At 35.7% G+C, this 54869-nt stretch overlaps 1 protein-coding gene across 1 annotated transcript; it reads left to right on the forward strand.

Annotated features, from left to right (window-relative positions):
* Nucleotides 1-1891: 1891 nt before the first annotated feature.
* On the forward strand, nucleotides 1892-45683 carry CDK17 (cyclin dependent kinase 17; the record flags this gene model as incomplete). Its single annotated transcript, XM_080705627.1, has 16 exons — nucleotides 1892-2009; nucleotides 5735-5899; nucleotides 11603-11736; nucleotides 14347-14472; nucleotides 26954-27010; nucleotides 28155-28269; nucleotides 29428-29522; nucleotides 29764-29826; nucleotides 32135-32258; nucleotides 37068-37188; nucleotides 39562-39659; nucleotides 40351-40456; nucleotides 42171-42213; nucleotides 43210-43300; nucleotides 45042-45119; nucleotides 45646-45683. 16 exons carry the CDS (start codon nucleotides 1892-1894, stop codon nucleotides 45681-45683), a joined length of 1572 nt encoding a protein of 523 aa, XP_080561753.1.
* Nucleotides 45684-54869: the final 9186 nt, after the last annotated feature.

The following is a 54869-nucleotide window of genomic DNA, read 5'->3' on the forward strand; positions in this document are numbered from 1 at the left end:
TTGAAATAGGGTCTCACTAGGTTGATGAGAGTCTTACTATTTGATGTGGCTGTACTTGAACTTGTGATCCTCCTGACTCAACCTTCCAGATTACTGGTATATAAGTGTGTGCCACCAAGCCTGGCTAGAAAGAGGCTTTAAAACATGACAATCACTCATGAAAATAGATTCTGAGGTTGGGAACTGAAATCTATAGAAAAGAATGGCAATTCTGCAGTTGAAAAATATAGTAACTCATTTAAGAGCACATAGATTTTATTGCAAGTTAGACACAGCTGAAAGGAGGAATAGTAAACTGAAGATAAATTTAATAGAAAACATTTTAACAGCATAGATTTTTCTTTTGTTATAAACAGAGCACATTAAAACCTAGAAGCCTGTCAATATCTAACAAAGTACATCTCTTATTTCAGAGGTTAGGAGTGAAAAGAGTTTATATTATAGTTGCAACTCTTGCTATTTTAATGTGTGTAGTTTTATATTTTTTTATTGTCTTTTATATTTAAAATATAGTATGTTTGAAGATAGTAAAATGCACAATTATATATTATCACTTATAAACTTGTACTTGATAACCCTCTCCTTAGCCTGTGAACAAACAAAATTATAACTACTATCTTATGTAGAAGTGTTACCTGTTCTGTAAATCCAGCTACTTAGAATAGAACCTTTAAATGAGAAAATAAGCAGAACACAGATGGAAAGTACATAAATCGAGGTTGGTGATAAAACTCGGGTATTTTAGCATACAGAGTTCTATGGCCTTTAACTCTAATTTGGGATAATGTTTATAGTTTGATGGTGATCTGGTAAATTTGCTCATCACAGGTCAGAAGTAGCAACTTAAGAAGTTATAGGTAAATTGTTAAAGAATTGGTTTTGGCAGCAAGTACCTTGTTTTATCATTTCTAAGACACCACGGTGAACTGTACATTTACTTATGTATCTCTGTAAAAGAAAAAATAATATCAATTACATTTTGACATCTATTAACTATAAAATACACCCAATTTCAGAGATGTCATAAAGGAAAAAGTAAATGGTTGCCTTATTTTTTAAGTCTTTGTTCTTTTATTTATTATTTGTTTGATTTAGACCTGGGAACACCTTTACATTTTCCCTAATAAATGAAAGCAGGATAGTAAAATGTCAAACATAATTCTTTATCTTCTCCTCTTTACTGCTCCTACTCCCTGGTTATGTCTTACAATGACACTGACTGTTTTCTATATGAAGGTTCAGATGGAACCTAAGTATCAAATAGTTTTGACATTGTTATTGTTGCTATTTATGCATGTATGTAAGTATGTATGTATCTATGTGTTTTTGTGGTACTAGAGATTGAATCCAGGGACATTTTATTCCTGAACTACATTCCCAGCCTTATTTTATTTTATTTATTTTTTTATTTTGAAACAGTGTCTCATTAATTTGCTAAGCACCTCACTAAGTTCCTGAGGCTGGCCTCACATCTGTAATCCTCCTGCCTTGCCCTCCCAAGTATGGGGATTACAGATGTGTACCACCATGCCCAGCTCTCAGTTGGTTTTTTGAAAGCACATTTAAGAAAATTTCCAGTCCTCAACTTATTATGCTTAAAAGTCACACTCTTTACTTATGTAAAATTTTTACTCCTCTGTTGATGCCAAACAAAGTATTAATCAGAACAGATGCATCTTTTTTTTTAACAAAGCATTGGATTTTGTGATGTTTAGCAGAAGTGAGAATTTCTTATTACATTTCTGTTTTGAAGATTCCGTGTGTGTGTGTGTGTGTGTGTGTGTGTGTGTGTGTGTGTGTGTGCACGCGCGTGCAATAAAATACTTATAGCTTTATTTTACATGGATTTTTTTACTTTCAGGATTTATTCAAGCCACATCCAACTGATAGGATGAAAAAGTTTAAGAGAAGGCTCTCCCTCACGCTTCGAGGAAGCCAAACTATTGATGAATCATTATCTGAACTGGCTGAACAAATGACTATTGAAGAAAACAGCAGCAAAGATAATGGTAAATATTTGGAATGGGGGAAGATACATCCTTCATTAGATTACTTTCTAAATCGAATGTAAATTTACTGACTTTATAAGTTTGTAATAGTGTTTTTGTTTCTTATTTCCTTGTCTGTCTGTCTGCCCCCTCCCTCCCTCCCTTCCCCCCTCCCTATCTCTCTCTCTCTCTCTCTATCTCTCTCTCTCTCTATCTCTCTCTCTCTCTATCTCTATCTCTCTCGTTGTGATATTGGGGGTGGAACCCAGGGGCTTTTCTACCTCTAGTCTATACTCCCAGACCTATTTTTTTAAGCGGGGGGTGGTACTGGGGTTCCCTGGAAACCCTTCTGTCTCTGGGCTATTTTATATTTTTTTTTGGAAACAGGGTCTCTTAAGCCAGCAAGGCTGGCTTTGAACCAGCGCGATCCTCCTGTCTCCGCCTCCCAAACGGGTGGATTACAAGCATGCGCCACCACACCCAGCCTCCTTACTTACTGGACCTTTCCCCTTCACTCAATAGTGTTTCTATGCCTGGTCTCAAACATTGATGAATTATTTTGTTTCTCATATCTTTCTGTTTTTAATAAGAATATGTTGTATAAAATTTAACTTTTTAAGTTAACATTGAAGTATTTTTGTTAGTCTTAAAACAAGTTAGTAAAGCTCCATAGGAAGTTTGTGAAATTCCTCATGGCCTCACCATAGTTTTATTACATTCTATAAGCATATTGACTATCCACATAGATTAAGGATCATGACACGAGTGAATTTTATTACCTTTTTATGTTCACCAGAGTCTATTCATAGTATTGAACACTTGTGGCAGGTAGGTACATAATGTTGCATGGATTTGACAGTTTTTTTTTTATAATTCATAGTAATAGTACACAAATATTAATATAAATGTTAGTAAGTTGAATTAGCTAAATACAAACTGGGCAAAAAATTTTAGAACAAGGCTTCATATTCAAAACCAAAATTACCCTTGGGAATGTTGTTGTTACCGGGAAGGAGCTGACATGAATGACCACCAGGTGTCACGGTAGGCAGAGCACCTGGAGACTTCCTTGCCTGAGTCTGACCTCTGCAGCTAGAGATTTGTGATAGTGGATAAAAACACGAACACCACAACCCTCCCATTGCTTGTACATGCCTGTGTTGTGAGGGAGGGAAAGACATGGAAAGAGCTCGATACTTTTAAGTTACAAGGCCTGGGCTGGGATTTGGATACCTTAATACATTGAAACCCTTGGTTGGGTATCTCTGAGTAAGTCATTTATCCCACCAAGGCTTCAGATACCATATTTCCTTTCCTTAGGGGGGTAATTATTTTCTCAGTGTCCTCTCTTATTGTTGGCAGAACCAGTACTTTACAATTTAGGTATCTTGGCTTGAACCATCTATAATATTACATCTTTTCTTTTAAACCCTCTTTTTTTTTTTTTTTTTTTTTTTTTGGTACTGGGGTTCCTGGAAACCCTTCTACCTCCGGGCTACACTCCCAGACCCATTTTATACTTTTTATTTGGAAACAAGGTGTCTTAAGCCAGCACAGCTGGCTTCGAACCTGCGTGATCCTCCTGTCTCTGCCTCCCAAGTGTGGGGATTACAAGTGTGCGCCACCACGCCTGGCAGACCCTCATTTTTTTAACATAAAGGGAGAAGAGATGAGAGCTGATAGGACATTTAAAATAAAAATTTAGAGTCAGGTGTGGTGGTGCACGCTTGTAATCTCAGCATTTGGGAGGCTGAGACCAGAGGATCACGGTTCGTGGACAGCCTCAGCTACTTAGTGAGGCCCCCCACAACTTAGTGAGACCCTGTTTCAAAATAAAGAATAAAAAATAGGGCTAGGGGTATAGGTCGGAGGTAGAATGCCCCTGAGTTCCATCCCCAGTTTAAAAAAAAATCTAGCTAAGGGAGTAGGAGGAAATAATTTATAGTTTTCCTTAGTAAATTGCCTTTGGACCAGTCTTTGATCTATCTCCTGTTGAGGCTCATGCATGATCACATCCTGCTAGTCTTCCATTATATGTAGGCTTGTGGTGCTCATGAATCCTCTAGATCAAATTGAATGGGAAATTACATACTTACAGGGATAATACTATAAATAGCTTGGAAACATTATAATGCTATACATGCACACACACATTCTTGTGCATGCTTATTCTTCCTTCTAAATGGAATTTGAGATATTATGTCATTTTGATTCCCAAGTCATACTATGAAGGTTTAAACTCAGTTATAAATATGTTAATATAATCCACATTACTGTGTGTATTTATATAACTAGGATGTTTGCGCATTGACAGGTGGGTCGAATCCAGGAAAACAAAATCCTAAATTTGTAGTCAGTATGTTAAAAATAAGCCGAAAGTTTGTAAACTTGGTTGACTTAACCATACTAGTCTTAATTTAATATAACTTTACTTAAATATAACTAAAAATCTTTGCACAAAAATTTATAAATTGAAATGTAGTTTTTTTCTGAAGCACCTGCAACAAGAAATAATTCTGAATATATCAGATTTCTTTTTATTGAGAAGCTATTACATTGTTTTCCTCTTAAAAAAAAAACTATCAAAATAATTCATTTCATTTCTTCAAAAGCTTAAGCAGAATTAATTACCATGGGACCAAATAGTTCTGTTCCTAGGGATATACTTTAAAAGAATTGAAATCGATTTTCAACCAAAATTTTGTTTAGATTCTTTCCCACTTTAAGTAACTTTTTTTTTTTTGGCACTGGGGATGGAATCCAGGGACATTCTACCTCCAAGCTACACCCCCAGCCCTGTTTTATATTCTTTATTTTGAAACAGGGTCTCACTGAGTTGCAGACGACCTTGCTAAGTAGTAGCTGAGGCTGTCTGTGAATCGAGATCCTCCTGTCTCAGCCTCCCAAATGCTGGTATTACAAGATTAAATAACTTTTAAGTAGTATATTTTAAAATGTTTCTGCTTAGTAATGGGTCTATAATTGTTTAAATTTTCTTTTAATTAAAAATCCTGAATGGAGCTGGGCATGGTGGCACAAGATTGTAATCCCCACGCTTGGGAGGCAGAGACAGGAGGATTGCGTAGGTTCGAAGCCAGAGACCCTGTTTCCAAATAAAAAAGTATAAAAATAGGTCTGGGAGTGTAGCCTGGAGGTAGAAGGGTTTCCAGGAACCCCCAGTACCACAAAAAAAAAAAAAAAATCTGAATGGTTTCATGATTGTTTAAAGTTTCTTTTAATTAAAAGTCCTGAATTTGGGGAAATAATTTCAGAGTCCTTATATTGATATATACTTACATACTCCTATTTTATTCACTAATTTACATTTACATACTTTTTTAAAGGGTTAGCAATAATGATATGTTTCTTTAGGTCAGAAGAATTATATCTTATATATATATTTTAGATGGAGAAGTAGAATAAAAACAATTATGAGATATAAAACCAACATGGATTTAAAAAACTGATGGGTTATATTAATGTGTGACTATTAAATAATTTTGATTGTATTAAGAAATAGACAAGTTATTAGTCCTTCAGATACTAAAGTATTTTCTATAAATACTTTTTCATAGAAATTATTTCTCTCTAGTGTTTTGATAGATAGCCAGAAAACTGAGGCTAAACGAAATGATCTCTTATTACAATGTGTTGTTTTGTTTTCTGTTTTGCTTTCTCAATCCTCCTCATGTGATCCTGAATCTCGGGCTGATGATGGAATGATTTTTGGACACTGTGAACCACAGAGCCTATTGTGAAGAATGGCAGGCCTCCCACATCTCACAGTATGCATTCCTTCCTCCATCAGTACACAGGGTCTTTCAAGAAGCCTCCATTGCGGAGACCCCACAGCGTTATTGGAGGAAGCCTTGGCTCCTTCATGGCAATGCCCAGAAATGGAAGCAGACTAGGTAACTTGGTTATTTATCTATTACATTTAACTTTCTGACTGTATGATATGCAAATAGTTAGGTTTTAGGCATATAGAACCAGTCAGCTTTGTTACCTGATATCTCTTTGTCAGATCAAAACCAAGCTAAGAGTAGGAAGGCTAACAGAAGGATGGAAGGTTCTAGAGAAGTAATATTACTGATTTTACACAGAAGTAATATTTGAACACCTGCCCATTAGGAAGGAAATAAACCCTGTATGAAGTGGATGCAAGATTTCAAAATGAATGACATCTTAGGTAATGCTTAATTTAGGGTCATACCTCAGTAAGTCTTGAAATTATGATCACTCTGAGGTAGTCCAGTAAAATAATTATGTTATAATCCCTATTGCTATTCTTTTATTATTAAGTTCTTTAAATATTCTGGGAAAAATATATATCTGAAAGTTCCTACTTATTTTATGTTTATTTTTCTGATATTTTTGATGATATCTTTTTACCGCATTTTAATTTTTTAAATCATTTTAACATAACTCTTGTTTCATTTACTCTACTGCTTGCTTTATTTCTTGCCATAGTAGGTTGTTTCCTGATGTGTTACATTAGTTTTGAGAATGTGAGCTTCTCTGCAGGCTTTATCTGTGGGTAATGTGTGTAGCCTTTACCTCCGTAGGTGCAGCCCTACAGAATCATGTGCTGGAGTCAGCTCACACTGGTTCTTGAGAATTGATTCTTAAATTTTCTGGAATATTATAATCTGACTGTTAAACATGACTATAAATAAGCTCACAGTTAAGCAAGCTAAATTAAAAACAAAGACTAGGAATACTCAAAAAATGGTTATTTCCTAGTTGTTTTACCTTTTACTATTAGCTATATATTGAGAGTTATTTCTGTCAAAATACTAGATAAGCCAGGCATGATGGTGCACATCTGTAATTCTGTAATTCCAGTACTAGAGAGGCTAAGACAATGACGGGTCCAGCCGGTCAGTGGTGGGGCTCAGCAGGAAGGAGAGTGCCGACGGCCCGAATAGAACCACATGAGCCGGGAGACGTGTCAAGCAGGATCTCGTTTATTTCTCTCAGGCAACCCAATTTAAAGCAAAAAAAAACCACAAACAAACAAAAAAAAAAACTGCAAGGGGGATTTCCAACAGGAAACTATTCTAACCTATCAAGCTAAAGGTCACTCTTGCATGTGCAAAGCACATAACTTGCAGCCAATCATTATCCAATGTACAAGGGGTTCACGAGCACAGAAGCATTATTTGAGCCAGTAAGGCTCAACATTACCAAATTGGGCTAGCAGGGGCAAGGAAAGTAGTTACACCCTCCATATCCGCTCGGCGCTACATGTTGCCGATTCATCGGAAGTTTTCGTAGTTCTGTCAGGAGGTTGTGCAGACCTCAACGCACTTGGCACTACATGTAGCCGATTCATCAGAAGTTCTGTAAGGCGCTTGAGCAGACCCCAACAGACAGGAGGATCACAAGTTCAAAAATAGTCTCAGCAATGTAGCAGGACCCCCAGCAACTTAGTGAGAACCTGTTTCAAAATAAAAAAATAAAAGGGGCTAGAGGTATAAATCAGAGGTAAAATGCCTGGGTTCAATTCCCAGTATCAACCAGCCAGCCAACAAACGATACTAGTAATGGTGTGCTACTGCTCATTTCTTACCAGTGTCACCTGTTCGGATATGATAGCTTGAAATATGTAATGCAGAGAATATTTACTCCATAAACCAGAAAACACTACAGATCGACTGTGGGCTTATAGTTTTGTTGTTTAGACCTGGGCTGGCTAATAGTCTTTTTAAAAAATTTTATAAGAAATAGTCCCTGTTTTATATTCTTTTTTTTTGTTAACCTTTTAAAAATGAAAAAATAAAACAAACAAAATCTTATAGTTCAAGGACCAATAACATGTATTCTTGTTTTAGAGTCTTATCTAGATTTAAGAAAGTGATACTGGAGCTAGGCAGGGTAATACACCTATAATCCCAGTATTTGGGAGGCCATGATAGGATGGTAGGTTCCAGGCTTCCCTCAGCAATTTAGCAAGGCCTTCAACAACAAGGCACTGTTTCAAAATAAAAAGTGAAAAGGACTGGGGATGTAGCTTGGAGGTAGAATGACCCTGGGTTTAATCCCTGATATCCCCCTCTACTCAAAAAAGAAAAGATATGCAAAAAAAATCTTTAAAGTGTTAGTAATGCAGATGAAATTTTAAAGTATTATACCTGTAACATAGTAAATGGCATAAAAATCGAGCAAATAAATATTCTTTCTAGTTCCTCTAAGCTTTTAACCTTATTCAGCAAGGAAGTCCCTTATTCCACAGACAAATGAGTAAAGTTTTGACATAAGCCTTCATTCTTTCACTTTTGTCTTGATTGGAAACAAAATACCAATCACTAGTTGTGTCAGAACTATTTGTTAGTGACATGAGTAGTTTCTTGGTTTAGTCAGATGATACTCTAACATTTACACATAATCTGAGGTAACCAGACTGACTCTAGTCAGTGTGCAGCAGTACAGATTCTTTTAAGTCTGCCCTTTATGTCTAAAGGCTTAGCGTTTAAGAGTTGGGCTTTTCTATGAGAAGATCTCAGTTACAACTTAGACACCTAAAGGCTTCATCTTTTATCCCAGTGAGGCACCTAAACCCAAGCACTTTCTTACTGACCACAGCAGTCCCTTCCAAGAAAGTGACAGTCCATCTATGTATAAAAGGTTTTGGTTTTCATTTTTCTTTGTTAAAATTTGCTTTCTGGGTCTTGCCCATGTGTTCTTACAAATTCAGCTGTACATTTTAAAATATTTTAGTTGCTATTTTCTTTTTTTTACATTTACAATTTTATCTATTTTTTATTGGTGCATTGTAGTCATACATCTTAATGGAGTACAAGATGGTACTCCATACATGAACACATCACTCGTTTAGCCCTTCCTCAGTCCCCTCTCACTCCCTCCCCCCCTCCAGCTCATGTTTGACTTAGTGATTGACTTTGATATGTTTGTGAATGTATATCGTGTGCATTAGGGAATAACCCTTCTCCCCCCTCCCATTACCTCCAGTTAGGCCTCCTTATTTATTCATCTATGGTTTTACCTCCTTTGTCTAGAGTTCGTCCTATGACCCCTTTTCTCCCTAGCTTATACATATTAGGGAAAGCATCCAATTTCTTATTTTTTGTGACTGATTAATCTCACTTAGCATAGTGTTCTACAGTTCCATTTATTTCCCTGTAAATGATGTAATTTTGTTCTTCTTTATGGCTGAGTAAAATTCCATTGTGTACATATCCCACAGTTTTGTAATCCATTCATCTGTTGATGGATATCTTGGCTGGTTCCATTGTTTGGCAATTGTGAATTGTGCAGCTATGAACATAGATATGCATGCATTAGTTTGGTAGTTTGGTTCATTCTTTGGGGTAGATGTCCAGAAGTGGTATTGCTATATCATCATATGATAGGTTCATTTACATACTTCTGAGGATCCTCCATGCTGTTTTCCAAGGTGGTTACACTAATTTGCAATCCTACCAACAGTGTATTAGCCTCCCCACTTCTCCACATCCTTGCCAGTATTTGTTGTTTGTGTCTTGAATGATTGCATTCTAGTTAGAGTTAGATGAAATCTCAGGGTAGTTTTGATTTGCATCTCTCTGATTGCTAATGATGTTGAGCATTTTTTTATACATTTATTGGCCTTTTGAATTTCTTTCTTTTGTCTCTAGTTCACTTTCCCATTTTTTGATTGGGTTATTTTTTTCTTAGTGCTGAGTCATGCAATTTTTTGACGAAAAGGTTTCAGATTTTGCTATAAATGAAACGCATTGTTATCTTTAATATACATTATTATTGTTGTTATTATTAGTGCATTATAATCATACATCATGATGTTCAGAGAAATAGACATATATGCACACAGCACTTTTAGAATTTTAAAAAGCATTTTAAAAATGTAACTGAAATCAATATGTGACTTTAGGTATATTAGATACTAAATTTACATTAGAAACTCAAAGTCACCAATATATTGACTTTTGCTGCCAAGCTAATTTTTTGTTCAGATTTCACCATAAAATTTCTGATAAAATTTCTATATGATTGGAATGGATACCATCACCATTTGCAACTGCTTATAAATATGTATTGGAATTTTTTCAACATTGAGTTACCAAGACAAAAATAAAGAAATAAAATGAATTCAAGTATTGATTTGATAGGAGACTATTGAATTCAATTTTTAAACAGTTCTCTATTGTTGTAAGTAAATGTTGTTCATTAAAAGCTTAAACTTAAGCCAGGCGTGGTGGCACAGGATTGTAATCCCTGCGCTTATGAGGCTGAGACAGGAGGATTGTGCAGGTTCGAAGCCAGCCTCAGCTACTTAGTGAGGCTCTCAGCAACTTAGTGAGACCCCCTGTTTCCAAATAAAGTATTAAAAATAGGTCTGGAAGTATAGCCCAGAGGTAGAAAAGCCCCTGGGTTCCACCCTCAGTACCACACACACAAAACAGTGGTCCAGTTATCTAATTCATTCCTTGGTTTTTAGTTAATACTCAGTTCATTGAAGTTGAGTACTTTCTGAGTGCCAGGCACTTGTTAAGTTGTAAAAATGCAAAAGTAAGTATCTGATAATGTGAAATAAAATCACATGAATCAAAAAGTACTCTTCAGTCCTCTGTGGGTGCAGGTACAGCAGTCAGATATGTCTGAGATAAGAAAAGATTTCAGTGGGTAACATATAGCAGTTTTGAAAAACAAGTTAGTTTGCAAGCGAGTGGAAGACAAAAATGAGCTAAGGTACTGCATCATGAAACGGCATAATGCTGTCCTGAAGTATGGACATAGAGGGGAATAGTGGCCAGGAATATTCTAGATCTAGCATTTATTTCTAGTGGGCTATACTTGCTAGATGAAATACAGAATGAATGATAAATGCAAATATAAAAGCAGGTCTATAAGTATATAAGGTTGCTTATAATATTCTCAAACAGAATTAATTTTCCTCCTCTCTACTTTTATCTCTATTGAAATATATAATATAACCTACCTTGTATTGTAATATGAGTGTGTTTTGGCTCTCAGTAAACTATTGAGCTTTGAGAAGTTACAAACTTGTTTTTGTATTTCTCGCATAAAGTAGTTATACAGTGAATCATTTTTGAATTGTTTTATTTAGCACTGGGAAAAAGGGCAAGCTACATTATCAGCTTTTAAATTATTTTTTTAAAAGAGTATTCCATGAACTACCTCTACTTGTCTGTGGATCCAATGATATATTATTTAATGGAAAGAATACAAAACGAAGTGAGAGGCAGACCAGATTTCTGTTCCACCTCTGCCTGTAAGCTATGTGACATTTTGAAAGTTAACCTTTCAAGTCTCAATTCTCAGGTCTAGAAATGGAAAGAAATGACTAATTCTCAAGTATTATTTTTAGTTTACAACTTTTCATTATAACTTAAATGCTAGTTATTTATAATTTTTCATAATCTGAGACTATAAAAGGGTTTTTAATACTAATAAGACATTCAAGTTACATGTCTTTTTGATCTATTTACTACACATCTATGCACTGAGGATGTAAAAGATTTAAAGCTATGACCTTTGCATATTGACTGTCTATTTTTTTACCTGTAATAATAATATGATAGCAGCATACAACATTTTCTTTAAGGTAAATAATGTTTTATTTTCTGATATAGATATAGTTCACGAAAATCTAAAAATGGGATCAGATGGTGAGAGTGACCAAGCTTCTGGGACATCATCTGATGAAGTCCAGTCGCCTACAGGTGTTTGTCTCAGAAATCGTATACATAGACGGATCTCAATGGAGGTAAACCTTTAAAATACACACACACACACACACACACACACACACACACACACCTTTGTGTGTATAAATAAATGCACAAAAGAGCAATATGATTTTAATCATATCTCTGATATTGTGTATATTAAAATGCTTTCCTGCAAAAGTGATTTGTTTTATTTTATTTTATTATTTATTTATTTGTTTATTTATTTACTTATTTATTTATTTGGTGGTACTGGGGTTACTGGAAACCCTTCTACCTCTGGGCTACACTCCCAGACCTATTTTCTTATACTTTTTTATTTGGAAACAGGATCCCTTAAGCCAGCGCGGCTGGCTTCAAACCTGTGCAATCCTCCTGTCTCCGCCTCAGAAGCACAGGGATTACAAGCGTGCGCCACCACGCCCGGCTGCAAAAGTGTTTTAAATTAACTTTATTTTCTCTTCATTTGCTGTTGAAACAATGATTAAAGTAGCTGTCCTGTGGGTAGATTACATTTATTATTTTTTTTAAAGATTTAAAGAAATTTATTAAAAAAATAGAAATACAGAAAATAGTTACAGCCCCATGCCAGAATGGCATGGTGGGGAGAGTGGTCCGAGCCAATTCACCACCCCCCTACATTTTTTATTATTAAAAATTACTTTTGAATGAGTTAAAAAAACTATTAGTTTTTTTGTTTTTGTTTGTTTGTGATACTGGGGTTCCTGGAAGCCCTTCTACCTCCGGGCTACACTCCCAGACCTATTTTTATATTTTTATTTAGAAATATGGTCTTTTAAGCCAGCATGGCTGGCTTCGAACCAGCACGATCCTCCTGTCTCCGCCTCCCAAGCGTGGGGATTACAAGCATGCGCCACCACGCCCAGCAAAAACTATTAGTTTTTTCAATTATAAATTAATACTTTCAGCTTTGAGATTATTTTGATCTTTTATAATTATAGATATGTAGCAATAATATTAAAATATTCCTTATTTTTCCTAACATGACTTTCTTTAATGTATTTTAAAATATGGGGCTGGGATATCGCTCAGTGGCAAAGTGTTTGCCTGGCAAATGCATCACCCTGGGTTCGATCCCCAGTCCAAAAAGACAAAAAAGACTCCCTTTAAAATATGTTAGTACTTGGCTATATATCTACTTCTCTCTCTCTCTCTCTCTCTCTCTCTCTCTCTCTCTCTTTTTTTTTTTTTTGTGGTACTGGGGGTAAAACCTATGGGCTTTCTACTTCTGAGATATACTCTCAGACCTATTTTTATACTTTATTTGGAAACAGGGTCTCACTAAGTTGCTGAGAGCCTCACTAAGTAGCTGAGGCTGGCTTCGAACCTGTGTGATCCTCCTGTCTCAGCCTCCCAAGCGCTGGGATTGCAAGCGTGCGCTACCACGCCCAGCTCTATATATCCACGTCTATTGGATTATATTCAGAGTTTTTCCACCAGACATGACATATGATTATGACAGATGAATATGCTTATATTATTTTTACCATTTTAGTATCTAGAAATACCTTTTTCTTTATCCCTACCCCTTGCACATATAAGGATTATCCCTGACTCACCGTGGTTCAACTGCTGATTTTTCAACTTTACAATGGTAAAAAATCAATACTTGTCCAGTAGAAACTGTACTTAAAAATTTGAATTTTAACCTCACAATATACAATGCAATACTGTCCTGCTAGACAGTGGCAACCTCCCAGCTCCCAGCTAGCCATGCAGTTGTGAGGGTAAACAATTGATACTGTTCTATGTTGTTAAACCATGATGTTCAGTAAGTTAGGCATGTTATGTGCATTTTCTATTTAATGATATTTTCATCCTAAATGGGTTTATCAGGACACAATCCCATAGTAAGTTGAAGAGTATCTGTACTTAATTATTCAATGTATTTTCTATTTATTCTTCTAGAAGAATTTTAGATATTAAAATTTGTAAATAATCTTACTGGAATTTGTTTCCTGTTAAATAAAGTAAAAAGTAATATAGTGAAAACTAGTATTGTTTCATTGTTTAGTCTTACCATTTTGGTATCATGGTATGGTCTATACTTAAGTCTTACATATCTCTCAGCAGATATATAGTTCCTGTACATCTCTGTTCTATTTCATGATTTGATTACTGTTATGAATAGGAAGGTTTTCTTTTTATAGTATTTGTATTTCTTGATGTGATGATAGAGGCAAGATGATTAGCTTACATTCTCTAATTCAGTGAAACAAGTGCCTTTTACTTCTTTCCTTTGACAGCAATACGAAAACACATTTATATCTCTTTTAACATGTTAAATACAAAATCATAATATCTACTTGTTATATAAATTGATTACATTTTGTGGTAGTCTGCCTATTACTGCTCTTTGGTATAGTGATTTGGAAGTAAATTCCAAGATATAAATGAAATGACTCAAACAACTGAATCTCTTTCTTATCGTTTCTCTAAAACTGCATTATATACCTCTGTTTACAGTAGTAAATATTTTTGCCTTCAAAATATTTTGTATAATCAGTGTAGGTAACTTTGCAAAGGAACTTTAGTTGTCACTAAAAAAACGGTATATGGGTTCAAAAGTCAAATGCCTTTCTTTGTCATTTCTCTTTTTGACTACCTACTTCTTTTTCTTTTTGTAGGATTTAAATAAACGGTTATCCCTGCCTGCAGATATTAGAATACCTGATGGATATCTTGAAAAGTTGCAGATCAACAGCCCACCATTTGATCAACCAATGAGCCGAAGGTCTCGTAGGGCTTCCTTAGTAAGTTTTACCATCAGATCTACGTGTTCTTCTCACTTGATTTTATGAATGGAAACTTTTTTTTTGGTAGTGGTGGTTCTGAGGATCAAACCTAGGAATTTGCACAGGGTAGGCAAGCACACTATTACTGAATAATTAAAAGTTATTGTAACTTTTAAGATGCATGTAGGCTGGGCGTGGTGGCGCACGCTTGTAATCCCAGCTCTTGGGAGGCTGACACAGGAGGATCTCACAGGTTCAAAGCCAGCCTCAGCTACTTAGTGAGGCGCTCAGCAACTTAGTGAGACCCTGTTTCCAAGTAAAGTATAAAATAGGTCTGAGAGTATAGCCCGGAGGTAGAAAGCCTCTGGGTTGCATCCCCAGTACCACCAAAATAAATAAATAAGATGCATGTGTATTGAACACAGTTTATAATATTTTATGCTTGGTAAGTTTTGTTGATATATGTTAAATGTACAGAATATGTACTAGTAATATCCATTAGATATATATATATATATATATATGAATGGTACTAGATATATAAACATATATTAATATATACTAGATTACATAGTGAAGCACCAAACCATAATTGTACTCAATTATGTACATAACTGTACATAATTGTACTCATAGATCAATCTATATTGTTCACATGTTGTTGTAATTTATTCTTGTTGCATGGCTTATTGTAAAGTGTGCTATGCTTTCTTAGTGCATTATACTTTATCTCTTCTGTTTATAGGTATTTGGCTTGTTTTCAATTTTTAAATATTATCAATAGAGCTTTTATCAATATTTCTGTATATGTTTTTTTATTAACATATATATACATTTCTGCTAAGTGCATACTGGGGATGGAACCCAGGGGAATTCTACCTCCAAGCTATAACCCCAGCTCTATTTTTTATTCTTTAGTTGTTTTATTATTATTAATTACTATTATTATTATTATTTTGTTTGGTTTTTTTGGTGGTACTGTGGTTCATGGAAGCCCTTCTACGTCCAGGCTTCACTCCCAGACCTATTTTTTATATCTATATCTATCTATCTATCTATCTATCTAGAGAGAGAGAGAGAGAGAGAGATTTTTTTTAAACAGGGTCTCTTAAGCCAGCGTGACTGGCTTTGAACCTGCGCAATCCTCCTGTCTCTGCCTCCCAAGCGCGGGGATTACAAGCGTGCGCCACCACGCCCGGCTTTTATTCTCTATTTTTTGACAGGGTTTCACTGAGTTGCAAAGGGCCTCACTCAGTAGCAGAGGCTGGCCAATACCTCCCAAATGCTGGTATTACAAGATTAAATAACTTTTATTATTTAATTTTATTTTATTTTTGGTGGTACTTGGGGTGGAACCCAGGGGCTTTTCTACCTCCGGGCTATACTCCCAGACCCATTTTTTAATACTTTATTTGGAAACAGGGTATCACTAAGTTGTTGGGAGCCTCACTAAGTAGCTGAGGCTGGCTTCGAACCTGTGTGATCCTCCTGTCTCAGCCTCCCAAGCACTGGGATTACAAGTGTGCACCACCATGCCCGGCTAAGATTAAATAACTTTTAAGTAGTATATTTTAAAATGTTTCTGCTTAGTAATGGGTCTATAATTGTTTATTTTTTTTTTATTAAAAATCCTGTATGGAGCCGGGCGTGGTGGCACACGCTTGTAGTCCTTTCCCCTTCTTCCCTCTAAAATTAGGGCCTGCTATATGAACTATATCTTTAAGCAAGTGCCCTGCCACAGAACTATACCTTTAGCCCTCATTTCATAATTCTTCAAACTATAATTTAAGTGCTCTCTTTTGCACTTACATGAAATTAAGGAAAAGAGTACCCTCTAATGAATGATAAGTGATTGGAGTTGTATTATGGTTGCCTGTTCCTACCCACCTCCTTTACTTTTTTTTCTTCTATTTTTTTAGGTGAAACTATCATATATTTATATATTTATTTTTCAGAAAAAAAATCTATCCTAATATGGAATATGGACTCTAGATACCCAAAATGATCTTGAAAAAGAACAAAGCTAGAATATATATATTTTCTGATTTCAAACCATATAAAGCTACAATAATTGAAACAGTATAGTACTGTTCTAAAGGCAGATATATAAACCATTGGAGTTAAATAAAAGCCTAGAGATAAATTCTTCCATATATTGTCAACTTAATTTTGACAAGGTTTCCACGAACATTTGGTGGAGGAAATAATAATCTTTTAACTAAATATTGTTGAAACATAATAATTACATGGAAAAGAATAAAATTGGACCCTTACCTAATCCCATATACAAATATTAACTCAAAATAGATAAAAGACCTAAATATAAATCTTAAGACTATAAACTTTTAGGAGAAAATCTGGGTCATAAAACCTCACAACATTGAAATTGGCAGTGATTTCTTGGATATGATTTCAATGGCACAGGCAACAGAAGAGTATATAAACTCCCTAAAAAATAAAAAAAATATATTGTATATCCAAAGACAATGTAAACAGAGTTAACAGTTACTAATAGAATGGGATAAAATATTTCCAAATGCTATATCTGAAGGTATATTAATATTCCAACTAGAAATCCTAAAAATTAACAACAATAAAGGCAAACAATACCATTTAGAGATAGGTAAAAGACTAACATAAGTAATGAATCTCCACAGATAACCAATCTTAGTTGACTGTTGGATGGAAACTCTTGTTTCTCTGGTTCCGGTGTGTGTTACCTATTTCTTCTTTGTAGTTAATCTCTTTGAGTATTTTCTCTAGTGCTGGTTTTGAAGACATAAATTCCTTCAGTTTCTGTTTTTCATGGAAGCTTCTTATTTCTCCATCTAATTTGATAGAAAGTTTTGCCGGGTAGGAAATTTTTGGCTAGAAGTTGTTTTCTTTCAGAGTTTGGAATATGTTACTCCAAGCCCTTCTGGCTCTCATGACTTGGTTTGGGAAGTCTGGAGTGATTCTAATTGGTTTGCCTCTGAATGTCACTTGGCCCTTTGTTTTTGTTGCCTTTAAGATTTTCTGCTTGGCTTCCACATTGGTCATTTTGACAATTATGTGGCGTGGGGATCCTCTTCTCCGATCCTGTCTAAAGGGAGTTCTATAAGTTTCCTGGACCTGTGTATCAACCTCTTGCTCTATGTTTGGAAAATTTTCTGCTATTACTTCCTTGAAGAGATTGTTGATCCCTTTGGTTTCACTTTCTTTTCCCTCCTCTATTCCAATTATTCTTAGGTTAGCTCTCTTAAAATGGGCCCATATTTCTTCAATATCAGATTCCTGCAGTCGGATATTTTTTCCTAGATTAGGAACTATGCGTTCATTTTTGGAATGATCATCTTCTAAGAGCGAGATTCTGTTCTCCATGTGGTCAATCGGTTGTTTGTGCTTTGAATTGAGGCCTTTACTTCATTAATTGCATCCTTTATCTCTTTTTGGCTCTCTCTGAGTTCTTTTCGAAGCACCTCTATTATTTCTACAGTTATTTTCCTGATTTGATCCTCTAGAAATCTCTGATTTTCTGTTTTATCGGGTTCTGATGTTGTGGGGTTGTGGGCATTCATTGCTCCAGTATTATTCCTCTTTCCCATGATTTCGGAAGTTTGTGCCTTCTCTGGGTTCTTCCCTTAGGTCACTATGACTTCGCTTAAGGTGCTCTGGATCTCGAGTCTGTAGTATCTCTGACCCCACTACTCCTTTACTGGGTTGTATCACAGAGTCTCCGACCCAGAGAGTCGATAGAGGCTGCTTTAGACTGTGGGGGGTGCCAGGTTGCACGTTCTCCTATGGTGTGATATCTCTGACACCGCCACTCCCCCACTGGGTCAAGTCCCAGGGAGTACAGTACTGGGATTTCTCCTCTGTGGCCCGCAATTTGACTCACTGTTCTTGAGTAGGCAGATGTAGCTGTACTGGATTCAGTGAATTCTCTGCTGCTGCCGCCGGTGGCAATATGGCACCGCTGCTACGCCCTCGGCCGTGAGGCTGGTGTATTTCTTGTTGGTTTTGATTTCCACTCTGAATCCCTGCAGCGTGTGCTGAGCTCAGCCACTGGTAGCTTTAGATTTTACCTGCGGCGAGAAATCCCGCCTGGCTGTTCCGCAGTGGCTCACCTCGGCTTGCTGTAGCCGTCCGGTGAATTTGCCGCTGCCGCCGGCAGTATGGCGCTGCTGCCGCGTCCTCGGTGTATCTCCTCTGTGGCTCTGAGCTCTGGTCTCAGTCCGCTTTCTCTCTGGAGCCTGGTGATTTTTTTGTTTCTCTGGTGATGGTGTTTTCTGGCTATGAAAGGCGCTGATTTTGTGGTAATGGAGATTGGTTGTTATTGGGGCTCTTAAGCCCCGCTTTTCTCGGTCGCCATCTTCCCGGAAGTCCCCCTACTTTTTGATGCTCATATGGCTTATAGAGTTCAGATGAATCCTGTCAGTTGTATTTTGCTGTCTATCCATGCATCTCTTTTATTATTCAGTTACCTTATTAAAGCAGATTTTTGGAAATATATTAGAAAATCATTCTTCAAATTGAATAATCTTATCCTAGCTTTATTTTTGAAGGTTGGCTGTAAAAGGGGACATATGAAAATTAGGGATGATAGAAAGGGGAGTGGGAAAAATAAATCATTTAGCAGGGTAAATGGCTATAATCCTAGTACTCTGGAGGCTAAGACAGAGTAGGATCATAGGTCATAGGTTCGACACCAGCCTCAACAACCTAGCGAGACCCTGTTTTATTTATTTTTTTCCATATTTTATTTTATTTATAAGTGGAACATATTGAAAAAGGTTCTCCAGTTCCTTCCATCTTCTTGCAAATGCTATTTTTTTTTTATTCTTCTTTATAGCTGAATAGAATTCCATTGTGTGTGTTTCCCGTAATTTTGCAATCCATTCATGTGTTGATGGAGATCTAGTTTGGTTCCATATTTTGGCTACTACAAAATGTGCTGCTATGAACATGGGTATGCATATGTTAATGTAGTTCTCTGATTTCAACCCCTTTGGAAAGATACCCAGGAGTGGTATAGCCAGATCAAATGGTGGATCTATTCCCAGTTTTCTATGGAATCTCCACACTGATCTTCATAGCGGCTGAACTACTTTACACTCCCACCAACAGTGTAAAAGAGTTCCTCTTTCCCCACATCCTTGCCAGCATTTGTTGTTGTTTGATTTCTTTATGCTTGCTACTCTGATTGGGGTTAGATGGAATCTCAGCATAGTTTAAGACCCTGTTTTAAAAAAATACAAGTAATGCCTGGTGTGGTGGCACGTGCTTGTAATCCCAGTACTTGGGAGGCCGAGACAGGAAGATTGCGTACATTCGAAGCCAGCCTTGGTTACTTTCAAAATAAAGAATAAAAAATAGGGCTGGGGATATAGCTAAGAGGTAGAATGCCCCTGAGTTCCACCCCTAGTACTACACACACACACACACACACACACACACACACACACACACACGCGCGTAATTTAAAAAGCTGGGGGCATACCTCAGAATTAGAGTACCCTAAGGCTCAATCCCCAGTACCAAAGGTGAAAAAAAAAAAGAAAATCATTTTTCATCCTGTTAGAATTTATGTTTTTGCTGGGCATAGTGGCGCACACTTGTAATCCCAGTACTTAGGAGGCTTAGAAAGGTGGATTGCAGGTTCGCTGCCAGCCTCAGTTACTTAGTGAGGCCCTCTGCAACTTAGTGAGATCCTGTTTCAAAATAAAGAATAAAAAATCCAGGTGTGTTAGCCAGGCATGGTGGTGCACACTTGTAATCCCCGCGCTTCAGAGGCTGAGACAGGAGGATCGCACGGTTTCAAAGCCAGCCTCAGCTACTTAGTGAGGCTGTCAGCAATTTAGTAAGACCCTGTTTCCAAATAAAATATATTAAAAAAAAAAAGTCTGGGAGTATAGCCTGGAGGTAGAAAGCCTCTGGGTTCTACCCCCAGTACCACCAAAAAAAAAAAAAAAGCCAGGTGTGGTGGTGCATGCCTGTAATCCCAGCATTTGGGAAGCTAAAATGGGAGGATCGAGATTCACAGCCAGCCTCAACTACTTCCCTTTGCAACTCTGTGAGACCCTGTTTCAAAATAAAGAATAAAAAATCAAATTGGGATGTAGCTCGGAGGTAGGATGCCCTGGGTTCCATCCCCAGTAATGCAAAAATAAATACATACATACATACATACATACATACATACATACATACATACATAAATGGGGCTGGGGATGTAGCTTGGTGATAGAATGCCTCTGGGTTCAATCCCCAGTACCACAAAAAAGAATTTATGTTTCTATAGATAAGGTATTTCTTATATATCTATATGTATATATACATAAAGTGAATTATTTTTTAAAGAGGTCAGTTCTTCATTATAGAAATCTGAACTCTAGGGTTTATATTTGAAGAAAGGTGAAAGGGGTGGATGAAAAGCAGCTGGAAAAAGTTAATTTTTTTTTCACATCTATTAGAATTCACGTTTCCATGGATAATACACTATCTAAAAAGCTATTTTTCAATGTAAAATGTTAGCCTTATTTTAGCCTTAGTGAACAGTTCAGTTTGTTTTATATTTTCCAATATCAATACAAAAAGTAGAATAAAAAATAACACAAAGCCTGTGGTCGAATGGGATTTAAGAGTAATCAAAGAATCTATTTTTCTGAGAGAGTCATAGGGAAGGGCTGATGGTATCTACTCTGAATTTCTAATTATCAACTTCAAGTTGATATTTAACTGTCTACCTCACTGTCTTTCTGTGATAACCCTCTTGTTTTCATTCTTTTACTTGGTAAAGGAGATAGAAACAATGAACCACACCCCTCCTGCATTTTCTGTGTTATAAACATGCAAATTTACCTACACTTACTCTATTCTTTTAATGTTGAGTTATCCTTTCTATCCCATCTTCTCAAGATTCTTAGAATATCTATTATCCCTGTATATTCTTTTATTGTTAGTTTTCCTTAATTTAGCCCTTTTCATTGATTTTCTATTAAAATAAATTACTAATTAATTTTAGATTCATTGAAAAATTGTAAAAAATAGTATAGGATTTCTCTTATACCATATACCCAGTTATTCTTGTTACTAACATTTTATATTACTTTAATACATTTGTCATGACTAAGGAACCAATACTGGTACATTACTACAAGCTAAATTCCACATTTTATTCAAGTTTCACAAGTTTTTCCCTAACATTCTATTTCTATCTCAGGATCCCATCCAGGACACCACATTATATTTAGTTACCATATTCCATGTTAATGACACTGGTTATTGAATTGCTGAAGTACTTATTTAATATTCACTTATGACTGATAATAGTCGAATTGCTTAACATAATTCAATATTAGACAAATGGGAAAGCCTCTGTGCTGATAGGACTCATCAGAGCTTTATTGCACTTATAATAACAATACCCAATAGACGATTTTTGAGACTGATAGCATGGCATCTGTAGAATGAAATCTATTGATGAAAATTGTCTCACTATATTAAAATTAGAATAACAAACACTTAAATTCTTAGTCCTTCCCTAACAGTGTGTGTTTGGGTTCTTCATTCTTAGAGATTTACCAATACAGACAATATAGTCTTTCCTTATGTATAAGAGTAGCTGAGAAAATAGGGTATCAAGTCTTCATATTTCTCAAAATAATAAGCTGGGCGTGGTGGCGCATGCTTGTAATCCCAGCATTTGGGAGGCTACTTAGTGAGGCCCTCTGCAACTTAGTGAGACCCTGTTTCAAAATAAAGATTAAAAAATAGGGCAGGGGATGTAGCTTGGAGGTCAAATGCCCCTGGGTTCCATCCCCAGACCCGCAAAAAATAAAAAAAAAGTAATAAAAAATAATAAATACACTGTGGGGTATGGGAGTGAGGTTCACAGTTCACACAGTTTACTTCTGCCCTATTAAGCACAGGATTAGAAAGTGTGATGGTCACAGCAAGTTTTGTAAGACAGCATGACCAAGTAGGATTGAGCTGCTCACTCTCTTTTCTGCTCTCACATGTCTAAAGGTAAAACCCATTGCTTTCGATTACAGAAACTAATTAATTCTCCCAGGAAAGGAAATGGGTGAGGAAGACCTCCTCCTGCCCCAGGGTTTTTCATATAGATCCTCACTTTGGATATAACATCTATAGAATCTTGGCATATATTTTTCTTGTTTAAAAGCTAAACTTTAAGAGCTGCATCTCCAGCATGTTGATGTACCTTTATGACCGTGACGCACTAATTATGTTGATAGATCCAAAGTAAGCTAGTACGCTCCCATAGCACTTGCCGTCTATAGTGACACTCAATTATATGAAGAACTGTTGTAAATGTACTTGATATGCATATATCTCTCTGTATATGTGTATGTATATTTATATAATACATGTGTATATGTGTGTATTTATGTATTTATATATACATATATATTTAGTATCAATGTGCTTTTGCTGTAAGAGCCATTTGAACAGGAGTTTGCTTGGGGCTGCCAAAAAGTGAAATGATTTTTTTTTTTTTTTTGGATCAATGAAGAATCAGAAAAAAATGATCTTCATTTGTTTAGAAAGCAGAATTAAGGTCGTTTTTTTTTTTCATTTAACTTTTAATAGGTCTCAATTTTTTTCTTTTTTTTTTTTTTTTTTTTTTTTTGGTGGTACTGGGGTTCCTGGAAACCCTTCTGCCTCGGGTTACACTCCCAGACCTATTTTTTATACTTTTTTTTTTTTTTTTTTTTTGGGAAACAGGGTCTCATAAGCCAGCAAGGCTGGCTTTGAACCTGCGCGATCCTCCTGTCTCCGCCTCCCAAGCGCGGGGATTACAAGCATGTGCCACCACGCCCGGCTCAAAATTCTATATAACAGATTTAAGGGAGTTTTTATAACATTAAAATTTAAAACTTATTATACCAATTCTTTGGCTATTATTTCTAATTATTTTATGCAACTTTTAAGGTTTTACAATATTCCCAGTAAGGTGGAACTTAGCCTAGATTGTGAGTGGGAAGCACATATGTCATCTTTACTGTATGCTTAGCACCTAATGTTGTGCTTGGTAAATGCTGAATGAATGAGCTTTGTCCTCTGTCCTCTGAATAATTTCTGTAGGAGAGCATGTCAACAAGCTAGCCATTATATCTGTTGTTAATCTTGTCATGGTCAGCAGATAAAAATGCAAGCAAAATTTTCTAAAAATTCCACTTAAAGATTCAGTAATTGCTGTTTGGATGTAATCATTAACTACTTAGCAATGAGAAATTACCATTTCTCTTTGAATTAGAATCTAACAGACATTTCACTAATGTGTCTATATTCTCTGCCTGCCTGAATGGGTAAAATTCAGTATTACTGTCTATTTTAAATAAAATTTAAGTTTAACTTCATAACTATAGAATGATATTTATTTTTGCTATGTATTTTTATTTTTAATTAACTAAACATATATAAGGTACATTGTGACATTTTAATGCATGTATATAGTATATAATGATTAGATTAGAGTAATTGCTTTATCTATCACCTCAAACATTTATCATATTTCTGTATTTGGAACATTCAAAGTCCTCTTTACTACCTATTTTAAAATATACTTTTCTTTTTAAAAGCAGACTTTCAGCATATTCTGATAATGTCACTAAATTTTATTTTCTGAAGAGTGATCTATTTATGTTAAAATTTGTATGCATCCCTTAGAGTTTATTCCTTATTATACTTTACCTGTTATAGTAATCTTTAAGACATTTTTGTTCTTACAGCCCTTAATTTATAGTCAGTACACTGTGTAATTCCCAAATAAAACTCAATATTGTTATCATGGTTACCATTGGACCAAAGCATATTTGATGTTTTAAGGGCATGCCTGTATTTATCATCAGGATGAATAAATTTTTTTTTGTACTCTTGAAGAAAAAAATTCCTAGCTTACAGTCATAGCTTACAATCATTTTCCTATCTGTTTCAGATTGTTATAGATGATAACATTTTACATTTTTTAGGGGTACTCGTTATTTTGTTCATATTGGCTCCTATTTATTCTCAGGACTTAAAATGCACAGTAAAAGTGCAGCAGTTTGTATTTGTGAATTTTTAAACATCTGAATTCCAGAAATGGGTACAAAGAAATAAAGACATTCTGTCATAGTTTCTTAACCTTGGCAATTAGCTTTTTGAAAAATCTAAAAGCTTATTTAGATCAAGCTGCCATGTACCAGAGAATGCATTGTTTGCTACATTTCTCATGCTGAAGTTAAAAACTTCTTTTGTATTTGGAAAGTATTTTCTATTGTAGTTTTATTTCATTTTTCTTTCTTTTAAATTTTTTTATTGGTGCATTGTAGTTGTCCATCTTAATGGAGTACAAAATGGTAGAGAAATACATGCACACACCGCCCAGTTAGCCCTTACCCACTTCCCACCCCATTCCCTACCCCTCCCTCGTGTTTGGCTTAGTGATTGACTTTGATGTGTTTGTGAAAGTACATCATGTGCCTTAGGGGATTTCCCTGTTCCCCTCCCATCCCCTCAGGTCCCCTGACTTGCTCATCTATAGTTTCTCCTCTTCATCTGGAGTCCCTCCTATGACCCATTCTCTTCCTAGCTTCCACATATTAGGGAGAGCATCTGATTTCTTATTTTTTGTGGCAGACTAATTCTTCAGTTTCATCTATTTCCCTGTAAATGATGTGATTGTGTTCTTTATGGCTGAGTCAAATTTCATTGTGTACATATCCCATAATTTTGTAATCCATTAATCTGTTGATGGACATCAACAGATGTATTTGGCTGCTACATGGTTATTGGTAGTAGAAAGCAAGGACTTGATACTTAGTTATATACAAGACAGTACCTGAGTAGATAGAATGTGATGGTTCTAAAACTTCATTTAATTTCTTTTATGAAAATCACCATATACAAGCAGGAAAAATATCATAAAGAGTGCCAGAAGAAGCTGTTTTTTGGTTATTTAGTAATACCACCTGTAACTAAGATATTAGTTTACAAATTAAGTATTGAACATGTAGTTGTCTATATGACTTTCAACATGATATATATCATTGTAACAAAAGGATTAAAAATAATTCTTTTGAGGGGCCTCTGCTACTTATGGCCATTCAATTTTGGTCATCTTATATTTTTATCTAAAGTGGTAAGTGATGCCACCTGTGATTATTAAGTATCATTTTTACTTTATTTGACAGCTCCAGAAAAATTGCATATTTGATCCTCTAGAGTTGCCAGTAATGTAGTATTTAATGATTTAGTATAATTTATAAACCTTTAAAAACTGAGGTTATACATAATTTTCTTCCATTAGCTTTTTCTTTTCTTTCTTTCTTTCTTTTTTTTTTTTTTTTTTTTTTTTGTGGTACTGAGGATGGAACGCGGGACCTTCTACCTCTGGGCTACACTCCCAGACCTATTTTACTTGGAAACAGTCTCTTAAACCAGCTGAGGCTGGCTTCGAACCTGCTCAGGATCCTCCTGTGTCAGCCTCCCAAACGCAGGGATTACAAGTGTCTGCCACTACGCCCGGCCACTAGCTTCTTTCTTAAAGACATTAACACCATCTAGGCAAAAAGTTAATTGTTTGTTAAATTATTATTACCTTATTTATTTATTTATTTTTTGCGGATCTGGGGATGGAACCCAGGGGCATTCAACCTCCAGGCTACACCCCCTGCCCTATTTTTCAATTCTTTGTTTTGAAACCAGGTCTCACTGAGTTGTAGAGGGCGTCACTAAGTAGCTGAGGCTGTCCGCGAACTGCGATCCTCTGGTCTCAGCTTCCCTAATGCTGGGATTACAAGCGTGCGCCACCACGCCCGGCTTGTACTGAATTTCAATTACATGTTTGGGTCTATTTCATCTACCGTACTTATTGACTTTGTACAAAATAGGAAATCAAGTTCAAGTTTTAAATCCAAGTGTTAAATAAAATAAATAAGTAAATTCAAGTGTGTTTGAGAACTCATTTTTAAACCTTTTTTTGCCAAAATTGGACCTAAATTGTTGCATTTTTGTTTGCTGTTTCCTGATTCACAGTAGAATGTGATTTTCAGATTTCTTTTCATTGTGTCATTTTGAAACAGAATCTCCCTAAATTGAGGACTCTTTCCCCCCATCCCACTTTGTTTACACTGGCCTCAGACCTGCAATCCTCTGTCTCAGCCTCCAAAGTCTGATATTATGGGCATGCACCACTGCATCTGACAAGATTCAGTATCTTAAAATGACTGCAGTATTTTAAAAATTTAGGATTTTAAGATTAAACAAAATATGCATTTTCAGGATATTAACCAATTCACATATAAGGTAGGTTGGTGTTTTAACTATGAACATTGATGTTTTTGAACCTTTCAGCATTAATTATATTTTGAATCTCAACAGATGTTCAACAATTTGATTCTAATCAATTTTTTTCTATTCTTAGACACTGTAGATTAAGAGGGTTTTAGAAGTTGAGGCAGAGATTAATTGAAATTTAAGTATAAATACTAAATTTACAATTGTTCATTTTCAGTCCGAAATTGGGTTTGGGAAAATGGAAACTTACATCAAATTGGAAAAGCTTGGAGAGGTAAGTATATACTGCAAAAATGTAAGACATTTTTTTCTTGTTTATCACCTACACTACTTTATTAGTCTGTAGTTTTGCCAGCCTGGAACCTTTTTAAAGGATTATACCTTGTTTTGAAAAGGTGACAGAAAATTAGGAGGATTAAGACACTCAATTCTTGAAATTATCTCAACAGTTTGAGAAGAAATATACATTTTTTTTAAAGATTTGTGATCTTTTATTGCAACACAAAGTATGGTGCTTTTTTAGTAACAAAATAGGTATTTATATGTTAGTCTCCTGGCAGTCTGTTGTCTATCCTGTCATGGGAAATTGCATGAGTTCATACTTGTGAAAAATAACTTTAGAGATAAAAACACATTTCATTGAAGGGTAAGGAAATTCTTAAGCTTGCTCCTACCTGCAGTAGTACTAATGTAGAAACGTCCTGCCTTTCACAGTAAAAAAGGGCAAAGAAAATAATAGACTTAATAATAGAGAAACTTCAAGAGAGTTGTTTTTGTTTTTAAGAATATTTAATGTATAACAATTCTAAAAAGTCCATGATATGGATAGATTTTTATAATTTAACAATTATATTTTCATTTAATATGCTTAGTGTTCTTCAATCTTCACATACCATTGCAGGTAAAACACCTTTGCTTTTAAAATTGTATCCTAAGCCAGGCGTGGAGACACACACTTGTAATCCCAGCATTTGTGAGGCTGAGACAGGAGGATCAGGGTTTGCAGCCATCCTCAGCTACTTAGTGAGGCCCCTTGCAACTTATTGAGACCCTGTTCCAAAATAGGGCTGTGGGTGTAGCTTGGAGGTAGAATGCCCCTGGGTTCCACCCCCAGTACCACAAAAAAAACAAAAATTTATTCAGTTAATCTGAAATAAAGTACAAAAAGTAAATTAAATCCGCTTCCTATGTTTTTTTATTTGTTGTTTTTGAGACACTAATATTAAGGATATGAAGGCTATGTATATGAAACTGAAATTCTTTTTTGCTGTAAGAAATAAGGCTGGTTATTGTGGAGTTTGCTTTGCAAAGTCGAACTTACCTAACATGCTTAGACATTTAGGATTCTTTTTGTATATAGATGGTATTAGATAAGCTCATGATAATTTTGATATATTTTTCAAAATTTTATTTTATAGGGTACATATGCAACAGTATATAAAGGAAGAAGTAAATTGACAGAGAATTTGGTGGCACTAAAAGAGATCCGTTTGGAACATGAAGAAGGTGCTCCATGTACAGCTATAAGAGAAGGTATAGTATTTAAAGAGAAACCAGCTTTTGGTTTTGTTGATTTTCTGTATTTTTTTTTTATTCTCTACTTTGTTGATTTCTGCTCTGATTTTAATAATTTCCTGTCTTCTACTGGCTTTGGTGTTAGATTGTTCCTGCTTTTCAAGGGCTTTGAGGTGTGTCATTAGGTTATTTATTTGAAGTTTTCTGTTTTTCTTATGTGAACACTCAGTGCTATAAATTTTCCTCCTAATACTGCCTTCAAAGTGTCCCAGAGGTTTTGATATGTTGTATCTCTATTTTCATTTGTTTATAGAGATTTCTTGATTTCACCTCTTAAAACTTCTATGATCCATTCTTCATTCAGAAGTGTGGTGCTCAGTCTCCACATGTTTATGTGGTTTCTCTGGGTGTTCTTATAGTTGATTTCTAATTTCATTCCATTATGGTCTGAAAAGACACAGGGAAGTATGTCATATTTATTGAATTTGCTAGTGCTCACTTTGTAACCCAGGATAGCCAAAGCTATGTAATAATGTATTCTAATAAATAAGAAGAACCTAGATATAGAAATAAGAGGTGACTAGAAGATACTTAGATTTTAAAAATTAATTTCTAAAGCAAAATATTTATAGAAAGGAATTAATCAAATTTTTGTATAGGTTACAGTAAAATACTGTGAAGTCATTAAAACCACATCTATATTTGATATAGGGAAATCTTATATAGTACATGGGAACATAGTAGTTATAAAATAGTATACACATTAATTAAATATAAGGAAAAACAAACAGTATGCATTTATATAGTGATACCATGTTATTTAAAAAGGTGGACTATTAAAAAATAGTTTGAGGCAACTAATTAGCAAAGTGGAAGAAGAAAAGCCATCTTGTACTTTATATCTAAATTAATCCCAGAGTCTCAAAAACTTAACCTTAAAGAAAAGGAGATGGACAGTTGTAATATTGGGGACAATTTAAGTATTATAATATCAAACCCAAAATCATAAAAATAAAAATTAATAGTATCAATTTTTCTACCACCAATTCCCTTGGGGAATTGTTTTAAACTTTAGAGAATCTTAAATACAATCAGTTTATGTGTTAAACTTACTTCAGGCTTTTATAAAAATTGGCTACACAGACTAACCATTTGATTTTCTTTTCTGTTTTACAGTTTCACTATTAAAGGATTTAAAACATGCAAATATAGTAACCTTACATGACATTGTTCACACAGATAAATCTTTGACTCTGGTTTTTGAATATCTGGTAAGCATTTAATAAAAAAAATCAGTATTTAATTTTTTCTTTCAGAAAGTCACAAGTTGGACTTTTAATATCCTCACAGAGATATAATTGTTTAGTTATTGATATTTAATTAAATTATGTGTGATGCATTCTGTACCTTGTAAAAACCCACTTATTTAAAAAAATTAAATACTATTAATGGAATCAGCCTAGTATTTTGAAAATTGTGTATCATATATAGTACTATGATTATTTTTTTCAGGATAAAGACCTAAAACAGTACATGGATGACTGTGGGAACATCATGAGTATGCACAATGTAAAGGTATGCTTTAGCGTATAATTTTAAATTTTGTTGAAAACACGGATGAATTATATTAGAGAGTGAAATATATCAGCATCATAACTACTCTTCCAAATTTTCTGTTTGGCGTCTGTTTAGTACAGCACAAGTTTCTTAGGATTAGACTTTTTTTGCTTCATTTTAAGTGTTTTTTAAAAAATTCTTCTTGACATTTTCTTTCATATTACAACTGATTATATGTAGAATGCATAATATCCAGGTATATCTGCAATTTGCCAAGAACTTTTTTTTATCCAAATTTAGTCAACAGTTTATGAGAACCAATTTTTCAAAATAAGCTATCCCATCAGTGTATTGGAGACATTTTTAATTTTGTAGGTAAAAAACTTTAAGTTTGCTTTGCTTTTTTTTTTAAATAGTAAGTTTGGTGGATATAAAGAAGAGCCCCTTTCTGTTATAAAAGGAACTCAGAACATATGGGTAATGCATTGCTAAGAATTTTATTTATTTATTTATTTATTTATTTATTTATTTATTTATTTAGTGGTACTAGGGATGGAACCCAGGGGATTTCTACCTCCAGGCTACACCCCACACCTGTTTTATATTTTATTTGGAAACACTAAGCTACTGAGAGCTTCATTACATAACTGAAGCTAACTTACAAACTGCGCCACCAGGCCCAGCTACTAAGGATTTTAGAACAAAACTCTAAATGTATTTTCATATACAATCTAAGGATTGTTTTCATCTTATTTTATGTTTTGCTTTGCATGATATTGTGAATGTCATTTATATATCTTTCTTGTTTTAAATTTTTTTTCCTGCTTTTATATTAGCAATAATTTGGAAAGAAAGTAAAGTTCATAACTTGCTAAAATTGCATTTATATTTTCCAAACTTAAAACCTAGCAGGAATATATTAGAAGGCAGCTGTACTTAGCACTATACCACCAGTGCCACCTCACAGGAATATATGAAAATAGTAATTTTAGAAATTTCAAAACACACAAATAAGCTTATAGAGTTTAGAGGCTTTGCTGCTTAGAATTCACCCAGACTAAGCACAGTAACACTTGTGGTCCTAGCTACTGGGTGGACTAAGGCAGAAGGATCAATGTTCAAGGCCAGCCTGGACAACTTAGAGAAACCTTATCTCAAAAAATAAAAAGAGCTAGCCTGGCGTGCTTGTAATCCCTGTGCTTGGGAGGCGGAGACAGGAGGATGCACAGGTTCGAAACCAGCCTCCCTGGGTTAAGAGACCCTGTTTCCAAATAAAAATATAAAAACTAGGTCTGGGAGTGTAGCATGGAGGTAGAAGGGTTTCCAGGAACCCCAGTACCACCAAAAAAATAAAAATAAAAAGGGCTGGATGTAGCTCAGTGGTACAGTGACCCTGGGTGTTCAGTTCCCAGCCGGGGGGTGGGGGGGTGGGGGGGGGTCAAAACCAGCATTCGGGCCATCATTCACTTGTTGCATTGGCTATTTTCAATATGTTGATGCCCTATTTTTTGTAACCTAGAAGTAAACCAAAAGTACCTCTTGAATCCTCTGTTCTTAAGGTCCTTTTTTGCTAACCCTAAGAATCAAGATGTGTTCCACCTCTCCATCAAAATCTACAACAAAAATTCTACCATTAGCTTGACAGAAATTGCTTTTTTACTAAGAGTCATTCAGAACACTAGAGTGCTAAAGCCCCCTTTCTGAATCACAGCAGATTTTGAAGACTGAGTAGGAGGTGCTGAAAGTAAAGTACCCAGGAGGTGGGTGCTAAAACCTGGTTAGGTTATTTTTATAGAAGTAATTTGCCAGAGCTATACAGCACCATTCCCTCAGAGCTTTTCCTAAAACCACCAGTTTTTATGCCATATTTTAAAGACTGTCCCTGATCAGTTTCTCCTTTGTTTTTTGGGGGGGATTTGTTGTTGCTGTTGCTGTTGTTGTTTGTTTTTGGTGGAGGAAGATTTGGTTGTAATGCCAGAATTTTATAATCAAACAAAAGCTTTAGTAGGCCTATAAGTTTATGAGGATATATTTAAGTCATTTTCTCTAATAAACGAACTACTAAAAACTCAAAGTTTTATTTGCAGTATTCATTTTCAGTGATATTGTTAGACAAAAAGAATAGATGCTTCAAATTGAATAAGGAACTATAAAGTTTAGAAACAGCTCTAAAAGGAAGAGGCACTGCCTTTACAAGGATATAATTACTTGCTTTTTTTCTTTTACTATTTTAGACCAGTTGTTTTTCTGCTTACCATAGTTTACTCTAATACCAAGATATATTTTATTATCTTTAAGACTCATTTTCACTTCCATGTTTTTTTAGCTGTTTCTTTACCAAATTCTACGTGGCTTGGCATATTGTCACAGAAGAAAAGTATTGCATCGAGACTTGAAACCACAGAACCTCCTCATTAATGAAAAAGGAGAACTGAAGCTAGCAGACTTTGGTATGGAATGATGAGATATTTTCAAATACCCCCAGTTGGTTAAGTATAGAACAGCCATTGTCACAGTGTATTAATACATTTTGGTAAATTTGGAAATTTTCTCTGCAGCCTGTAGAAAACTTTGATGGGTGGTTTATGTTGATTATTAGCAAAAAAACAATAAAAGGTATAGGATCTCTGGCATTGTCCATAGACCTCAGGCTCCTGATAGCTTTTTAAGGGGGGAGGTCTCCAAGATAAAATATATTATCCAAATTATAATAAGTTTGCTTGTTTTTTTTCTCTGTGTTAATATTTGCACTGATGATACAAAAGCAATAAGGGATATAGCTACTGATTCCTTAATCTATGTCTGGGCAGTGTCACCAAAGTATATGTCATTGTATTCTTCACTTTAAACGTTTTTTAGGGAAAAATTATCAGTTATACCTTAATAGTGTCTATTGAAGCAGTAAAATTTAATTTTATTAATTCTCCATCCTTGAGTAAATGGATTTTTTTAGTATTTTTATATGTCTGTAATGAAATGAGAATTGTACATGAAACACGTTTGCTATTCACAGAAATACTACTTACCTCAAGGAAAAATGTTTGATTATTTGGGTAGAGGCTTACTTAAGTAATCCTTTTTTTCAAGGAACACATTTTTACTTTAAAAACTAACAGACGAACTATGGTTATTCATACTTGGACATTTTGCAGGTGTTTCTTGAAAACAAAGGGAATAAACCTATCATTTCAAGTAAAACAACTGCATTATTTCTTACCAGTAATAAAATTTGAGTTTTCAAATAAAAATTAGATTTTGAAAATTTTAGGTGCACTAACTTTGAACTTGACAATTTTCCAGTACATAGAAATTTCTCTGACGGCCAGGTGTGGTGGCGCACGCTTGTAATCCCCGCGCTTGGGAGGCTGAGACTGGAGGATCGCACTGGTTCAGAGCCAGTCACGCTGGCTTAAGAGACCCTATTTCCACATAAAAAAGTTTAAAAATAGGTCTGGGAGTGTAGCCCGTGGGAATGTATCCCAGAGGTAGAAGGGTTTCCAGGAACCCTAGTACCACCACCCCCCCCCCCGAAAAAAAAAGAAAGAAATTGCTCTGACAAGATTAGTGGTTATGTTAGCAAATTGGATTTTTTTTTATATACTGAAGAAATATATAACTCAGGGAACCTTTCCAAATTACCAGTGCATATTATTGTCCCATGTGTGGGTAGAAGATCTATTTAAAATGCAAAATAGATCAATGAACTTTAACAAAAGGATGAGAAATTTACTTATATAATTCTGTTACTACATAAACAAAGTAACATATAGTTCTAATGTAGTACCAAAGAAGACTATTTATAATGATTAGAAAAGGCTATTAAAATGTTTCTCTTCTTTCCAACTTCATATCAGTATAAGATTTGATTCACTTCATACATGTATATTGTGATATATATGGTTTAATATGTATCAAAAGCAATTTATTACAACAGATATAGAATCCATCTGACTTCTATTAAAATAGACTTTAAAAGGATTTAGAGACATGTAAAGCAGGGCCATTCCTCTTACTAATTTTTTTTTGCTTCAGAAAAAAATATTTTTTCATAAAAATATCATTTGTGATAGCATGTACTGAGTGGTGTTTCTAATTAGTAAAAAATGTATTTTAAGTTTTCTCAGTCTTCTAATATGGTAAACATCAGTAATCTATATAAATAAAAGCACTTGGGTTCTTAATATTTGAGGGGTCATGTGGTGAGAAGCAAAGGGAAACACCTAGAGATGTTCTGTGCAAATATGAATGTATCATTTTGAATCTTATTACATTGTATAATTATGTTGCACCATTACAATTTTTAAGAAGAGAAATAAAAAAGTATGAAAAGAATCCTAAGAGCAAAGAATTTAGAAGCCACCTCTGAAAGAGGTTCCGTAACATGCCTACCACCATGACTCTTACTACATACTCAGTAATATAATTGGTAGCTGTATACTTAAAGCACTGTAGCTAATATGATCTTGAGGGATTTGAAAGAAAAATTACATGCAGCCTTAGGGAGGCTGAGACCAGAGGATCGTAGTTCGCGGACAGCCTCAGCTACTTAGTGAGGCCCTCTGCAACTCAGTGAGACCCGGTTTCAAAATAAAGAATAAAAAATAGGGCAGGAGGTGTAGCTCGGAGGTCGAATGCCCCTGGGTTCCACCCCCAGACCCGCAAAAAAAAAAAAAAAAAAAAAAAAATTACATGCTCTTTTTGTTTCTAGGAAGTAAATTTTTTTATCAAAGGAGCTTTGTAGAGTAACTTTGAATTTTTTGTTTTGCTCAGGAGTTTGAATAGAACTTAAGTTTCTAAAACCCCATGTACTTTCACATAATTATTATTATTATTATTATTTTTGGTGGTACTGGGGTTCCTGGAAGCCCTTCCACCTCCAGGCTACACCCCCAGACCTATTTTTACATTTTTATTTGGAAACAGGGTCTCCTAAGCCAGCGCACACGGCTGGCTTCGAACCTGCCCGATCCTCCTGTCTCTGCCTCCCAAGCGCGGGGATTACAAGCGTGCGCCACCACGCCCGGCGCTAATTAGTGTTTTTAATTTTTCACAAATTATAGTTTTAGTTTTGTACTATTTTCATTAAATTTCATAAACATGAATGTTTTAAATATTATGGAACAACTGATTAAAAATTTACTGTTGTTAAATAGTGAAATTTTTTCCTGACAATTTCTATACTTGTGCTCATTTAATGGTTTACAATATTTGTTTGAAAGGTGAATTACTATTTGTATTTCCTTCCTTAAAGAAGAAACGAGTGTGCCACATATATTTACATAAGATATTACAAGCAATTTGCATATGCTTACATAGATAATACAGTATTTTCTTGGGCATAGCGTATGTTATTTCCTTTATTACTTAACCCCACTCCTTTCTCCTTCTCTCTCTTGCCAAGCTACATTTATTGCTTTTTGTGCTTGGTCAGAAAATGAATGGCAGTGACGGAGACACTATGCTTGGATATTTGAAATGCAAAAGGAATGTAAAGGGCCATCAAAAATCTGCTTTCATCTGGGAATACTCTGAGTGCTTTCAATTTTGCTTCTAACCTCTACAAAGCAAGTCAAGCAATAAGAAATTCTGATTATTCATAAGATAATGCAGTCAACTTCACTTCTGTTGCTTTAGTTTTTTTTTAATGCATATAAGTATACACATGACTTTAAGCAAGGGGGAATCACTGAACTCTTGAGTACTTAGTTTTCCTTGAAAAGTTTACCCTTTTCCAAAGATCAATGTAATTCAGAGGTCAGAGAACTACTAATATAGAGATAGACCTTATCATTAATGTAGAAAATGGCTTATATAATACCATATTATGTTTAGTTAATTGGGTTTGGGAGAGATTGCTTATTTCATTTTATTCTAATACTAAAATGCTGATTGTAAACCAGGAACCTGTTTGGACACCCATCTTAGTTCAGAACTGTCTCAGAAGCAGGAAAGTAAAATGCTGAGAAAACTATAGCTGGCAGTTTGCCTTGATGGTATTAAGTTAGGCAAATTTATAGCAAATTTGTCCTTTGTCTTAGTATAACCCATTCTTAATATCAAGGACAGAACTCCATTTTATTAATTACCAAAATTTGTAGAAAAAATAGTATACAGAGTTTTACATAGCAGCAATCTCAACCTAAAAAATGAAGTCTCCCAGCCGGGAATTGTGGGCTGAGACAGGAGAATCTCAGTTCTCAGCCAGCCTCAGCTACTGAGTGAGGCCCTCCATGACTTTAGTGAGACCCTGTTTCAAAATAAAGAATAAAAAATAGGGCTGGGGTGTAGCTCGGAGGTAGAATGCCCCTGGGTTCAATCCCCCTCCCTTTCTCTTTCTCTCTCTCTCTCTCTCTCGCTCTCTCTCTCTCTCTCTCTCTCTCTCTCTCTCTCTCTCACACACACACACACACACACACACACACACACACACAGTCTCTTGGTTTTTTAAAATAAAATGTATTATAAAAATTATATTTCTTCATATAACCATTTAAACTTGCTTCTTCAGATGATCAGAATTTAGCAATGTTAGAGGCAATAATAACTTTCAGTGACAAAGATAAAATTGGGAACTCTGGTTTTTATTTCTGTATAATCAGTGGATTCCACATTAAATTGGCAAAGGAATAGCAAATATTTTGTACCATTTTTAGCAGTTAGTAATACCTAAAGTCAGTGATCTCTTATTCTAAAAATATCCATATAACAAAAAAAGTACAGAAAGCATTGCAGTTTATTACAAGGAAACCTTTTCTATATGGATTTCTGCAAGAAAATTGTCAGTAAAATTCAACTGGATCATAGATCAATACTTCAGGGTTTTTAACAAAAAGTTGTATGGCAAATGAATGTTGGAATCAGGTGATAAGGCAATAAAAGCTTATAACTGTAGCAAGTAAAATTGTATATCTTTGTCATTTGTTTACTTTGGATTAATTTTATTTGGCAGCATGACTTATGGACAAAAGAGAAACACCTTAAGTTTAGATTAATCCAGACCCCATACCAGTTCATTCACACGCATACAAGGAAGCTTACTTTCTGGTGGTGGATTTATTATAATTTAATTAATTACACAAGGATTTGGTGACCCAAGCCCACATGCACTCAGGAAAATAAGTAAAGCTGATTTTCCTGAAGGTATAAGAAGCTATGGAGTAGACATTTCAAGCATCCCTTTGAATGGAGTCATGGTGAGGATAGGAACTGTGAAAACCATTATATTTTTTTTAATTCTTTGTTTTCTTTTCCCTGTGAAGGACTAGCCAGAGCCAAGTCAGTTCCCACAAAGACCTACTCAAATGAAGTTGTCACACTGTGGTATCGGCCACCTGATGTGCTTCTTGGTTCCTCAGAGTACTCTACACAGATTGACATGTGGTAAATATACAGATGTTGTTGCCATTCATAATGTTAAGAGTGTAGTGTTTAATACAGGGCATTCTGATAATGATTTTTAAGGAGGTATTAAAGAACTATAGCAGAAGCCGGGAGTGGTGGCGCACACTTGTAATACCAGCATTTAGGAGGCTGAGACAGGAGGATCGCAGTTTGCGGACAGCCTCAGCTCCTTAGTGAGGCCTTTGCAACGCAGTGAGACCCTGTTTCCAAAATAAGGAATGAAACACAGGGCTGGGATGTAGCTCGGAGATAAAAAAAAAAAAAAACTATAGCAGAAGCAGTGATTAAGAGATTTAGCATAAGAGTAATATTGCTTAAGTTGAAATTGCAGTTTTACCACTTATTACTATATAGTATACCTATTTGAATTATTGACCCGTACCTTAGATTTCTCATTAAAGTAAACAGGAATAGTAACAATGACTGCTTCAAAGTTCTGCAGATAATGTTAAGACCAAATGGGCTAATTAATACATAAATAAAGGCACTCAAAAGAGTATATGATGCAAAATGATTTTTATCATCAGTTAATATTCACGAACATATACCTGCTTTAAGTTGATCTAAAAATAATAATCAAAATATTGTATCTATTCTCCCACATCAGTTTAGTAATAATATTCTTCTACTCGAATATTTTTGTTGCCAGTGCATTTGTTGCCTGTAGAATAAAGTATATATACTTTCTCAATTCATTACTTAGGGATTTCTGTAAGATGTCTTAAACTACCTTTTCAACGTATTTCAGAGAATTTCTCAACATAGATGTTCTCTTTTAGACAAATGCCCAACCACTATACTTCAAAAGTAACCTGGGCTTTCTCACTTTGCTTTTGGTGTTCATACCTGGCACTACACTGGTTACTGGAGTCTGTGCCTCGTAACCTTCAAACAGCTTTTCTAAATCCTTTCCTGAACACACTCTAGCCTATGGTGGCAGTTCCTTCCTCTGAACTATAGTTATATTTATTTCCTATATTCTTTATGTATTTGATAAGCCATATACTTCTATTGTCTAGAACAGTTTTATGAAATCTTGTTTTGTATAACTTTTTTTCTTTTTAAGAGTTTGGTAAAATATTTATATAATTAACCATTTTAACAAGTTTTAAGTAAACAGTTCTGAGACATCAAGTGCATTCACATTGTTGTGCAGCTGTTTTCGCCATCCATCTTCAGAGTTTTTCATTTTGCAAACCTGAAACTGTACCTGTTAAACAACTCCTTATTTTGTCCCCTTCTCCAGTACGTGGGAACCACCATTCTACTTTTTATCTTGAATTTAATTGAGTACTTCATGCAAGTGAAATCATAGAGTATCTGTCCTTTTGTGACCGGTTTATTTCAGCTCATTTTACTTAACCTCATGTTTGAAGGTTCATCCATGTTGCTGCAGGTGTCACAAGCACCTCCCAATTTAAAGCTGAACTTTTATGTGGATGCCACATTTTGTTTATCTAGTCATCCATCCATGGGCATTTGAGTTGCTTCAGTGTTACAGATCTTGTAAATGCTGCTGTGAAGAAGTATGTAAATACCTCTGCAATACCTGCTCTCAGTTCTTTTGGGTAGATAGTAAGGAGAAGAATCTCTGAGTCATACAGTAATTCTGGTTTTAGCTTTTTGAAGACCCATTACGTGGTATTCCACAGCAACCATATTATTATACCTTCTAAGTAACATTTTAATATGTCAAATTTAATTTTACATAGCTTTACTGTATTTACTAGATTGTGAGCCCTCTAATGGAAGGACCACGTGTTAAGCTTAGGTGTATTCACACAATTTATAGATAACAATTCAGTGAGCTGCCATCTTTTCTTTCTCTTACACACATATACCAACCTGTACCTACATTTTCTGTCTCTGCTTCCTGCACCAGAAAGTCTTGAATTACTTGCTTCTCACTATCCCTGCTACCCTCTTCATTAGCTCAGGTCACTTTGTCTCCCAGATTACTGAAATTGTCTTTGCAGTTGGTTTTCTTCCTTCCTGTCTTGCCCCTTTCAGGTCATAGCCTGCAGTACAGCGGATTTGATGAACAAATAATTTAATCGCTTATAGTTTCAAATACATAGTAAGCATTCAATCACTATAAGCTACTGTGAAAAGAACATTCTTTGAGGATCATGCACAAGAGAACTAGACATTTTAAGTGGGGGAAAAATGAATTAACAATATGGAAATTGAGACAGGGTAAATGTTAACAAATTGGTTAGATCTAAACACATCTCTACAGGAGGTTATCTAGCCGAGTAGTACAAAATTCTCTAGAGAGGCAATTTTAAGGGAAAGTTGTCTGATTGATAGTATGTAAATGGATTGCTCATTATTTTCATGGTGTATTTAAAGGGGTGTTGGTTGCATTTTCTTCGAAATGGCTTCTGGAAGACCTCTGTTTCCAGGATCAACGGTGGAAGATGAACTGCACTTAATTTTCAGATTACTAGGTAACAAGAAATCTTTTCCCTGTGATTTACTCCTGCCATTGACTGGTCAGATTAAGGCAAAGTGTCTAAAAATCATTTTTAAAAATTTGATACTGAGACTAATGTATACAGCAGTTATTTTTAAGGAATTACAGTTGGCTTAACTATTACAAAGATCTTTTTAGGTAATTTTAATTATAGAGTTTCATGTTTATAGTAAGGACTTTATGAAAAGAGAAGAAAAATATTGAAAATTGACATGTAGCGTATTATTAAGACTTTTATCTTATGTCGTGTCATCTGGATAGAAAAAGGACCTAGAATCATACTTCTGGCATCTTTGCATAGTCCAAAAATAAATCCATAAATATTTGTTATTTCTATTATTTTAACTTCAGTTGAAATAGTTAAATTGTCTAATAAAAGTAAATTGTTCCCACCTGTATTTAATCTCAAAGACTTGGGAGGCTGAAGCAGGAAGATCTCAAGTTTGAGGCTAGTTTGGTCAACCTTAGTGAGATTCTGTCTTAAAAGAAAAATAAAAAGGCTCAGTGTTAGACTGCCTGGGTTTAATCTCCAGTACCACAAAAATAAAGAAGTCGGTTATTCTCTAAGACATTTTCTTAGTTCTGCCTATTTACATGTAGATGCATATATAATTTATATGTATATATTTATTTAACAATATATACACTTTTTTTTTAAAATTCAGGAACTCCCTCTCAGGAAACTTGGCCAAGTGTTTCTTCAAGTGATGAATTCAAGAACTACAACTTCCCAAAATATAAACCACAGCCTCTAATTAACCATGCACCCAGGTATTTTTTTTTTCTTAAGTTATAAAGGGAAAAACCCATGTGATTCTTCAATCCCTTAAAGTATTTGCCACAGTAAAGGTTCAGGACAAATTATATAATGCACACAATTCTTAACTATTTGGGGATATAATTTAATTAAGTTTCTTCCTTGTTGTGTTTTTATAATTCAGTGATAAAGAACTATCAAGGTGTATAAATAGAATTAAGCTGAAGCCATATGTCTATACATAAATTTTGACTCTAATATAAATTTGACTCATCAGTATTTTAGCCAGTGCTGATGACAAAATTTATAAAGAACATAAACTCTTTCTGACTCCTCAGTAAAATGTAGTGGCCTGAATGTCAACAATTCAATTAAAGTTTCTTATACCTACTCCAGAGCAATCCAAGACTCCCGTTAAAATCTGAGGCAGAGTACTTTTTATTGAACTGCATTTGTAATAAGTGAACATAGAATAACTAACCCCTCTAATTGTTTTTTCTATCCTTCATTTAAAAGAACTTTTTTTAAAGAAAAGTGTCTTATAATATGTACTTTTTTTTATAATCAAAAGCCACTCACATTGCTAACAAAACACACTTGTTTTGCTTCCATTTACTCTTAGACTAGGAGGGAACAGCAAAACAGTTCTGACACCAAAAGTATTTTTTAAATATTTGTGTGAATTGATGTTTTTCTTGTTACTATAGCAGCTCATATCATTCTGAACTAGACTTTTTTAGGAAGAATAATATGTGCTTTTTTTTTTTCTACTTGTGTCTTTCCAAAGTAGCATAAGTCCCATTTTTGTCCTTTATATATTGCTTTGCTCTTGATAATGTCCAGTGTAGAAGGTTGAAGCTCTGTGAAGCAGATTTTCCATGGCCATAACACCTAGCTTATCTCTTAGGAACTCAGGAAGCTCTAGGTATGTGCCCACCAGAATGGCAAGCTGCAGAGGACCAGAAGGGTCTGGAAAATGGCTGGGCTGCAGCACACATAGGACCCACTGGTCACACTCAGGAAAATATTTCTTTATTTTTAATTGTACTTTTGCCAGTGAAGGGCAGTGCAAGATAGAGCTGTGATGTGATCAAGAGATTATCTCATTAAAATGATCCTAACTCCACTGTTCCCAGTTATGTTAATTTCATCCCCATAATTAGCTATCTCTACTGGCTATATCCTTGGTTTGGTAGTCCTTAGTAATGATATTTCATGAAGTTCCTGAGGCACATTTAAATTGAGCTAGTACCCATTGCTGAGCAGATTATCCTGTGAAAATTTGTTGAATGGCTTATCTCTGTTTATCTTGAACCACAGTGATATATTTTGGAGTTACTGTCTCTGTGTTTTTTCCATATAAAAAAATGACACACTTGAGTGTTGCCTTCTTTGCGACACTGAAAATTGGACACCTTTAAGCTTTCCTTATAATAGAGGTTTCTTTGTTTGAGATAGACTAGGGACTAAAATAGTTCTGTAGCTTTAATAATTAATGATTTCTTGAATATTGAAAAATTGAGTTGAAGCCCAGTTATTTATGGTTGTTCTTAAGCAAGTAGCAAGATAAGTTTTTTAAGGCTAAGATAGAATTGAAGCTATTTGAAGACAACAAGAGTGACTATTTAGGGCACTTAATTTAACAAATGAAAAAACTTAGGAAATGGTTTTATCTGAAAAATTTCGTCTGCTAAGATAAAATTGTCATTTGTTTTTTGTTGTTTCTAGGTTAGACTCTGAAGGAATTGAGTTGATAACAAAATTTCTTCAGGTAAGTCACATCTTATTTTGTAATTGTTAAATAAGTAGTTAAGCCTCTTTTCTCAAGTGTAGAATGGTATTGAAAATACTCCCTCAATTATTGTTAATGACAAATAAGGTTATGATAGTATCCAGTATGTTTCAAACACAATCATAAGGGGTGTGTGTGTGTGTGTGTGTGTGTGTGTTTTCTTAATGTGTCTGGGCTTTTATTTTGATCAGGAACAGTCTTGAGGTAGTCGGCTGCTGGCATTGGTCAACTGTCAAGGCCATATTCTCTGCAATTTATGTTTCTTATGTTCTCTTTCTCCTTATACTTACTGCCTTACAGGATGCTGCACCTCCAAATACCACTCATATTTTCCTCCAAAGCAGGAAGAAGAGGGAGAATAAGGGTGGTACCAACCACATAAGTCCTCTTATATCTTGAAAGCAAAGGCTTTCACAGAAATTCCTACAAGGCTTCTTCCCAAGTCTCATGGGCCAGAACATTAATTGTAAGAGAGGCTGGGAATTGGGGAACAGGATTGTCATGACTAATCTTACCTTAGAACAGCCATGATTCTTGACCCATTTGTTGGAGTTGGAAGCATGGACACCTTGAACAGACCTAGGTGTAATGTCAAGGAACAAAGGGCAGTGGATATCAGAAAGGTAATGAATAATGTCCACCATCGAGATGTTAGGTATATTTCCACTGATCCTTTGGTGTTTATGAACAGAGATAGCAAAAGGTTGAATATTTTATCATTTCAGAAAATACAGGAATCTAAATTTTTATTTAAGATCCAGCCTTGTCTTGGAAATGTATAAGATATAATTCTTGCAGCATAATCCTAACAACTCAAGTTTGAATGTTTCTGGAGTATTTCAAATTGGTGTTTAAAATTAGTCATATTAAATTATCAAGATTTAAAAAATAGCTCTAAATAATAATTTTCCCCTCTATAACTACTTATAGTACTTACAGAAAAAGTTAATAAAGCATTTCTTTACTTTTTCACAGTATGAATCTAAGAAAAGGGTTTCAGCAGAAGAGGCAATGAAGCATGTGTACTTTCGAAGTCTGGGACCAAAAATACATACTTTGCCAGAAAGTAAGAGAAAAGTCCCTCCCTCCTCCCCTTTATTTTCATTTGTCCAGGGTTGAGACTAGGGCAGATTAGAGGTTTAGAGAGATGGTTGCTGATTTCTAAGCTTAAATTTTTAGTTGTTTTTTGTAATTAGATCAGAATTTCTCACAGGAAGGGGATCTGTTTCTCTTGATCTATTTATTGTAACACTGAGCATGTCATCACCATAATATAAGAAATTAATATTTAGGTATGGGCCATCAATTTTATTGGACTTAAGTTGGAAAATGCTGTCTAATAGTATACTTAGACCTAATCTAGCTTTAATTCAGTTGTTAAAAGTGGACTTCTTAACTAGGCATTGTGGCCGACGCGTGTAATGCCAGTACTTGGGAGGCTGAAACAGGAGGGTCACAGGCTCAAGGACAGCCTCAGTAGATAGCAAGACCTTGCTGAGACCCTGTTTCAAAACAAACAAAAGGCTGGGGTTGTACCTCAGAGGGAGAATGCCCTGGGTTCAATCCCTAGTATACCATCTACCCCCCTAAAAAAGTAGACTTCTACAAAGATTGATGAAGCACAGCGGAAACCGGAAATCGTTTTGTGTAACAGTACATTCATTACCTTCTTGACAGGTAAAGACGACCTTCCTTTCTTGTGGTCGCTTTGACTTTACTATCCCATGCCGAGAGTGAGCATATTACTAGAGTCTCTAAAACAAGCACATCTCCCATGGCTGAAGCCATGCTTTAATTTTGCTCGTGACATTCTTTTTTAAAATTACCCAGACTTTTACTTTCAGATGAAGTAAGGTGAGTGGGGAATTAGGAAAATGTTTGGGACTGAGCTGTGAAAAGCTTTCATTAATTTCTCATTCTCATTTACTAGACAGTACTGATTCATCGAGGTTTTTGTAGGAGTTGGTGAGAAAGCTAACTGGAATAAAAAATCCTTAAGGCTTTTCACTTAGCACTTACTGGATATTTTTTTAATGAAATACTACCTTCTTGGCAGACATTAGAAATGAAAGATGAATTACAAGTTTTTTTTAAGAAGAGGATATTTACATTTCATTATTTTACCAAGTTTTTTCAGTTTGCGGTGGATAATATAAACCTGTTTCCTGTTCTTTGCTAAAAATTTGAAGATGATAATGTGAAGGTGTGATACCATTATGCCATCATAAGGAGACAGAGATAAAGGACAGGGAATAAAACCCAGTAATACACTTTGGTTAGGTCTCCCAAACCCCAGTGAGTCTTAGGACTGGCACTGTATATTTTCTTCAGAGAAACATGTACCATGCTTTAAAGCAGAGATGGGGTAATAAAACTCACAAGGAAGATTATTTCATTTGGTTTCTCCTCAAATCAGACAAAGGGAAATCTTTTATAGGAAAGATATAACCTAGCTGGGCCTGGTGGCGCACGCTTGTAATCCCAGCAGTCGGGAGGCCGAGACAGGAGGGTGGTGGCTCACAGACAGCCTCAGCTACTACTCTGTGAGGCCCTCTGCAGCACAGCGAGACCCTGTTTCAAAATAAAGGATAAAAAATGGGGATGGGATATAGCTCGAAGGTAGAATGCCCCTGGGTTCCATCCCCAGTAGTACCACAAAGAAAAAAAAAAGGAAGGAAGGAAGGATATAACCTTGTAAGTATAGCATAAATGTATTATGTTGAATCATAAACATTTTTCTATATTTGAGTTGTATTTGTTTTTAATAATGTTAGACCTTCACCTGATAATTTTTGTCTGCATTTTAGGCATATCAATATTCAGTTTGAAAGAGATTCAGTTGCAAAAGGACCCGGGTTTTCGAAATTCTTCTTATCCAGAGACAGGTGTGTTTGTCATAAACCATTTCACATGTCGATCATGAATATATGTGCGGAACCAAGCTTTTGGTTTACAAATTGATCAGTAAAATTATTGATGTTAAAACAATGTACAGTGCATTCCACAGCTGTGTATGTTTAGCATTGCACGTACTCACTTTTCTATATGATGTGGGCAGCTCAGTCAATCTTCAGAGAGAAATCTGACTCAGTCAAGCCAGGGATCCTGAAAGCTGCAGATGGCACAGAGACCTTTTACAAGTGACCTGGCTTGATCACTGCACGCTCCATCCCTGGCACTAAGGCAGAAGACACATCTGTGCTTCCCTAGTCATCAGGTTCATCACTTCGAAGCACAGAAGCTGTAGACTGACCCCATCAACAAAAGGGTCGTTTAAGACAGTGCTGATCACTCTTACCGTGGACTGTTAGCTTTTGCTGGTGGGAACATTAGCTTCCTAGAGTCACCAAATACTGTATGTGGGATAAAACTGAACCTTGAACTGCCTCATAAAATGACTTTATATTTTAGGACATGGGAAGAACAGAAGACAGAGCATGCTCTTTTAAGTCTGATAACATGGTTTCAAGCCCAGCCCCCAGCCTTTCTTACCAACCAAGGACTCAGATCTGAAGGCAATTATTTCTTTTGGTGGACTTGGAATCTCCATTTGTCTACACTGTCCTCTTCACAGTGGAGTCTTTTTATTTCAGACCTACAGATTGTTTTTATATTTGTTGTCACAGTGTGACAATTTTTTTGTACAGTCGGTTTTAAGGTTTTCTCTGCCATTAGAGCCAGTAGGTTACAGCTATTGATGTAACTGTAGCTGCAATTTTTGTGCAGGACTGAGAAACACAGTGCATTATTTATTGCGGAATCATTGCTGCTAAATAACTACTGTCTGTTTATTTAACACAACAGTTGAATGCCTGAAGAAGTTGCAGTGGCTTTACTATATGTGAATGCATCTGTTTCTCCTCACAAATTGTTTTATTGCTGCATCTTTTGTTTGTTTTTAAAATTAAACTGCAGTGTTTCCTGGAATGTATATTTAGCTTTGCTTAAGAGTAAAATAAGTGAGCCATCTTGAACACTCTAAGTTTGTGCTGCATAATTTCTTACTGAATATTGGCAAGTAGAGTAGCTAAGAGATTAAAAGCACATTATGTTTAAGAGAGCATGTGATGCAGAAGTTGATTCGAGCAAGTGGATATCTAACATTTTTGGGTTCTCTCATCAGACACCAATAAATTAAAGCACCAAATTATTTATTTTTAGCTATTTCTTATTTTAGAAATGTCTACTGCATATTACTGGATATTTGTATACTAATACACTTGCTTTAACTTAGTTAAAACTTAACCATATAAGTCCATTCAATTGTAAAGGGTCTTGTTTTTATTTGTCTTAAATACATTTCTTTTCCTAGAAAGGATGATACTTCATTAGGGAGCAGTTTATTTCATTTGGGGGCTCTGTGTATTTCAGTAGCATTCACTTGGAATCAGCTAAAGGCTGTACTATGTCTTTGAAATGAGCCACGGTGAGCTGCAGATGCTTTAACGCAGTGCAGGTGTTACCTGGTCATCAGAGACACTGCATATTACAGTTTAATTATGCATCTTGAACATCACAAACACTTTGATGTTGCTAACAGTGTTCTAGACATTTGTGTTCACTTTTAAGAACTATTGTTTAATGCATCTTTAAAAAAAAACTAAATCTTAATTGGTATATTTTGCAATGGTCATGTAAATTTTTGCCTTATATATCATGAAAATAGTAACTTAATTTTTTTTTCCTAAAATTCACTGTAAAACATTCAGGGGTCCTACCATTTCTGTTCAGGAAATCTTGTAGTTTATTGTTGTTATTTAACAGTATTAAGTGAGTTTTTGTATATTTCATCTTAACTTTATTTGTGAATAGTGATTGTGGCATGTTTGGGGGTGTTATTTTAATATTTCATGATACTGAAATTTTAATTTTTTAAAAAAAATTTCTGGAAGAAACAGATTCATGTGTAATAGTGAATATTGGACCACTACTGCTTTTCACACTTGTAAATTGGTTTTATGTTAAACCGTGTAGCCTAACAAACTACTGTTATTTCTAACTGACAGACATGTATTAATATTGTACTTTGAAGGTTATAAATATTATGTGGAAATTCTTCCATTTTGTTTTGAAATTTATAATAACAATCTCCATGTTGTATAAAATGTGCTTTTGTTGAGTCATGGTTCTTTCTTGGGGAAGAAGGCTTTGCAGAGTGGGGTCATTTCTTTTATGGTGTCTTTGTAATGTAATGAAGTCTCTTGTCAAATGATTACTATTTTATATTAGTGCTGACCGTTTATTTATTAATCTCTGTTATAATTTTATAAAATCGCGCTCACTTTTTTTTGTTGTTGTTTTGTTTGTACTGGAGACGGAACCCTGGGGCATTCTACATCCAAACTACACCCCAGCCCGATTTTTATCCTTTATTTTGAAACAGCGTCTCACTTAGTTGCGGCGGGCCTCACTAAGTAGCTGAGGCTGGCCAAGAGCCTGGGTCCTCTTGTCTCAGCCTCCCAAGTGCTGGGATTACAAGCGTGAGCCACCATGCCTGGCTTAGCACTCACTTATAAAGTATCCTGATTTGTTATTTTATGAGATGTATATTTGATTTGTTGTAAATTTGGCTCCGTTTTTCATGAGTTTGATTCTTGCATATAAAAGGTGGAGAAATATATTCAGTTGTTACATTCAGGTCTTCATAGGAAGTTTAAAGGATTTTCTTCATTTTGTTAAGGAATTTATCAAGCAAACAAATGTTTGTGGATTGTTTTTGCTTCTTTATTGATACTTGAACATCATTCAAGTCTTTAAAACTTTTCAGTGAAGATGACTCAAACATAGAAATATTGAACTTCAATACTTGAATCCTCTTAAACTGACAAGGTTCTTAAAGGTAAGAGAAGATACCTCTTTTGGTTTCTTTCCAATACAATAACAAGTACTAGTAACACACTTTGTGTTACTCGTGATGTATAGAATGGCCGCCCTCTAGTGTTTTGTCAGCTTCAGTTTGAAAGGCTATTTGTTAACTTGTTATAATGATCTATCTTTTGGACTCAGGAAAATTCATATTTTTTTATTTATGCTGCTAAAATGCCAACACTTTACTAATAAGTTTAGTGGCAGCAGTTATAGTCCCAAGTTGTACAGCTGACATTCTCCATGTGTAAACAGAAAACATTTTTCCAAACAGACGCTTAAGTAATTAAGAAATTATTCTCTATTTTCTCCTCTCTCCATTCTCAGATAAACTTTAATCTACTTTCTATGCCTATGAATCTGCTTATTCTAAATAGTTCAAGTAAGTGGAATCACACGACATTGGTCTTTTGTATTATTTAAAATAATGATTTTATGGTTCATCCATGTTTAGCCTATATCCAAATTTCACTTTTTTTAATAGTAGAATAATATCTCTCTATATATATATGTATAGATAGATATATGCATTTTGTTTTTTCCATTCATTTGTTGATGGACAATGGTGTTTTGGGTTTTTTTGTTTTGTTTTTTGTTTGTTTTTTTTTTTTGGTGGTGGTACTGGGGTTCCTGGAAACCCTTCTACCTCCGGGCTACACTCCCAGACACCTATTTTTTATATTTTTATTTGGAAACAGGGTCTCTTAAGCCAGCAAGGCTGGCTTCGAACCTGCGCGATCCTCCTGTCTCTGCCTCCCAAGCGCGGGGATTGCAAGCGTGTGCCACCACGCCCAGTAGCAATGGGTTTTTTAAAGACTGTCCTCTACTCATTGAATGGTCTTGGCACCCTTATCAAAAATCAGTTTACCACAGATGTGAGGTTTTCTTTCTAGGCCCTCAATTCTGCCCATTAGTCTGTATGTCTATCCATACAGAGAACCATGATGTTTTGATTACTATAACTGTTTAGTAAGTTTGAAATCATGAAGTGGGAGTTTTTCAACTTTATTCTTCTTTTGTAAGATTGTTTTGGCTATTCTGAGTCTCTTGAAATTTTATATGAATTTTAGTATGGGATTTTCTGTTTCTACAAAAACAACAGAAACATCATGGAGATTATGATACAGGGATTGAATTGAATTTGAATCTGTAGATCACTTTAGAGAATATTGTTATCTTAATATTGAGATTTCTCATCCATGAACATGAGATGTCTTTCCATTTATGTAGGCTGTCTTTAATTTTTTGAGCAACATTTAGGAGTTTTCAGTATACAAATGATGCCTTCATAATTGAATTTATCCCTAAGTATTGTTTTTGATGCTATGATAGGTAGATTTGTTTTTTAATTGCTAGAGTATTGAAATAAAAATGATTTGTGTTTTCACTTAGTATCTTCCAATTTTGCTGAACCATGTGGATTCTTTAGTTTTGTTGATAGAAGATTTGTGCCATCTGCAAGGAGAGGTAGTTTTACTTCTTCCTTTCTAATGTAGATGCCTTATATTTTTCTGGCCTAATTGTTCTGTCAAGGACTTCCCATGTTCGTGAATAGGAATAATAAATGAGAAAAAATGCTTGATTTGCTCTTTATCTTGGGGAAAAGCTTTCATTTCATCATTGAGTATGCTGTCAGCAGTGGTTTTTCATACGGCCTTTGAGATGTTGAGAAAGTTCCCTTCTAGTTTACTGAGTGATCACCAGAGAGTACTGGACTTTTCAAATGCTTTTTTTCCCATCCGTTGAGATGATCATGTTATTTTACTTGTATTCATGTTTATTTCCTCTATGGATTTTCATATGTTAAACCACTCTTGCTTCCTGGGAAAACTCACACTTGGTTATAATGTATACAGTCTGAGTATTCCTTACCAAAATGCTTGGGACCAAAGGTGTTTCAGATTTCAGAGTTGAAGCCGGGTGTGGTGGCGCACGCTTGTAATCCCAGCCCTTGGATCCCAGGAGGATCGCACAGGTTCAAAGCCAGCCTCGCTGTTTAGTGAGGCTCTCAGCAACTTAGAGACCCTGTTTCCAAATAAAGTACAAAATAGGTCTGGGAGTCCAGAGGTAGAAAAGCCCCCTGGGTTCTACCCCCAGTACCACCAAAAAAAAAAAAAAAAAAAAGATTTCAGAGTTTTTTGGATTTGGGAATATTTGCATAAACTTCACTAGTTGAGCATCCCTAATTGAAAAATCTGATAACTGAAATGCTTTGAAATCCAGACATTTTTTAAAACGTCCAAAAAGGTTCACATTTCAAAGCATTTCAAATTTTTAGGTTAGGGATGTTGAACCTATCATCTTTTAGCATGCTGCTAAATTCAGTTTGCTAGCATTTGTTCGGCCTTTTTGTCTATATGAGGGATTTGGCTTGTAATTTTCTGGTAGTGTGCATCTAGTTTGGGTATCAGGGTATGGCTAGCATCATAGAATAAGTTAAGAAAGTGTTTCCTCCTTTTCAGTTTTTTTAAATAATTTGAGGACTGGCATTAAATCTTTGTGTGTGTGTGGGGGGGGGGGTGTTACTAAGGATTGAACCCAAGAGCATTCTTCCTCTGAGCTATATTCCCCAGGCCTATTTTTTATTCTTTATTTTTAAACGGTCTTACTAAGTATCAGAGTGCCTCAATAAGTAGTTGATGCTGGTGAAAACTTGGGATTTTTCTGTCTCATAGGTTGATGAGAGTCTCATTACTTGCTGAAGCTGTCCTTGAACCTGTAATCCTCCTTTCTCAGCCTCCCAAGTACTGGGATTATAAGTGTATACCACCAAGCCCGGCAAATTGATTGCTTTTGATTGACAGAGTTGTCCATATCAAAGTGTTAAGAGGCAACATAAGCTCATGAGAGGACTACTGAAAAAAGAAATGTATTTGTGTTGCAAACTTGAAATCTCCCAGATTTCAGTGCTTACTTGAGACCCAACAAATGTTCTGAATTTTCCCCTCTTGTTCAGTCTAAAACTGGAACTTGTTTTCTAATATTGGATTCAAATTCTGGGTTTAGTTAGGATTTTTATCATCATTCTTAGCTGGCCAGTAGTTTCCATTACTGACCTAGAAAAACCAGCAGGAAGAATATGACCAAGTTACTGGTTACAAAACTGCTTTAAAGAAATACCATTTTTATCAATGATCACGGGACAGACTTTTCATTGGTGGCTTCTTCCTAAGAGCAGTGGGGAAATTAACTTACTGGAAGACCCAACATTTCCGGCAGTGTAGCACACTGGAGGCTGTATGTGGGGCTAGGTGTACAGGTTACACCTGTGAGATTGAGGCCGAGGGACAGGCATACACAATGGCTGCTGCTTCAACCCCAGCCGTACTGCAGGGGAGGCACAAGTGCCTGGGGCGGGTCATAAAGACAAGTGAATATGTAGCTGGCAACCCTCTGGATGCATGCGACACTTTGCAGTAGGAGAGGAAAGCTAGCGTCTGCCAGCAAGTCTGTGTTAGGAAAGGATGGCTCCTTTGGCTGTGGCTGGGACCTGGCATTCCAGTGACCATGGGCTTGGGACTTGTGTAAGACTCTCTCAGGACACTTGAGTCCTTCCTAGGACAGTGCTAGTTTAAAAAGCCACAGCAGCTTTAGCCACGTCCCACGTGGATGGCCTCTACTTTCATCCCCATAGTGTCATCTTGTTATTTCTCCCCTCTGCAGCTGAGGTTGTCAAGTGGTGAGTGGATGACATGCATCCTTGCAGCTCATCTCTGAATGGTGATCACGTATCATTGTCCTGCTCTGGGCCCATTCCAGCCACCTTGCTTTTCCACAGACTCCTCGGCAGTCACTCCTTCATTGCTCCTGTCATCTCGAAGGCCCGTCCTTCCTTTGAATCTAGACTCTATTGTAACAATCGGATGTCTACATACTCTCTCACGTGATAGTGTTTATAGGCAGTGAGGGTCAGTCCCGCTGTACTGATCACTGACTCCCTCAAATGTTTCTCCTCTCACCTCGTCTTGGAACATCTTTTTCTCTGCTTGCTCTTTTTTTTTTTCCCTATCCCCCTTCTCTTTGCTACTATCTCATTCTTTAGGTCTCCGTTTGTTTTTCCCAGAGTTCTTCCCTGACCCATACCCCATTTTACCACAGATGGGGTCATGTGCCTTGCTACTTTACTGCCTTCCTTTCCAAAGGCATCCATATTAAACCCCATAATAGCCCTAATCACACTTCACTTCCCCTCACTTAAAGAACATGTCCCACCGAAGGGAAAGATTTTAAGTCTTGCTCACCTTTGTATTCCTAGTACCTAACAACATTTTAGGGAATCAGCATCACTTATTGAACTAGAAAACACATAAATGAAATCCTGGGTTTTAAGTAAAATTTGTCAGTAATACAATATTATCTTGGACATGTCTTTTCTCTCTGAATGAACCAAAGACAAATGCAGAAGTCCAAAATAGGTTAGAAGTAGAAAATAAACTCCTTCCTAGCAGGCTAAAGTATATGACTTTTTAGAAACCTTAGAACCAACCCATAATCAAGCTGTTCTCAACACACACCCACCACCCGAGAGAGTGGGGCAGGGAATAGTCCGCTTGGGAGCTAGACAGTGACTACGAATTTGCTCTCCCAGAAAGCAGTGATATAGCAAACATGTGTTCAAGGTTTTTATGTGCCAGGTTCTGCTCTCTGAAGGTATAGATTGCTGGTTTAACAAACAAGACAACCTAAAGGAGGAGAAAGGAGAGGGGAAGAGGGAAATCTCTAAAACACACAATGTACTTAAACATATCGAAGTCAATCACTAAGCCAAGCAAGGGAAGGAGGGAATGGGGTGGGAATTGGGTAGGGGTTAAATCAGTGATGCGTACATGTTTGTACGCACAAGTTTTTTACCCCAAGATGATGTTTGAATATAATGCACCAATAAAAAATTTTAAAATTCTCTCAAAAGTTCTATAGGTTATCTTAGCCCCTCCAATCAAAATGCTGGACTTGTAATCTGGCCAGCTCTGCCCCTAATGACCTTGAGCCAGTTACTTAACCACTCTGGGCCTCCATAGCCTTAGCTACAAAATCGTATATAGTAGTATTTTCCTCCTAGAATTGTTGAGAGGACTGAATAAACTAATCCATGTAAGAAGCTTAGAACAATGCCTGGAACATCATAAGTAGTTTATAAATAGCTGCTGTCACTAATTGAATTGTGTCATCTAATGAAATAAAAATAGGTCTTAGGAACCTGACTCATGTGGGAGAGGGTGCTGAACACAGTGTTCTTCAGTGTCACTCCCGCGGGCAGGGTGGTGCAATTCCAGGTGACATGATGAAAGGGAGTGTGAGGGAGAGATGCCTGTGGGTATCTAAGCATAAAAGGGCATTTTATAAGTCTGAGTAAGGTGAACTCTTAGGTATAAACAAGACCAAACAAATCGATTTCCTTTTTGAGAACAGGGAACGTTTCTGAAGTGGCACCAGGAACACAGTTGGTTTTCAAATGTTTCTTATATAAGTAAAGGATTTCCTACTCCACTTACAAGAATATGTTGTATCGTAATGGCTGTGAGTTACCTAGGTTGGGCAGAACGGCGATCCTCCGTGAGTCTCTCCCTGCCTCCCTTCCCCTGCACACACAGCAGTGGCCTAGCAGACGCGAATGGAGACTGCATTGAACTCCCCCATGAAAACCAGAGGAGACCAGGAGGACCAAGCCCAGCAGTCGTCATTCCCCCTTTTCAACAAAATGGCTAAAAGAAAAAATGGTGATTTGGTTTTTCCCTTCCTCCTCACTTCCCCTTCTCGTGACCCAGCAAATAATAGGACCCAAGATTTAGAAGATCAAGGGACCACTTTTCAAACCCTTCTACTTAGCCCCCAAATTCAACCTCCATAATTATATGCACTTCATTTATCTGTACTCAAAGCAGTTTTTGATGTGCCATAATTAAGAGTAGATAAAAAAGACACATTTTCCCAACTTGTTTCCACATGGAAAAGTGAAGTTTGGGTCATTGTAAGTAAATGGAAGAAAATCAGCCCACTTGCCTAAACACCTTTTATCACAAAGTATTTATTCAACAAAAATAATATTACAGTAAAAATGATACATATATGAAAGTGAATGAAGACTTGCAATCATAGAAAAGACGCGTACAAAGAGATCAACGCTGAGGTTGTATAGTGCTGATAACAAGCTTTAGCCATCGCAGTTTAACACTGATCAAACAAACATAAAAAGGGAGGAGAGGGGGTTAACGTTCTTTGGAACCTATTTTCTGAGTAAAACACTTTTGTTAAAAACATACAGAAAGAATGAGGCAGAGCTATGAATTAATTCTTAAATATTTCTAGTTCTCTGTATTGCAAGCGATTATTTTGATCTATTAAAAATTGTGGTATTTTTCCTTCTTAAAGTGGATCTAGCATAGATTACCAAATTTATTTGGCTTACTACCCCCTTTTCAGAAAAAAAATTAGCATTCCCCTAGAAATCTGTTGCCTTTAAGCCAATAAACAGATGTCATGACAAATTTGTATTCTTTTATATTTATCTATTTCATTCCAGCACGTTCCAGGGACCAGGAGAGCCTGCTTTGGGAACCTATGGTATTTGGGGGGTGGGGGGACTCAGAGTCGTCTGAATATTTCCAATCAATATCTTCATTTAAAAATTATACTAAAAATACTTTTGATTGAAATTCTTACACATTAACTTCCTTAATTTCTCTATAAGAATTTTGCATTCTGGATATATTCTCTTATCTGACAAAAAAAATTGTTTTAATACTCTTTCCATACCTAACGTAGTTTTGGAG

Source organism: Muscardinus avellanarius (assembly GCF_963383645.1).
Source record: "Muscardinus avellanarius genome assembly, chromosome: 11".
NCBI classification, from domain to species: domain Eukaryota; kingdom Metazoa; phylum Chordata; class Mammalia; order Rodentia; family Gliridae; genus Muscardinus; species Muscardinus avellanarius.